Here is a 71932-nt window from a genome sequence, read left to right as displayed (position 1 = left end):
TGTTCTGCACCACCAGAAGAGCATATCAGTCATTCCAATCCTCAGCCCATCGGGACACACTCTCCGGCACTGGCCCCTCGCTCAGACCCCGGCCGTGCTAATGCTGCTGTCACCATGCCAGCTCCTGCAGGATATTCTCCACCCCTGCCTGCCCCTCTGTGCCAAGAAACATTTCCCCAGCTACATCTCTGGCCCCCAGCCCAGGGATGAAAGATAGAACATAGAATTGTACAGCACAGTACAGGCCCTTCGGCCCACCATGTTGTGCCGACCCTCAAACCCTGCCTCCCATATAACCCTCCACCTTAAATTCCTCCATATACCTGTCTAGTAATCTCATAAACTTCACTAGTGCATCTGCCTCCACCACTGACTCAGGCAGTGCATTCCACGCACCAACCACTCTCTGAGTAAAAAAACCTTCCTCTAATATCCCCCTTGAACTTCCCACCCCTTACCTTAAAGCCATGTCCCCTTGTATTGAGCAGTGGTGCCCTGGGGAAGAGGCTCTGGCTACCCACTCAATCTATTCCTCTTAATATCTTGTCTCCTCTCATCCTCCTCCTCTCCAAAGAGTAAAGCCCTAGCTCCCTTAATCTCTGATCATAATCCATACTCTCTGAACCAGGCAGCATCCTGGTAAATCTCCTCTGTACCCTTTCCAGTGCATCTACATCCTTCCTATAGTGAGGTGACCAGAACTGGACACAGTACTCCAAGTGTGCCCTAACCAGGGTTTTATAGAGCTGTATCATTACCTCATGACTCTTAAACTCTATCCCTCGACTTATGAAAGCTAACACCCCATAAGCTTTCTTAACTACCCTATCTACCTGTGAGGCAACTTTCAGGGATCTGTGGACATGTACTCCCAGATCCCTCTGCTCCTCCACTCTACCAAGTATCCTGCCATTTACTTTGTACTCTGCCTTGGAGTTTGTCCTTCCAAAGTGTACCACCTCATACTTCTCCGTGTTGAACTCCATCTGCCACTTCTCAGCCCACTTCTGCATCCTATCAATGTCTCTCTGCAATCTTCGACAATCCTCTACACTATCCACAACATCACCAACATTTGTGTTGTCCGCAAACTTGCCAACCCACCCTTCTACTCCCACATCCAGGTTGTTAATAAAAATCACGAAAAGTAGAGGTCCCAGAACCGATCCTTGTGGGACACCACTAGTCACAACCCTCCAATCTGAATGTACTCCCTCCACCACGACCCTCTGCCTTCTGCAGGCAAGCCAATTCTGAATCCACCTGGCCAAACTTCCCTGGATCTCATGCCTTCTAACTTTCTGAATAAGCCTACCGTATGGAATCTTGTCAAATGCCTTACTAAAATCCTTGTAGATCACATCCACTGCACTACCCTCATCTATATGCCTGGTCACCTCCTCAAAGAACTCTATCAGGCTTGTTGGACACGATCTGCCCTTCACAAAGCCATGCTGACTATCCCTGATCAGACCATGATTCTCTAAATGCCCATAGATCCTATCTCTAAGAATCTTTTCCAACAGCTTTGCCACCACAGACGTAAGGCTCACAGTTCTATAATTACCCGGACTATCCCTGCTACCTTTTTTGAACAAGGGGACAACATTCGCCTCCCTCCAAACTTCCGGTACCATTCCCGTGGACAACAAGGACATAAAGATCCTAGCCAGAGGCTCAGCAAACCCTTCCCTCGCCTCGTGGAGCAGCCTGGAGAATATTCCATCAAGCCCCGGGGACTTATCCGTTCTAATGTATTTTAACAACTCCAACACCTCCTCTCTGTTAATAACAACATGCTCCAGAACATCAACCTCACTCATATTGTCCTCACCATCATCAAGTTCCCGCTCATTGGTGAATACCGAAGAGAAGTATTCATTGAGGACCTCGCTCACTCCGACAGCCTCCAGGCACATCTTCCCACCTTTATCTCTAATCGGTCCTACCTTCACTCCTGTCATCCTTTTGTTCTTCACATAATTGAAGAATGCCTTGGGGTTTTCCTTTACCCTACTCAACAAGGCCTTCTCATGCCCCCTTCTTGCTCTTCTCAGCCCCTTCTAAAGCTCCTTTCTTGCTTCCCTATATTCCTCAATAAACCATCTGATCCGTGCTTCCTCAACCTCATGTATGCTGCCTTCTTCCACCTGACTAGACTTTCCACCTCACTTGTCACCCATGGTTCCTTCACCCTACCATTCTTTATCTTCCTCAATGGGACAAATTTATCCCTAACATCCTGCAAGAGATCTCTAAACATCAACCACATGTCCATAGTATATTTCCCTGCAAAAACATCATCCCAATTCACACCCGCAAGTTCTAGCCTTATAGCCTCATAATTTGCCCTTCCCCAGTTAAAAAATTTTCCTGCCCTCTTTGATTCTATCCTTTTCCATGATAATGCTAAAGGCCAGGGAGCGGTGGTCACTGTTCCCCAGATGCTCACCCACTGAGAGGTCTGTGATCTGACCTGGTTCGTTACCTAATATGAGATCTAGTATGGCACTCCCCCTAGTCGGCCTGTCAACATACTGTGACAGGAATCCATCCTGGACACACTTAAACTCTGCCCTGTCCAAACCTTTGGAACTAATCAGGTGCCAATCAATATTAGGGAAGTTAAAGTCACCCATGGTAACAACCCTGTCATTTTTGCACCTTTCCAAAATCTGCTTCCCAATCTGCTCCTTGGTATCTCTGCTGCTACTAGGGGGCCTATAGAATACTCCCAATAGAGTAACTGCTCCCTTCCTGTTCCTGACTTCCACCCATACTGACTCAAAAGAGGATCCTGCTACATTACATAGCATTCCCACCCTGGCCCCATCTGGGCCTGATGCTGTCCTTATGGCCAGTGGGTACTGGCTGAACCCAGACCTAGGCAGGACTGAGGCACTGGGCCTCTGCGGGTAAGCTGTGCAGACCGGTTGGGGTAGGGAGCAGGCTGATTAGGTTAATGCTGTCCAATGATTGGACTCCTCGCTGTCTCCCGGGCATGGCCCAGTGTCTGGCGCCAGCAGAAGCACCAAGGCATTGCTTGCACCTTGCTGGCTGGTGGCGTAGTGGCATCAGTGCCAGACTTCGGAGTGAAGGCTCCTGAGTTCGAATCCAGCTGGCTCCTTTGCACGCTTTCCATCCGTGCTGGGTTTGGTGTTGAGCTAGCAACTGGGCCTCGGAAAATTAAGAAAGCCACCTAAAAAAAGACCATCATGACGGCGTCCTGATGACTCTTATTATTATTACTATTATTATTATTACTCTTCTTCCATCAGGATGTCAGTGAACCCACAGTGACAGCCCAGGGAAGTCAACACCAAATAAAGCAATTCTGCTAACCTTACACAATGTATAAATCCAATATGTCAATGCCACCTAACTGTATAGAGTCATTGTGTAGGCACGATTACTGTAGCTATATGCATTCACTGCATATCAGGGTCACTGTGTAATCACTGTCACTGTAGCTGTACAGAGTCATTATGTCAGGGCCCCAGACAGTCCTTCCAGGTGAGGCGGCATTTCACCTGTGAGTCGGCTGGGGTGATATACTGCGTCCGGTGCTCCCGATGTAGCCTTCTATACATTGGCGAGACCCGACGCAGACTGGGAGACCACTTTGCTGAACATCTGCACTCTGTCCGCCAGAGAAAGCGGGATCTCCCAGTGGCCACACGTTTTAATTCCACATCCCATTCGCATTCTGACATGTCTATCCACGGCCTCCTCTGTTGTAAAGATGAAGCCACACTCAGGTTGGAGGAACAACACCTTATATTCTGTCTGGGTAGCCTCCAACCTGAAGGCATGAACATCGACTTCTCTAACTTCCGCTAATGCCCCACCTCCCCCTTGTATCCCATCCGCTATTTATTTATATACACACATTCTTTCTCTCACTCTCCTTTTTCTCCCTCTGTCCCTCTCACTATACCCCTTGCCCATCCTCTGGGTTTTTCCCCCCTCCCCCTTTTCCTTCTCCCTGGGCCTCCTGTCCCATGATCCTCTCGTATCCCTTTTGCCTATCACCTGTCCAGCTCTTGGCTCCATCCCTCCCCCTCCTGTCTTCTCCTATCATTTTCGATCTCCCACTTTCAAATCTATTACTAACTCTTCCTTCAGTTAGTCCTGACGAAGGGTCTCAGCCCGAAACGTCGACTGTACCTCTTCCTAGAGATGCTGCCTGGCCTGCTGCGTTCACCAGCAACTTTGATGTGCGTTGCTTGAATTTCCAGCATCTGCAGAATTCCTCGTGTTTGTGTGTTCACTGTGGGTGTGGTTTGAGATGGTTAGTTGTTCACTGTGGGTGTGGTTTGATATGGTTAGTTGTTCAGAGTGGGTGTGGTTTGAGATGGTTAGTTGTTCACTGTGGGTGTGGCTTGTGATGGTTAGTTGTTCAGAGTGGGTGTGGTTTGAGATGGTTAGTTCACTGTGGGTGTGGTTTGAGATGGTTAGTTGTTCAGAGTGGGTGTGGTTTGAGATGGTTAGTTGTTCACTGTGGGTGTGGTTTGAGATGGTTAGTTGTTCAGAGTGGGTGTGGTTTGAGATGGTTAGTTGTTCAGAGTGGGTGGGGTTTGAGATGGTTAGTTGTTCAGTGTGGGTGTGGTTTGAGATGGTTAGTTGTCCACTGTGGGTGTGGTTTGAGATGGTTAGTTGTTCAGAGTGGGTGTGGTTTGAGATGGTTAGTTGTTCACTGTGGGTGTGGTTTGATATGGTTAGTTATTCACTGTGGGTGTGGTTTGAGATGGTTAGTTGTTCACTGTGGGTGTGGTTTGAAATGGTTAGTTGTTCACAGTGGGTGTGGTTTGATATGGTTAGTTGGGCACTGGGTGTGGTTTGAGATGGTTAGTCGGTCAGTGGTGGGCGTGGTTTGAGATGGTTAGTCGGTCAGTGGTGGGCGTGGTTTGAGATGGTTAGTTCACTGTGGGCGTGGTTTGATATGGTTAGTTGTTCAGTGTGGGTGTGGTTTGATATGGTTAGTTGTTCACTGTGGGTGTGGTTTGAGATGGTTAGTTGTTCAGAGTGGGTGTGGTTTGAGATGGTTAGTTGTTCAGAGTGGGTGTGGTTTGAGATGGTTAGTTGTTCAGTATGGGTGTGGTTTGATATGGTTAGTTGTTCAGAGTGGGTGTGGTTTGAGATGGACTGTTGGTCAGTGGTGGGCGTGGTTTAATCTGGTCAGTGTTGGGTGTAGTTTGATCAGGTCAGGCGGTCAGCAGTGGGTGTGATTTGATTCAGTGAGTTGGTCGGTGTGTGTGGTTTGATCTGGTTCGCTGGTCCATGGGGGTGTGTTCTTTTCTGGTCAGCTGGTCATCAGTGGGTGTGGTTTGATCTGATCAGGTGGTCACTGGTGGGTGTGGTTTGATCTGGTCAATTGGTCAGCGGTGGGATTGTTTTGGTCTGATCAGTAGGTGCATGGTGGATGTGGTTTGATCTGGTCAGTTGGTGAACAGTGGGTGTGATTTGATCTGGTGAGTTTGCCAGTGTCTGTGGTTTTGGTCAGTGTTGGATGTAGCTTGATCTGGTCAGCAGTGGCTGTGGATTGACCTGGTCACCAGAGGGTATGGTTTGATCTGGTCAGTTGGTCAATAGTGGTGTGATTTGATCTGGCTGCTTGGTTTGGTGGTGGTTGTGGTTTGTTATGGTTGCTCAGCGGTGAGTGTGGTCTGTTATGGTTGGGTTGGTGGTGAGTGTGGTTTGTTATGATTGGTCAGCAGTGGGTGTTGCTTCCTTTGATAACTTCATTTATTCTCAGCTGACTTTCCCAGAGTTCTAATAAAAATAGAAAATTCCATAAGTACTCAACTGGGCGGGCAGCATCTCTGGTGAGAACCTTACCCCTATAGGTAAAAGATTCTTCACCCGAGTTTCTCTCTCCACTGAGGCTGGCTGCCAGCCTGTTGGGCGTTTCTTCAATTTGTGACTTTATTTTTTAAATCCAGTTCTGTTCTCTGGGCTGGTTAGACCATTCATTCTGTGCAACACAGATGAGGGGCCTAGTGAATGTGGCAATTGGGGTCAGATTTGAGGTCGTGTGTTTGGGGTTAGGTGCAGGTTACGGTCAGATTACAGGTTAGATTTGTCATTCACGTAGAGTTGGAGGTCACACTGGGTGTTGGTATCGAGGGTTATGGTCAAGGTAGGTTTGGAAATCAGGTTAGGATTGGGAGTCAGTGTTGAGCATGGGGGTTGGGGTAGGGTTGGAGATCAGGTTTGGACCAGGGTTAGGTTGGGTGTCAGTGCTGATGTTGAGGGTTGAGGTAGTAGGGTTGGAGATCAGGGTTAGATTGGGCTAAGTTTGGAAGTCACATAGGGAGTTGGGGTTGAGGTTGGGGAGCGATAGGATAGGGTTGAGTTGGGAATTGGGGTCGCGAATATATTTGGAGATCACAGGTTTGGGTTGGGTTAGAGGTCAGGGTTGAGTTGGGGTGAGGTTCAAGGTCAGGTTGGGTGTCAGTGTTGCGGGTGGGGATAATGGTGGAGGTGGGGTTGGAGTTGAGGACTTATGGACGAAGTAAAGGTTGAACAGACTGTCACAGCTGCAGCAGTCCTTGTTGTCTCCTTAGGGCTACTGAAGTTAGTCGCCTAACACATGATCCTGGAACAACTTATGATAGTTAGTCGAGACACTATTCCTTCACTTCTAAAAGATCATAAGACATCAGAGCAGAATGACCATTCAAAGCATTGATAAATTACTGCCATTCCACTATGGCTGATTTGTTATCCCTTCCAACCCAATTCTCCTGCCTTCTCCTTGTAACCTTTCACACCCTGAATAATCAAGAGCCTATCAACCTCTGCATTAAAGATTCTTTTTTTTTAGATTTAGAAATTCAGCACAGTAAGTCGTGCCTCCCAGTTACACCCATGCGACCAATGAAACTACTGACTCATACAACTGTTAGACTGTGGGAGGAAACTGAGGCACCAGAGGAAACCCGTATGGTCACGAGGAGAACGTACAAGCTCCTTGTGCAGTGATGGGAATTGAATCTGGGTCGATATCTGTGTTTTGATTACCCAGCCAAGCCCACATCCCACAGAGGCTGGCAGGGTTCGCCCAGATGGGAAGGACTGCATCAGCCCCCCACCCCGACGAGAAACACTCAATGTAAGGTAGTGTAATGACATCTATCTCCCTCAGAGATTTCTGTGATGAGCACTGAGGTTCTCCCCTGGGCTTCATACGTCCCAGCTCTAATGGAGGCAGTAACAGGGGGTACGAAGCTGCAGTCCAGCACTGCTCGGGGCGGGGGGGGGGGGGGGGCGGTATGAGGCTGCAGTCCAGCACTCAGGGGGGTACAAGGCTGCAGTCCAGCACTGCTCGGGGGGGGGGGGGGGGTATGAGGTCGCAGTCCAGCACTGCTCGGGGGGGGGGGGGGTATGAGGTCGCAGTCCAGCACTGCTCGGGGGGGGGGGGGGGGGTATGAGGTCGCAGTCCAGCACTGCTCGGGGGGGGGGGGGTGAGGGGTACGAGGCCGCAGTCCAGCACTGCTCGGGGGGGGGGGGGGGTGTACGAGGCTGCAGTCCAGCACCGCTGGGGGGGGGGGGTGGTGTACGAGGCCGCAGTCCAGCACTGTTGGGGGTGGGCGGGGGGTACGAGGCCGCAGTCCAGCACTGCTCGGGGGTGGGTGGGCGGGGGGTACGAGGCCGCAGTCCAGCACCGCTGGGGGGGGGGGGGGTGTACGAGGCTGCAGTCCAGCACCGCTGGAGGGGGGGGTGGTGTACGAGGCCGCAGTCCAGCACTGTTGGGGGTGGGTGGGGGGTACGAGGCCGCAGTCCAGCACTGCTCGGGGGGTGGGTGGGCGGGGGGTACGAGGCCGCAGTCCAGCACTGCTGGGGGTGGGGGGTGTACGAGGCTGCAGTCCAGCACTCCTGGGGGGGGGGGGTGTACGAGGCTGCAGTCCAGCACTGTTGGGGGTGGGCGGGGGGTACGAGGCCGCAGTCCAGCACTGCTCGGGGGTGGGTGGGCGGGGGGTACGAGGCCGCAGTCCAGCACTGCTGGGGGGGGGGGGGGGGGTGGTGTACGAGGCTGCAGTCCAGCACTGCTGGGGGGGGGGGTGGTGTACGAGGCTGCAGTCCAGCACTGTTGGGGGTGGGCGGGGGGTATGAGGCTGCAGTCCAGCACTGCTGGGGGGTGGGTGGTGTATGAGGCCGCAGTCCAGCACTGCTGGGGGGGGGGGGGGGTGTACGAGGCTGCAGTCCAGCACTGCTGGGGGGGGGGTGGTGTACGAGGCTGCAGTCCAGCACTGCTGGGGTGGGCGGGGGGTACGAGGCTGCAGTCCAGCACTGCTCAACTGCACCATCATTGGGCAGGTGGCAAAGAGTTTGGGATTCCAACCACGTAATTACAGGATGAATGGAGCAGTTGGTGGGGCCAGTCTCCCTGACAAACCTGTCTCCATTTCTCACTGCAGGATGCCCTGCGTGAGCTGATGAACAAGCCTTGCCGCTTTATTGCGTGGATATTCTGCAGCATGAGGCAGGCAGCAGTCGAGCACCACCGGGAAAAGGCCCAATGCCTCGACTGGAAGCCAGTGTAGCCACTGGTGTGTCTGCTGCCCACAAACGATGGGAAGGGAAGGGGGAGTAGGGGGAAGGGAAGGGGGAGGAGGAGGAAGAAGAGGGAAGGAATGAAAGATGAGAGGAGATGAGGGTGGGGAGGCAAATGAGATGGGGAAGGGGAGGGATAGGAGGGGGATAACGGTGACGGTGGGGCAGAGGGACAGGAGGGGGAATGGGAAGGGAAGGATGCAGGGGAACCCTCGTCCACGCACCAGCTGGAGGCTGGCTCTGTTTCACACCCACAACAGCCCAACTTCCTTACGCAAATACCTTCAGGACCTGGTTCAAGACCACAGATCAGGGCAGGGTTTGCCTTGTGGTGGGGTATCTGGGAGATAGCACTCACACACCTAATGTGGACATCCCTCGTGCTGTACTACCTAAGGGTATTTACAGAGTAGATTACAGGGCTTGTCTCACTTTCTCTGAGTGCACTTGATGGAGTCTGTACCATTCTACTGCAGGGACATTGGAGAACATGGCTGAAGTGCAGGCCGGTAACTGCCAACAGCACATTCTCATTGCTGGTGTACAGCCAGCACATTCCTGACTCCTCCTGGTACTGGGCATTCAGTTCTCCACTAGCAGCCAGGACGTGACAGGGGAGCTGGATTGGGAAAGGAGGGAGAGATCTGGGGAGTGGGAAACAGATGGGTGAATGAAAGGGTTAACATACGAGGCATATTTGATGTATCTGGACCTGTACAATGAAGTTTGAAAGCAGGATCTCAATGGAACCTACCAAAGCCGGGATAAAGTGGACCGGAGAGGATGCTTCTATTAGTACGAGTGTCTAGGTTCCGAGGGCACAGACTCAGAATAAAGGGACTTCCCCTTCAAACTGAGATAAGGAGAATTTCCTTAACCAGCAGGTGGTGAATCTGTGGAATTTGATGCTGCAGCCAGCTGTGGAGGGTTTAGGTTCCTGATTGGTATGGGGGTGGTTAAGGGTTATAGCAGAAGGCATGACAATGAGGTTTAACAATAACTGAATGGCAGAGCAATCGACAGGCTGGATGACATGATTCTGCTCCTATTTCTGATGTTCTTATAAAGCTGGAGCATTATCTCACTGCCCTGACTAATGAAGGCCGGTATCCCAGTATCATCTTGACATCCCTATTAGCCCTTATCACGTCTGTGTCACTAACACAGGGTCCAATCTTTTACAACCCTACAGTCAGACTCTGGCATGAAAGAATCCACATACATCAGCGAAGGGCACCTCCTGACATCTGAGCGTGGGCTCAGACAGTGCCTTCTCTCGGGGAGGGTGATTTAACACAGAGACTACGCTCAGACAGTGCCTTCTCTCGGGGAGGGTGATTTAACAGAGACTACGCTCAGACAGTGCCTTCTCTCGGGGAGGGTGATTTAACACAGAGACTACGCTCAGACAGTGCCTTCTCTCGGGGAGGGTGATTTAACACAGAGACTACGCTCAGACAGTGCCTTCTCTCGGGGAGGGTGATTTAACACAGAGACTACGCTCAAACAGTGCCTTCTCTCGGGGAGGGTGATTTAACACAGAGACTACGCTCAGACAGTGCCTTCTCTCGGGGAGGGTGATTTAACAGAGACTACGCTCAGACAGTGCCTTCTCTCGGGGAGGGTGATTTAACACAGAGACTACGCTCAGACAGTGCCTTCTCTCGGGGAGGGTGATTTAACACAGAGACTACGCTCAGACAGTGCCTTCTCTCGGGGAGGGTGATTTAACACAGAGACTACGCTCAAACAGTGCCTTCTCTCGGGGAGGGTGATTTAACAGAGACTACGCTCAGACAGTACTTTCTCTCAGGGGGAGATTGGAAGCCCACCTCAGTGATGCTTAAGTTCCTACACTAATATTTCAAAGAGTATGGGAGGTGCATGATATCCCAAGTCAGCAATCTTCTCTCAACACCCAAAAAGTAGCTTTCCATCATCCAATCATTACTCCATATTGGATTTTCCCATGTAAAACCCATTGCTTGTGGGATTTTGTACAGAGCACTGAGTACTCATGCTAGTCTGATGTGTTTGGGAGGGGCATACAGAAGGCATTTGCCAACAGTGGACTCCTTGCTCTTGCCTATTTCAATCTCTCACCTGGGGGAAACCACAAATCCCTTGCCCACAAAGCTGTGGCCGCTGGTCAGACAGCACCCAGATTGGGCCATGAGACCCGAAGGCATAGGAGCACATTAGGCCATTCGGCCCATTGAGTCTGCTCCACCATTTCATCAAAGATGACTTACTATCCCTCTTAACCCCATTCTCCTGCTTCTCCCCATAACCTCTGACGCCCAGGTTAATCAAGAACCTATTAACCTCCACTTTAAATATACCCAATGACTTGGCCTCCACAGTAACCTGAGGCAAGAAATTCCACAGATCCACCAGCCTCTGGCTGAAGAAATTCTTCCTGATTTCTGTTTTAAAGGGATGTCCCTCTATTCCAGGTGACTGGTTTGCACATGGCCACCTCTTGCTAAATAAATGTTCCTTCATGTGCAGGAGGACAGAATTTCAGGAATATCAGTGAGCAATAAGCACAATCCCATTCATCCTGACTAAAGAAAGCAAGAATCTCTGATGTCTATTTTCCCCACCAATAATACATTAGACTCAGAGGTCCAATTCCAGCAAAATATTTTTTTTTCCAAGAATACGATCAGTTTGTACATGGCAAACCCAGGATACCTGCAAAAGGTTGACTCTGGGGGGCTTACCCCCCTCCCACCCAGTTCCTCACCCACCCCACCCCTCCCGAAGTTCCAGGCAGCAGCAGCCACTGTTGGACCAAGGAGCAGTGGGCATCGCTCTACCAGCTATAGCCAGCGGGGGGAGCCTTGTCATCCTTATTGCTCTCCAGGGAGAAGGGCGGGATTCGAACGTCCAGCTGTGAACCTCCAGGCCTCTCAAAACGAAACGTCCCCCTGGCAACAGAACAAAAGAAGCGGAGTAAATAATGTGATCCATGGCCAGTCCCTATCCACACAGTCAACTCCCCACTTAGTCAGTGTGTGAAAGGGCAAAAACAAGGACGTAATGCTGAGGCTTTATAAGGCAGGGTGCACTTGGAACACTGTGAGCAGTTTTGGGCCCCTTATCTAAGATGTGCTGGCATGGGAGAGGGTCCGGAGGAGGTTTATGAGAATGCTGTCAGGAATGAAAGTGTGAGACTGTGAGGAATGTTTGCTGGCTCTGGAACTCGCTGAAATGAGGGGGCGGGGGTCTCTTTGAAAACTATAGGATATTAAAAGTCCAAGATAGAGTGCATGTGGAGAGGATGTTTCCTGTAGTGGGGGAAATCTATGACCAGAGGGCCACCCTCACAAATGGAGGGTCATCCATTTAGGACAGAGGAATTTCTTTAGCAAGAGGCTGGTGAATCTGTGGAATTCATTTGCACAGACAGCTGTGGAGGCCAAGTCATTGGGTATATTTAAAGCAGAGGTTAACAGGTTCTTGATTAGTCAGGATGTCAAAGGTTAAGGGGGGAAGGCAAGAAAATTGAGGGGTTTTTTTTAGGGATAATAAATCAGTGACAATGGAATGGTGGAACAGACGCGATGGGCCAAATGGCCTAATTCTTCTCTGTGGGACAGCACCCTATCACCACATGACTGAGACTCTGCAGGCAGCACCCCAGGGTACCTTCCTTCAGGTCGCACTCACGGCTCTCTCTGTGAGTGCTCCCAGTTGTGGGTAGTTTGAGCTATTGCATCTCTCTACACACACACTGCCGAGGACCCCCAGCACCTGTAGTGAAACCTGTTGGCAGCAGAGTGCCTGTGTTGGGATTTACCTGCAGCTGGTTCTCCTTTTACCACTGCAGAGCATCTTCATGCACTTGCGCTCTGCAGGGTAAAACTGGGTGACCGTACACAAATATACTCACACCAAATAATGTAACAAGCTCTTCCTAGTCCAATGAGCCCATACGACCCAGTTTACACTCATTTGGCCAATTAACCGACCAACCCAAAACACAATGCTGGACATGCAGAGCAACACACACAATGTACTGGAGGAACTCAGCAGATCAGGCAGCATCTATGGAGAGAAATAAACAGTCTCCATTTTGGGCCAAGACCTTTCATCGGGACTTTTTCCCAGGATGTCAATGGTATTAATTATTTACCATTAATAAATGGTAAAATCCATTGGTATTAATAATGGTTATGTGGGGGCAGGTTTTTTTTACACAGAGTGATGGATTGTGGAATGTACTGTCAGGGGTGGCGGTGGAGGCGGATACATTAGAGACATTTAAGAGGCTCTTAGATAGACACATGGATGATAGAAAAATGAAGGCTCTGTGGAAGGGAAAGGCTAGATTGATCTTGGGAGTAGGTTAAAGGGTCAGCATAACATTATGGCTAAACGGCCTGTACCGTGCTGTATGTTCTAGGATCAGCTGTAGCTTGAGAACCCTTCCTAAGGGTAACCAGGGATGAACAATAACTGTTGGCTTTGCTGTCCATGTTTACACCAGGGAACAGTGGAAAACACGTCATCACTTTTACAGCATTCCCTTTCCTGAAGTACAAGATGCAAACCTTCTAATTCAGAGATCATCCACAATAATCCAACAGCCGGACACACTACTTAGGACATGAGATGACAAGAGAGATAGGTAAACAATGGACTGGCATCAAAGTGCCACAGAAGACAATGGCATTCCTACAGCAGCACAGGGCTGTGTTCTAGGCTCTTGTCTGATCTAAACATGTACATACAAACTGTCGAACTAATGCTGTAAATGCACCAATCATTACTGCATCACCAAATAAAGTTATGGACTCTGTCATGGACAGTCCCAAAGCTGGATGTGAAAGGAGGAGGGTTGAGCATGTAGCTAGTGAAAACCCAGAGCTACAGAAACACCAGGACTGCCTCTGGAGTTTCAACCCTGGAAGAGGAGGGGCATTTGAGAATGGGCTACATTTGGGGACAAATTGAAGTACAGAGGACGCTGGTAAGCTGCTGATGACAGTCTATGCCCCAGGAGGGGTGATGGTCACAACCTCATTGGTACCATAACTCCACGTTAAGAGGTACTGACCACGTGTAACAATATCATGAGCTTCTTTGTCAGTGAGGCAAGTTTCTCAGCAAGTTTCCAACATCAAGATTACATTGGAAATTAAAGCTCTCACAAAAATGTCAATAGACTATTTGATATATTTAATACATGCTTCTAAAGAAATCTTTTCAGGAAGGGATTCCATGCTAGCTGCTCGTCCTGTCTGCTCACGTCCACCTCTGGGAGTTTGGTTATCGCTCAATCTGACTGAACCCCTGAACCATTTTCAGCAGCCCACAGGATGGGAGGGGGAGCACAGGCCCATTCCCCAAAGTCTCTTGCTAGCTTAATACTTCTATCATTCAGTGAGAGACTGTGGTAACTACCTCGTGCTTAGGTTAAAGAGATGAATGGGCCCGGCAAGAACCCATTGGGAGAGCCATCATTCTTGCTTTCGAGGGAGAATGGTGGAATACGAACATCGAGGAGACTCCGGTTGGCGCTCTCAAAGCGATAGGAACCCCTGTGAAATGCAGAGACAAGGTCAGCCTCCGGAAATGGCCCCCGACAACTGATAATTTTCTGTGGAAACAAGGCTGAGGAAGCCGGAAGAAAGGGAAATAGCTGGGGATAAAGTCTACAGGGAATGTTCATTCTCAACTCCTCTGAAACGCTGGATACGTGGACCAGCTCATACTCACAAATCTCCTTCCAACCTAGATTTTCTCAGTACAATTAATATAAGTACACCAGGCAGTTAACTCACACAAGTTTTAGCAAATGAGCATTAACACTGATCCTCGAGGAGATACAAGAGAATTAATTGCATCACATCCTCAGTGGAGACACAGAGCACCCTTGCATCTGAGTACAAAGTACACTTGGAGGCAGGACCCATCCCATGCCAGACCTCCAGTTCCAGCAAGCCTTCTGGAAGGAACAAGCGAGTTCACTGGGTGACAGCGGCTCACCTCTGAGGGATGGTCTTTCAATGAGTGAGAGGCAAAGAGCTGTGGGTAGGGAGTTGCTGAGGCACTAATTTTGGAAGTAATCCTCAGTATGCCTCAGAGTTGGTGAGATTTATAATGCCAGGAACAGTAATTCAACCCATCGTCTCTCTGCTGGCCTAGAGGGGACAGTAGGTTCCACCCACTTACTAACTCACAGGGGATAACCCAGCAGGTCATGGCTCCATCATCCATTTCCCTTTGCCTGCCATGCTTCCTCCCTCTAGAACTGTGCCCCTGACCTCCCTGCAAAGGAACAGGAGCCACTGCTCCTCACCCTCCAGGAGCCCAAGTTTAGAACATTGGAACTAGGAGCTGGAATCAACCATCTGGCCCATTGAGCCTGCTCTGCCTTACAATGTGCATGGCTGATCTGGGCATGGACTCAGCTTCACCCACCTGCCTTTTCCCCATAACCCTGCGTCAACAGATTTCCAGAACTCTGGCACAGTGTTGAGCCCATGGAAATGTTCCAACACAACACAGTGTCTCAGGAGTAGCTCCGTCTCAGTCACACAACATACAAAACATCCTCTCCACAGTGTTCAGCCCATGGAAATGTTTCAACACAATACAGTGTCTCAGGAGTAGCTCCGTCTCAGTCACACAACATTCAAAACATCCTCTCCACAGTGTAGAGCCCATGGAAATGTTCCAACACAACACTGTGTCTCAGGAGTAGCTCCGTCTCAGTCACACAACATTCAAAACATCCTCTCCACAGTGTTGAGCCCATGGAAATGTTTCAACACAATACAGTGTCTCAGGGGCAGCTCAGACAACATAACAACGTCCTCTCCATGTACATCAGTCAGGACTTTACATGTTTCAATCACACCACTACTCACTCTTTTAAACTGCAGCAGATACAATAAACTTCCATGACAGGACAACCTAACCATCTTAGGTAATAAATAGTCCAGTAAATCTTCCTTCAATTGCTTCCATTACCATCTATCCCTAAACAAGGAGACAATATTGTCCACAGTATTCCAGGAAACGCTCTGTGGATCAACATTCAGAGCTTTGATTGTATTGCAATACAATGGCATACACTCAGTGGCCACTTTATGAGGGATCTCCCGAACTGAACAACAACTGAACCTCCTGACCACGTCTGCATGCTTTTATGTTTTGAATTGCAGCCACATGATTGGCTGATTAGATATGTGCATTAATGAGCAAGTAAACAGGGGTACCTAATAAAGTGGCCACTGAGTGTGTGTGAGCAACACACAAAAAAATACAAATGCACGCCTAAGTACATGGGATAACCCGGCAGGTCATGGCTCCATACGAGGGGTGACTGATAAGTTCGTGGCCTAAGGTAGAAGGAGGTGAGTTATTAACTTCAAAATAACGAGAGCTGTATAACTCATCTCCTTCTACTTTAAGCCATGAACTTATCAGTCACCCCTGCTGTGGACACTTTCTGGAGATCCAAGACACTGACTTCTACAAAGAAGGGATCTGTATGCTCCATGACCACTGGACTAAGTGTGTAAATGTGGGAGGGGACTATGTTGAAAAATAAATGTGCTAGATTTTCTAAAATTGACTTTCTACCTTAGGCCACGAACTTATCAATCACCCCTCGTACTTCGTTCAACCATGAGAATATCCTGCAGCTGAATTTAAGGTTTATCTTATTTCTGAACATGGGGCCCCCTGACCCATGGATGGATTTATTCTAAGTGAGCAGAGTAGCGAGCTCAGCGGTGAATTCACAGAAAAGCGCCGCTCTGCTCAATGCTCCACATCAAACGTAACAGCTGAGATTTCTCCCCCTGAACCCACTGACTGTGCTCCACAACAGACAGCTAACCTCACGGGGCTACCAACTGGCCTTACACCCAACTGACACAGGTTCTCAGACTCTTTCTTGGAAGTGGTTAGATAGTGGAATTTGTCAGAGATGCAGTTAGGGGTAAGCAGAGAGAGAAGGGACTTGAAGGTTATAGCGTAACAGATGCAGAGCAATGGGAGCTGGTTTGTGAAAAGCAAGGCTCCTTGTCTCTCCTACCTTCAATCATTCCTCATTTTCAAAAACCAGTCAATTCTCTCCTTGCTCACTGGCAGAATAATTCCATAGGACATAAGAGTGGAATTGGGCTATTCAGTCCATCAAGTCTGCTCCACCATTCCATCATGGCTGATTTATTATCCCTCTCAACCCCACTCTCCTGTCTTCTCTCCGTAACCTTTGACTAATGAAGAATCTATCAACCTCTCCTTTAAATATACTCAATAACGGCTTCCACCACTGCCTGTGGCAATGAATTCCACAGATTCACCACCCTCTGGCTAAAGAAAATCCCCATCATCTTTGTTCTAAACAGATATCCCTTTATTCTGAGATTATGCCCTCTGGTTCTAGACTCTCCCACCAAAGGAAACATCCTCTCCACATCTTCCATAGTTTTTAATAAGATCCCCCCTTCATTCTTCTAAACTCCAATGAATGCAGGTCCGAGATAATTCTGAGGAAGAATTGGCTGAAATCCATGAAGAGCTGGGAATAAATTCACCTGAGAGCACCGATCTAGTTAGTAATGAGAAGGCTGTGGAAATTAAGCTGGAATATACCGGAAGCCCATCTTGCACATCGAAGATTAGAAGGTCAGGAAGGGAAGAGGCAGAACATAACTAATATTCCCTACACCTTGTATTGAGTACAAAAATCTCCAATAAAATTAGAGAACAGAATTTGAAGACACGCATTAAATCATTATGCATTAGGTGACCTGACTGAAAGATGGCCACATTAGTAGGAGCCATTCACTCCAACTAACCATGCTCCACTACAGATCCGGACTGGACGTGTCTAGCAACCTACAGGCAATGCGCAGGCCCGATTCAGTAGGTTATCTGTACATCAGCTTACAAGGTGTCAGTAGTGTTGATATCAGTTCTCTGTCAAAATTCTACTTCAGGAAGGAGGGGTGGATCAGGCAGAATCAAGCCACTGAAGGATGGGACCTGCACTCAGGGTTCCATAACTGGCCAAGAGTCCGGCTCGGATTCGGAAGCCGAGGATCTCGGGGTTCTGGAGACAGGCGGATTGAGGGTCGCTGTCACGACAGGAGACCCAGATGACATCGGGGGTGCTGAAATATCTACGGCTGTATGCCTGGAGACCTGGGATCTTTGCGATCTTCAGGCACAGAGCCCGAAAAAAGCGACGTTATGGACTTTTAACATCGTAAACCAGCGAGTTGTTTGTTATGTCTCCCTGCTCACTGGGAAAATGGAGACATCTCTTTCTCCCTTATTAGGGAGAGAGAGAAAGAACCTGAGATATGTGAAACGCTAAGTCTTTGGGGTAACGGCAAGTCTGTGTCTTTGCTCACACTTGAGTGCTTGGCGGCGGTGCCGATGTTTTTTTGCCAGTGGGGGGTCGGGGGTCGGGGGTGGGGGGTGGGGGGAGGGGGGATTGTTGCTCGCTGCCGCTTATGTGTGGGGGGGAGCTGGGGGGGACTTTGGGGTTCTAACATTTAACTGTTGTTCATTCTTTGGGGCACTCCACTGTTTTTCTGGATGGTTGTGAAGAAAAAGCATTTCAGGATGTATATTGTATACATTTCTCAGACATTAAATTGTACCTTTGAAAATTTCCTACCTTACACTATCTGGCGTATGTGCTCCAGACTCTCACAGTGTAGTAGTGCTCCCCACAGACCACCCCCAATGGTATCCCCCCACAGACCACCCCCGATGGTATCCCCCCACAGACCACCCCCAATGGTATATTCCCCACAGACCACCCCCAATGTATCCCCCCACAGGCCACCCCCGATGGTATATCCCCCACAGACCACCCCCGATGGTATATCCCCCCACAGACCACCCCCGATGTATCCCCCCACAGACCACCCCCGATGCTAGTCCCCCACAGACCACCCCCGATGCTAGTCCCCCACAGACCATCCCCGATGGTATCCCCCCCACGGACCACTCCCGATGGTATCCCCCCCACAGACCACTCCCAATGGCCTTCCCCACAGACCACCCCTGATGGCCTTCCCCGTAGACCACCCCCGATGGCCTTCCCCACACACCACCCCCAATGGTGTTCCCCCCACAGACCACCCCCGATGGTATATCCCCCACAGACCACCCCCGATGGTATCCCCCCACAGACCGTCACCCCCGATGGTATCCCCCCACAGACCACCCCCGATGGTATAACCCCCACAGACCACCCCCGATGGTATCCCCCCACAGACCACCCCCGATGGTATCCCCCCACAGACCACCCCCGATGGTATATCCCCCACAGACCACCCCCGATGGTATCCCCCAACAGAGCACCCCCGATGCTAGTCCCCCACAGATCACCCCCGATGGTATCCCCCCACAGACCACCCCCGATGGTATTCCCCACAGACCACCCCCCGATGGTATCCCCTCACAGACCACCCCCGATGGTATTCCCCCACAGACCACCCCCGATGGTGTTCCCCCCACAGACCACCCCCGATGGTATATCCCCCACAGACCGTCACCCCCGATGGTATCCCCCCACAGACCACCCCTGATGGTATATCCCCCCACAGACCACCCCCAATGGTATATCCCCCACAGACCACCCCCGATGGCCTTCCCCACAGACCACCCCCGATGGCCTTCCCCACAGACCACCCCCGATGGTGTTCCCTCCACAGACCACCCCCGATGGTGTTCCCTCCACAGACCACCCCCGATGCTAGTCCCCCACAGACCACCCCCGATGGTATCCCCCCACAGACCACCCCCAACGGTATTCACTACAGACCACCCCCGATGGTATATCCCCCACAGACCACCCCCCGATGGTGTTCCCTCCACAGACCACCCCTGATGCTAGTCCCCCACAGACCACCCCCGATGGTATCCCCCCCCACAGACCACCCCCGATGGCCTTCCCCACAGACCACCCCCGATGGTATATTCCCCACAGACCACCCCCGATGGTATCCCCCCACAGACCACCCCCGATGGTATAACCCCCACAGACCACCCCCGATCCCCCCACAGACCACCCCGATGGTATCCCCCCACAGACCACCCCCCGATGGTGTTCCCCACAGACCACCCCGATGGTGTTCCCCACAGACCGTCACCCCCATGGCCTTCCCCCACAGACTGTCACCCCCATGGCCTTCCCCCACAGACTGTCACCCCAATGGTATTCCCCCACAAACTGTCACCCCCAATGGCATTCCCCTTTACACTGTCACCCTCTATAATGTTGCTCCTGAACTGTTACCCCTGTGGCGTTCCCCCTTACACTGTCACTCCTATGACATTCCCCCACAGTCTGTCATCCTTGATGGCACTCATCAAAAACCAACCTATCCAATCACAGTCAGCCCTGATGGTGTCCCCCACAAACTGTCACCACAGAGTGTGAACCCCCCAGACTGCCACCCATGAAGGTGCCCACCAAGGACAGATTGTGACCCCCACAGTCTGCACCCCTGAACGGTGACCCCCACAGAGCATCACTCTGATGGAGCTCCCCACAGTGTGACCGTCACCCCAAATGATGCGCCCCCAAGTCTGACCATGACTCCCATAGACTGTCATCCTTCTGGGCCATTAACCCCAATGGTGCTCCCCAAAGGCCGTGACCCCTAATGGCGCTCCCACTAATTTACGGACTCACACAGCAGCAGCGATGCCCCACTGGTGTACAGCAGCTGGGACCTGGCTGATTTTTCCTATGTAATCCAAGAACTGTATGGCCCTAACTACAGGCATCTGGCTGAGAAGGGTAAAGGCGGAAAAGCAGAGAGCCCTGTGTTTGTACGTCGGGAACTTTTGCAGACTAACTGCCATGTTACACAGAGGACCTAATGTGTCTATATGTGTACATTCAGACCAAGTCTATATCACAAACAAGAGAAAATCTGCAGATGCTGGAAATACAAGCAGCACACACAAAATGCTGGAGGAACTCAGCAGGCCAAGCTGCATCTATGAAAAAAAAGTACAGTCGACAGTCTGGGCTGAGACCCTTGGGCAGGACTGAAGAAACAAGGATGGAGTAGATTCTGTACCAAATGGTTTCACTTTATAGACAGCAGGCAATGCAGTAGAAAACAGTGAAGTACGAGCTGACTCAACTGCAGTGATCGGCTTACTCACCACATGTGACCACTGGGGGCCTGCAGTGAGACGTGGCTGCTGTACTGAAAAGCAGGTTGCTCCTTTGATAGAACTGGCTCCTAAACAATGAGAGAGACAAAGGAAACACACTTAGAGAATGCTCATATCAGCGCTAGAATCCTTGCCCACATCGGAACGTTATCCAACTCCAGTTCACTGTAATAGTGGAAATACAATAATGAATACAGAACACATAGTGTTTCTAATGTCTGCTCTGCTTCATGTCCAGGAGAGATGCACTGGGGCAGCATGGGAGCATAGTGGTTAGCACAATGCTTCACAATTCCAGCAACAATGGTTCAATTCCTGCCACTGCCTGTAAGGAGAAACAGTGGGGCTGAATTCCAGAACTGTGGGGTAATGTTACAGTTATCTAAAACCTTGGTTAGACCCCACTTGGAGTACTGTGTTCCGTTCTGGTCACCTCACTACAGGATGTGGATACTATAGAAATAGAGTACAGGAGATTTACAAGAATGTTGCCTGTATTGGAGAGCGTGCCTTATGAGAATAAGTTGAGTGAACTTGGCCGTTGCTCCTTGGAACAACAGAGGATGAGAGGTGACTTGACAGAGATGTATAAAATGATGACAGACGTTGATCGATTTGGATAGACAGAGACTCTTTCCCAGGGCTGAAGTGGCAAACACGAGGGGGCATAGTTTTAAGGTGCTTAGAAGCAGGTACAGAGGGGATGTCAGGGGTAAGTTTTTCCACACACAGAGGGTGGTGGGTGCATGGAATGCACTGCTGGTGACGGTGGTGGAAGTGGATACAACTGGGTCTTTTAAGAGACTCTTAGATAGGTACATGGAGCTTAGAAAAATAGAGGGCTTTGCGCTAGGGAAATTCTAGGCAGTTTCTAGAGCAGGTTACATGGTTGGCACAACATTGTGGGCCGAAGGGCCTGTAATGTGCTGTAGATTTCTATGTTCTATGTTCTAAATTATTAAACTTCATATCCTTTTGCACCAATGTTTTCTGGAGAGCAAAAATATTTCATCGCATCTTTCCCCAGATGTTCTAAAATCCAACTGCCTTATAATCAATTCAGCAACATGTCAAAAACTACTTATTTCGCTTCTCAAACCATTTTTGAACTGAAAACTCACATAAAATGTTGGAGGAACTCAGTAGGTCAGGCAGCATTTATGGAGTTGAACAGTTGACACTCTGGGAAGAGGGTCCTGACCACAAACAAGAGAAAACCTGCTGATGCTGGAAATCTGAGCAGTACAAACAAAATGCTGGAGCAATTCAGCAAACAGGGCAGCATCTATGGAAAGGAGTATAGTTGACGTTTCGGGTCGAGAACCTTTAGCAGGACTGGAGAAAAAAGCTGAGGAGTAGATTGAAAATGTGGGGGGAGGGGAGAGAGAATCGCAAGGTGATAGGTGAAACCGGGGGGGGGGGGGGGGGGGGGAGAAATGAAGTAAAGAACTAGGAAGTTGATTGGTGAAAGAGATACAGGGCTGAATAAGGGGAATCTAATAGGAGAAGACATAAGGCCTTGGAAGAAAGAAAAAAGGGGGGGGAGGAGCACCTGAGGGAAGCAATGGGCAGGCAAAGAGATAACGTGACAGAAGGAAAAGGAGATGGGGAATGGGGTCCACACCAGAAGTTTGAGAAATCAATGTTCATGCCATCACATTGGAGGCTACCCAGATGGAATATAACGTGTTGTTCCTCCACTGAGTGTGGCCTTGTCGCCATAGTAGAGAAGGTGAAAGATAGATAGATTGACATATCAGAATGAGAATGGGAAGTAAAATTAAAGTGGGAGGCCTCTGGGAGATCTCATTTCTTCTGGTGGGTCTCCCAATCTGTACTGGGTCTCACCGATATACAGGAGGGCACACCAGGAGCACAGGACACAGTATATGACTTGAAACCATTCTGATATTTGCATTGAGAATATGAGTCAGATGTATTCATACTGAGTTGGATGCCATGAATTGTGTTGTTTTGTGTAGGTGCAGTGCAATCACATAAAATTCATAAAAAAAAAGAGTAACAAGACAATCCTTGGGTTCGCAGACCATTCAGAAATTGGAATGAGACTGGTAAATAAATAAATTACTACAGCACAGAGCCAAGTGTTAAACCCCTTCAGGACTAAATTTCACATCTTCTTCACCCCTTAAAGCACAAAATATAATCCAATGGGGCTTGACATAGCGTACAACAATTTTGCCATAAAACAGATTTTGCTTTGTTTTAATTGTGTTATTTCCTGTCAAACTCTTGCATAATTTACATGTCATTGATGTTTTTCTTGTGAATGCTGCTGATCTGATGCGATGTGCCTGTGATGCTGCTGTTCGGAAGTATTTCATTGCAAACATGGACTTGCTAAACTCAACTTTGACCTTACTTACCTCTCGCATTGGGCTCTCCTGTAAGTGAAAATGTTTCCACATCTACCTTAGCAAACCTTTTCAGAACTATTTCTAATCAGGTCACTTTGCTGTTTGCAGCAAAGTGAGTGGTTGCAAGGCCCAAGGACAGAGGGCAGGTCTGACTGCTGACTCAGAGCGCCTTGTGAAAACAATGCAGCTATCAAAGGGCAACCACTCTCTAGTGACAGCCTTGTGAAGTATCCCCATTAACATTTTAATCCACTTTCCTGCTGAAGCAGAGTGTTTATTCACATTGACATTCTCTCAGGATGTCAAATAGCTACCATAGCTATTCACACCTGTTTGTGGCTCAAAACTCTGGTCTTTTCGGTTAGAAAATGCAACAAACACAATCCCACAGTGTAAAATAATGAAATATCTTGCTGTAAACATACACAAAATGGAGGAACTCTACAAGTCAGGCAGCATCTAAGGAGAGGAATAGACAGGTGATAAAAATAGTCTTACGTAAACCTTCAGATTCATTTTACTTATTACACATACATCGAAGCATAGCCAGTACAACCTAAGCGAGTGTTGTCATACATTCCAGCGCCAACATAACATGCCCACAGCAGAAAAACACAAAACACAACAGAACAACAGCAAAACAAGCTACCATTTAAAACGTAAATCATAAACACAAGAGATTCCACAGATGCTAAAAATCCAGAGTAATAAACACAAAACGATGGAGGAATTCAGCAGGTCTGGCAGCATTTATAGAGGAATGAACAGTCGACATTTTGGGCTGAGATCCTTCATCCAGTCATAATGAGGAGTCTCAGTCCAAAACAATGACTCTATTCCACTCCATAGATGCTGCCTAACCTGTTGAGTTCCTCCAGCATTTTGTGTGTTACTCTAAATCACTGGGATTGCTGGAGGGTGAGGTTGATGGAGGGCATCATCTTGTACTCACCCTGCCCACAACTCCTCTCCCTCGCACCGTCTCCAGCGTGCCAGAGAGGCTGAAGATGCGCCAGTGCCTTTCCCGAAGCTGTACCACTTCTGTGCCAAGGTTCTCCAGCCGAATACAGTACCGCCACTGTAAAGCAGGTCAGTCAGACACAAGTCAGCCAGTCAAATCAAACTTAATTTATTATCAAAGTACCTGTACATCTATAAGATATTGCAGCAGAATTAGCCCATTTGGCCCATCGAGTCTGCTCCACCATTTCAACATGGCTGATCCAATTTTCTTCTCAGCCCCAATCTCCTGCCTTCTTCCTGTATCCTTTCATGCCCTGAAATATATCTCACCATAAACTACCTTGAGATTTGTTTGCTTGTAGATATTGACAGGAAAGTAAACAAATACAACAGAATTTAGGAAAAACTATACATAAATAAAGATTCACAAACAACCAATGTACAATAAGTAGAGTCCATGAACGTAAATCTATAGGTTGTGGAATCAGTTCATAGTTGAGGTGAGTGAAATTATCTATGCTGGTTCAGGAGCCTGGTGTTTGAGGGGTTAATAACTGTACCTAAACATGGTAGTGTGGTACCCAAGGCTCCTGTACTGAATGCCCGATGGTAGTAACAAGAAAAGAGCCTAGATGGTGGGGGTCATTAATGATAGATGCTGCTTTCTTGTAACAGTGCTCCTTATAAACATGCTTACAGGTGGGGAGGGCTTTGCCTGTGAAGGACTGGCTGTATCCACCAGTTTCTGTGGACCTCAATCAGGGCCTCAAAGTGAATCGCAACCCAGGCTCCCTTGGATGGAGGGTGTGTGTGTGTGTGTGCTTGTTTTGTAGGTGTATGTGTGTGCGTGTGTGTGTGTGCGCGGTTATGTATATACGTGCGTGTGTGCGCATAAGTGTAGGTGTGTCTGTGTGTTCTGTGTGCATTTAGTATTCAGGATATTTTCTTAGGAAGAAAGTGTAATTGTAATCAGTGATAGACGGGCCAGTCTAACATTGACTATTGAGCAAGTCTCCATCTGGGGAGGGGAGAGCAATGCAGCTGGACAAGGAGACGGGAAAACTGCAGGATTAATTACGTTAGCTGGAGGCCATAGGACCCAGACAGTCTGTCAATAGCAGGGGTGGTGCTCCCCATCGCCACTCGTCACCCTGGCCAAGCAGGGCCTCAGTCTGAGCGGCTGGACCTCCCAATCCGTCCAGCCAGCAGCAGTCGTCACAGAGAGCCTCCGGAGTTCACCCTACACCAGACAGTGCAGCGATGAGGTCCCTGCAGAGCATCAGTTTGCATTAGTTCCAAGGCAGCACTGGGTCAGATCTCTCTATTAAGTACATGAGTACTGTACTTGACGCACATGAATGCTAGAAAAATGGAGGGCTATGAAGGAAGAAAGGGTTAGATTGATTTTAGAACAGGTTAAAAGGATAGGTTAGCACAACATTGTGGGCTGAAGGGCCTGTACTGTATACACTGCAACAAGTTAGCACTCGGCGAGGTCGTGCCAATCAGACTTCAGGTGCGTACAGCTGCTGCATTCATAAAACACCAAATATGAGACCCAGAGGGACGGTGACATTGTACAGTAGAACATGAGCAGCAGGAACAGGAAGTGCTTTTCACTCTTCGGTCAAAACCATTTGGGTTTACTGTTTAACATACTCTAAAGCCACAGGGGAGCCACATCCTCACTCAGTTCTCTTCCAGGTCAGACTCCCACCACAACATCTCTTCCTGTCAACTCCCTGTCCTTCCTCTCCTCTCTTCTTCCACCACTCTCACTACTTTCAATGGTCCCATGTTCCCAGCACCTCCAGAACATCCTGTTCTGTGTGGCTCCCCTTCCCAGTCACACACCATTTCATTTTCATTTCTAACTACAGATCTGTTTGGAGAATTAATCCTGTGAATAGATCACACATCTGTTTACCACAGATTGTTATGAAAACTGAGCAATACTTACCCAGTACACATGCGAATTCTGTGCTTCCTGCAATTAAACCAAGCATTGAAAGAATGAATTAATTTACTCATTTAGTCAGAGACACAGCACAATAATGGGCCGTTCCTAGCCAAAGAGCCCGTGTTGCTCAGTTACACCAATGTGGCCAGCTAGGGATGGGCAATAAATGCCGGCTTAGCTGGCAATGCCCATATCCCATAAATGAATAAAAAAAATTAACCTATTAACTCACATGTCTTTGGACCATGGGAGGAAACCAGAGCACCTGGAGGAAACCCACATGGGCATGGGGAGAATGTACAAACTCCTTACTGATAGCAACAGAATTGAACAAGATTTGCTGGCGCTGTAATAGCATTACACTGAGTGAACTGTTATGTTACGGGGCTGCCCCATTCTTTGGAATGAGGGTGAAAATCAGAGCCTGGGAGGAAACCACAAGATCACAGGGACAACAGAATGTACTAACTCCGTAGACAGTGGTGGTAATTGAACCCTGATTAGTGACTGCTGATGTTTAAAAATGTGGTGCTAACCGTTACGTAACCATGCAGCCCCAGTCTCTGGAAGGAGGGAGGAAACCGGAGCAGCCAGTGGAAACTCACACAGTCATCGGGAGAACTTACAACGGCAGAAAATGAACCATGAACCCGGGTCACTGGCACTGTAATCACGTTATGCTAACTGCTATGATACCGTGCCACCCGGTTGACAGGCAGGAATGATTAGATCTCTCTGTTAAAACTACAGCACTGGGAGCACCAAAATGAGTCAGCATTCTGCAGGGCCGTAACAATCAGGCTACTGGGGTATACTTATCTCGACATGTCCGCAAGTGAAATATCTTGGAAGCCAGTTTGCAGCTTTTATACAGGATACTCACATAGAATAATGCCCCTCACTCAGCAACCTTCCCCATTTCACACCAGACCCTACTCTCAAAGGAACATCATAGCTCTCTGTATACGCTCAATGATGAGATGTAACATTCCTTATGAGGTTTTTAGCTCAGCTGCTTGGGAACATCATGTCCACCAGGCAATATATTTAAAATAAAAGGTGTGCAGAAATTATTTAAGGGGAGCACATTTCTGGAGCCAGTATGACTATCATTAAATATTCCTCCTTAACCTCGCTCTAGCACCAAAAAGACAAACTTCCTCCAGTCCTGGGTTAAACAGAGGATGTATGTATGTGCAGGATCTGCTCCAGGTACCATACTCCTGAAGAGTAAACCTGTCTATGTCCGTCTGCCCCACCACCTGAAAGGCAGTGCCTCCAAACACCCCAATACCAGCTGCTACAATGAGCCTCCACACATTTGTACAGTAAAAAAAAATACACTGACAAGCAACATTTTAAACCGTCTCAAGCAGACAAGGAGAAATGAGGATAAAATGTTTCAGCAACATATTTCCTCGGCCTGAAATATTGACTCTTTATTCCTCTCCAAAGACATCAACTATTTTGTGTGTGTTACTCTGGATATCCAGCATTTGCAGAATCTCAGGTTTATATTTGCTGGCCTTTGTGCTTCACAAATTCCAGCCATTCCCTGCTACCAGCTCACCATGATCACACTTACTTTTAGTATTTTACTTAACAACTGGGTGACCCGTTGGGGCACCTTTTGAGAGAAAAGATAGCGCAGTATGATGTGATGTGCTTTGGAAATTAGAGAAGAACTCAGTGTATTAAAGAAGAAAGACGTGTAGCAAGACAAATATTGCTCTTCCTCGTTTAACGAAGGACACTTTTTATGACCACATCTCTTGCAATAATTACTCTGTGCCTCATATTCTCGAGTTGATCTTTCCTTTTCTCCTCTGCCTCTTCCTCTCTCCTCCTTCTCTGCCTGATTTTGTCATTCTGGCAATGCGCAGCCCTTTCATCCTTCATCTCTTCTACCATTTGTTTTTTCTCTCTGATCCTGGAGTCGTGCGGCCCTGGCCTGATTGGATTCTTGTTCTCTCCTCCGTCTGTGCCTATTGTCATTTTGGAGACGTGCATGCCTGTCCTCCTCTGTCTCGTCTTCTCTCATCCTTTTTGTCCTGACTCTTTGATCCTGGAGTCATGCGGCCCTGGCCTCATCTGATTGTTCTTTCCCTCTCCTTGCCGCTTCCCGACGACGTTTGGCATCACTTCTTGACCATAATGTCCCCCTTCTTTTCACGCGGCATAATTAGGCTATCCATATATTTTTACCCTAATGCTGGATAGAAGATTCGAAGCAGTAACACCAAAGCCTCCAAGATGCTGTTGCTTCTTGATGATGTGATTGGTGCTCTGCTAAATGGACGTGATAGCCCTGCCCTTTTGCTGCAGTTGGTGCGGCTGCTGTGAGCATCGTCAGGCGCTGCTGAGGCTGGCCGTGCGCATGCATCGGGCTGTGGCGTCCCAATTTCCATGATGGCCAATCGGGTCTCGGGTGAAAGACAGCCTGTTGATTTTTGGTGAGTGAGCAATTTTATATGAATATATAACCCTGAACTTTGCCTGCATTCTGTAAGTTAGCGGATTTTAATTCGATTTAGGCAGAAAAAGTGCCGCTGTAATGCACGGTTTGTGCTAATTGAAGGTCACAAACAGACAGAGCATGAGAGTTTTATATATATAGATATTCACTACATCACCTTCCAGTCACTCATACCCACCCACTCCATCTATTATGTCACCCTCCACTACATCACTTACCCCGGTCCAGAGCTGTGCTGTCACCATGTTCTGTCCCCATTGGTGGCAGAGTCTCTGATCTATTTATTTACTTAAAGATACGGCACGGTAATAGGCTTTTCTGGCAATCTTTCAGAGAACACCTATCCCTCTTCTTCACATCTCTCAAGCACTTTTTTGGAGTAATCACAGCTAACCCTCCTGCATAATTCAGCTCATCTTCCCCAATCCACCTCCTCAGTGAACTGACTGAGCCCTCTCCAACTCTTCTAGTGCCTCCTCAATTACCTCAGAGAGTGCAGGCTCTCCCCAAAGTCCTCTTACTCTTGCCCAGTCCACCCTCACCTACCTCAGCTCTTTCACTGGAAGATAAGAAACCATGTGCTGGAGTGATACTAAACCACAAATTGCAAAGTGTGAAATTAAACTCAACAGTATGTTTCCTGACTTTGCATGTTCAGTAAAGGTCGCACAGCTTTACCCGCATGCCCATACATAAGGGTATAACTGTGACCCTTACCCGCATGCCCATGTAGAAGGGTATAACTGTGACCCTTACCCGCATGCCCATGTAGAAGGGTATAACTATGACCCTTACCCACATGCCCATGTAGAAGGGTATAACTATGACCCTTACCCGCATGCCCATGTAGAAGGGTGTAACTGTGACCCTTACCCGCATGCCCATGTAGAAGGGTGTAACTATGACCCTTACCCGCATGCCCATGTAGAAGGGTATAACTGTGACCCTTACCCGCATGCCCATGTAGAACGGCATAATTGTGACCCTTACCCCCATGCCCATGTAGAAGGGTATAACTGTGACCCTTACCGCATGCCCATGTAGAAGGGTATAACTGTGACCCTTACCCGCATGCCCATACAGGGTATAACTGTGACCCTTACCCGCATGCCCATGTAGAAGGGTATAACTGTGACCCTTACCCGCATGCCCATGTAGAAGGGTGTAACTGTGACCCTTACCCGCATGCCCATGTAGAAGGGTATAACTGTGACCCTTACCCGCATGCCCATGTAGAATGGCATAACTGTGATCCTTACCCCCATGCCCATGTAGAAGGGTGTAACTGTGACCCTTACCCGCATGCCCATGTAGAAGGGTATAACTGTGACCCTTACCCGCATGCCCATGTAGAAGGGTGTAACTGTGACCCTTACCCGCATGCCCATGTAGAAGGGTATAACTGTGACCCTTACCCGCATGCCCATGTAGAAGGGTGTAACTGTGACCCTTACCCGCATGCCCATGTAGAAGGGTATAACTGTGACCCTTACCCGCATGCCCATGTAGAATGGCATAACTGTGATCCTTACCCCCATGCCCATGTAGAAGGGTGTAACTGTGACCCTTACCCGCATGCCCATGTAGAAGGGTATAACTGTGACCCTTACCCGCATGCCCATGTAGAAGGGTGTAACTGTGACCCTTACCCGCATGCCCATGTAGAAGGGTATAACTGTGACCCTTACCCGCATGCCCATGTAGAAGGGTATAACTGTGACTCGAATGTTCTCGGTTGTTTCTCGATGAACATCAGATAATTCCAGCCAGGGATGGTTCTTCTCCTGCCATGCACGCAATGTGTCTCTGGCTACAAATGGCAGAGCTGGGGGTGGGGGTTGAGGATTAAATAATGCAGCAGCTTAATCAAAAATTCACTCCTTCAGGACAAACACACTGGAAATGATTGTACAAACTCATTTCATCCAGAAAGTTAAGTGTATGCCAACTTTCTCACCATTGCTCTTACAAGAACCAACACAGCATGAAGCAGAGCTCCATTGTAAAGTCACCAAAGAATGACAAATTTCAACAGATATACCATGGAGAGCATTCTAACCGGTTGCATCACCACCTGGTATGGAAGGGTACTGCACATGATCAGAAAAAACCTGCAGAGGACTGCAAACTCAGCCAGTTCCATCACAGACACTCGCCTCCCCACCAGAGGACATCTTCAAAAGGTGATGCCTCAAGAAGGCAGCATCCATCATGCAGGACCCTGACCATTTGGGATGTGCCCTCTTCTCACTGTTATCATCAGGGAAGAGGTACAGGAGCCTGAAGACACACACTACAACATCTTAGGAAAAGATTCTTCCCCTCTGCCATCAGCTTTCTGAACAAACAATGAACCCATGTACAATACCTCAATTCTGCTTTCTTTTTCCACAACATATTTGTCTTTTATATTTCTTATAAGTTACAATTTTCTTGAAACAACACATTTTGTGACATTTGTCAGTAATATTAAACCTGATTGTGATGCAACTGGTTAGTTCATTCACACAAGTACCCACCCACCCACACACCCTCAGCCGTCAGATAACTGGTACCCACCCACCCACACACCCTCAGCCGTCAGATAACTGGTACCCACCTACCCACACACCCTCCTAAGAAAGGATGTGCTAACATTGAAAGGGTTCAAAGGAGGTTCACGCAAATTATTCTGGGATTGAAAGGCTTATCATATGAGGAGCATTTGTTGGTTCTGGGTCTCTACTCACTGAAATCCAGAAGAATGAGGGGAATATCATTGAAACCCATTCAATGTTGAAAGCCTCTACAGAGTGGATGTGGAGAGGATGTTTCCTATATTGGGGAAGTCTAAGACCAGAGGACACAGCCTCAGAACAGAGATGAGGAAGAATTTCTTTAGCTCGAGAGTGGTGAATCTGTAGAATTCAATGCCACATACAGCTGTGGAGACCAAGTCATTGATTATATGTAACACAGAAGTTGAGGGCTTCTTGATCAGTCAGGGCATGAAGGGTTATGGGGAGAAGGCAGGAGACTGGGGCTGAGAGGGAAATGGATCAGCCATGATGAAATGGCAGAGCAGACTCGATGGTGTGGCCATCAAACTTTACAACTCCTCCCTTGGAGGGTCAGACACCCTGAGCCAGTAGGCTGGTCCTGGACTTATTTCCTGGCATAATTTACATATTATTATTTAATTATTTATGGTGCAACTGTAATGAAAACCAGTTTCCCTCGGGATCAATAAAGTATGACTATGACGATAATACTGCTCCTATATCTTATGGTACCTGGCACCGTCAAGCATCAAGTAACTGGGCTATATGGAACATCACACTTAAACCCAATCCTGTACATGACTCATTTGGGATCTGGCCTGTTTTACCCCATTAGTTCACACTGCTAATGTGAATGTAGGGAGCATTAGGTTGACTGGCCTACGTGGCAGGAGCTTGTCCAAGATCAAACCTAGGCCCACAATATTTCTATGGGCCATCAGTAAATCCTTTATGGTGACTAATTGTGAGGTGTACAGTTCATCTCACCAAATGGATGGGATTCATGGATTTGAATGACAAAGGATCTGCAATCTGAACCAAGCAGAACCAGCTCACTTTCAGTCTTCCTCCCACATTGTCTATTATTACAGCTCTGCTTTGCTTCAATCTTTTCCTCACAGTCATACAAAGGCAATACAAATCAACCTGAGTCATCTTGAAAACAGAGAAACTTGCAGCTTAACACTGCAAAGCTGACTCATGCCTGCACACAGTACAAACTTTAACCAACCTTTTGCCGAGTCATATGAGAGAAATCTATCGAACAACTCGTGCTGGATGGGGCTTTTATCCGACGAACTGTAAGGCAGGATGTCCTCATGGCTCACATAGTCCAAACCTAACACAAGGCAAAAGTTCACATCAAAAGGCCTGTAAGTGTTGACAGCAAGAGTTATCATGTAGTAGCGAATCTGTGGGATTCATTGTTGCCGACAGCTAGAGTATATTGGGTATACTTAAAGCAGAAGTTGATAGGTTACTGATTAGTAAGGATGTCAATGGTTATGGGGTTGAGGAAGATAATAAATCAGCCATTTTTGAATGGGGTGAATGGCCTAATTCTGCTCCTGTGTCTTATGGGCTTCAATTGTGGGAAAAATGGTATCTATAGCTCCGGGCAGAATCAATCACTTGCCACATAACTGTGCACATGAACTAGAAACTTTACACCCACCAATTCAATTTACAGCCCACCCACCCCCTGTAACAAATTACTGTACATAAAATTTCATATAACACACTACAGGGTAATTCAGGAAATTTGATACTAAAGCACAAAGAGTAGTGATAAAACACTAGCCAAAGATATTGTACGATTTACAGGAAATAGTGGCGGATTCATACTTATATAAAATAGAAACAGGCAAACAAATGATCCAGACATTGGCCGCGTAGTTGGCAGTGAGGAGGGAAGATCAATAGTCAGCTCAGTTGTACAGTTCAGCCTGAAGAAGTGAACATTATACATTAGAGAGGTGCTTCAAAACAAGGGAACGTACAATAAATGAAGCTACTGGGGGATGTGTGGAAACAGTGCACTTAGAATACATGTTCACCTCCACAAAGGGAGAGATATGGGTGAAAGGGCACATGGGGTGAGGTACGGGACATAGGAATATGTCCATATCCATAAAGGGGAGAGGAGAAGTGGGTAAAATGGCATATGAAGTGAGACACAGGAGATAGGAACAGAAGATTGTTGTGCCACATATTGTTGTAGTTCCATATTGCAAGGATGCTACACTTCGGTTCTATAGGGTACAGTGTACAGGTTTCCCCCGCTATCTGAAAGTCGAGCGTTCCTGTGAAACCTTCGTAAGCTGAAATGGCGTAAAGTGAAGAAGCAATTACCATTAATTTATATGGGAAAATTTTTTGAGCGTTCCCAGACCCAAAAAAACCTACCGAATCATACCAAAATTCGGCACGTACACACATGCGCACGCACCTGCCCGCACAAGGCTTCACGGTCATGGTAGTCTTTCTCAGGGTAAACACAAGTTTAAAGTGGGCGCTTTTTTCGTAAAAGTGAAAATCCTCTTCGGATTTCTTTCAGTTAGCGAAAACAGGTACTAATGTAGGTCTTTCGTAAAAGCAAAATGGCGTAAAGCGAACTTTCATAAAGCGGGGAACACCTGTAGGTCCCTAAGGATGGTATCAGCACTGGAATATGGCAACTGGGTGGAGAAACTGGATTGCTGGGGTACTTTCCTTCGGAGCAGGAAGTAACTGAAGGAAGATTCACCTGAGACAGAGAGGGAGGAAAACCTGTATCCAATAGCAGAAGAATCAAAAAATAGGGGGAACCACAGATTTCAATTGATCAGTGGAAAGAGAGACAAAGAAAGGGAATCTGGAATTCATGACTGAAAAGGTGAAAGATGGAAAACCTCATCATACTTACATAGTTGAATATGCACGCAATCCCCATATACACACATTGGGAGGAAGTATTAGGTTGGGTATAGTCCTTTTGAACAATCAGTCAAAATAGCCCCCTTCTTAGGTGTAACTTTCCTACTATTCCACAACTGTTCATTTACTTTCCAAAGATAGACAGAGAGAGGCTCGGATGAGTTAAAGGATCCTTTCACTCTGAGGACTAGTGAATGGAACTGTGAACAATGACCAGCATCCTCACTTTTGACCTTACAATGGAAAGACTGGCGTGGATGACTCATTTGGAGAGGTCGGGCTTTAGACACTGCCCCAAGGTAGTCCTGTGGCAAGTAGAATCCTGGACAACGTCCATTATCAGGGCTTTCACTCACAACTGGCATGATGTGGTCACCACAATGTCCATGTGCTCACACAGTCTATCCTTGTGGTTTTCCTCTCAATATCCTGGGCATTTTAACCAACCATAGCAACCTGACTGATTTTAGCAAACAAAAGCACGGACTCTTGCCTTAAGAATAGATACAGGTTCAAACCACTCACCTGGAATAGCATAAAGGGCTCTGCTGTCATCGTGGTTAGCAAGAAAAGTCACGGCTTCAGTCTGTGACCTCTGAGACTGAAATAGAAACACGGCAGTTACATGTTGGGACACAATAGTAAACTAGCAATGGTCAACCTTTAGATCATTAATACACCATTTGCAGCATTTAAGGCACAGATTCTCAGCAGGAAAACTGGCTCGGGGGGGAGAGGGAGAGAGAGGGGAGGAGGGGGAGGAGGGGGAGGAGGGGGAGGAGGGGGAGGAGGAGGGGGGAGGAGGAGGGGGGAGGAGGAGGGGGGAGGAGGAGGGGGGAGGAGGAGGAGGAGGAGGAGGAGGAGGAGGAGGAGGAGGAGGAGGAGGAGGAGGAGGAGCCGACTGGATTCGAACTCGGGAGCCTTTGCTCCGAAGTCCGGCGCTCATGCCACTATGCCACCAACCGGCACATGAAGAGAAAGCATGCATTAAATTAAAGGGTATTGTGTATTTAATATACCAGTAATATTTGTGTAATATTGTAAATATATTGTTTGATTAAGTATTCTTTGGTGTTTAAATAATTCATTATGGCTATATGTATGAAATATGTGAATTGCAGATGTTAAATGCTTAAAGTAAAAACAAAGGTAGACTAACATTTCTGGTTCGCTTGTTTTCTTTTCAATTAGCTTTTACGTTTTTGCGTTACAAAACATAACAATGATTATGAGGTATTTTAAAAACAAACCTGAGATGACCACCTGCCTGTTGAAGCGTAGCAAGACATTAGTTAAAAAAAATACACAGCAAGCAATGATCAAGTTAAAAAAAAAGCACAACACAGTTTTATTTTCTTCAGATCAGCATGTTTTCTTTGCAAAAGGAAAGAGTACAAAGTTTAAAAAAGGTAGAAAATGGAAGAATTCATAGGTTCATGAACAGTGAGTACCAGGTGATAATGACTTTAAAAAAAGCAGGAACAGCTGGCTACATTGGAAACACTGATATGTTTGATTGCTCAATGGACAACTGGCTCATGTATACTGAGCTAATTGAGAAGTATTTTGAAGCAAATGAAATAGCCAATGAGAAACAAGTGCCAGTTTTGCTGAGTATATTGGGTTTAAAGCAATACAGTTTGTTTAAAAATTTAATTGTTCCCACCAAACCAGCTGAAAGGAGCTTTGCTGATATTGTGAATTTAATGCAGGGGCATTTAGAACAAAAACCATTGTTGATTGCAGAATCCTTTAGGTTTCATAGTGGAATTAAAAGGGAGGGGAGTGCCTTTCAGTGTACATGGCTGAATTGAAGAAGCTGTCTAAGCATTGTTAGTTCGGGAATGCTCTGCCACAGTCTGTGCTGGAGGCCAAGTCTGTGGGTATATTTAAGGTGGAAGTTGATCGTTTCTGATCCGTCAGGGCATCAAAGGATATGGCGAGAAGGCAGGTGAACAGGGTTGAGTGGGATCCGGGATCTGCCATGACGTAATGGTGGAGCAGGCTTGATGGGTTGAATGGCCTAATTCTGCTCCTACATCTTATGGTCTTATTTCTTACTCTTGTGGGATAACATCTTTCCTTATTATATTCTGTCTTCAAATTGGACCTACCGAAATGAACCATTTCACACTTATATTGGTTGAACTTGGTTACCATTGAAGATAAGGGGTGCTTAGGAATGTGTGTCATCCAAGAAGGATAGTGGAACTGGGAGAAGGTTCCAGAGAACACTGGGAGAAGGGGTTTTGTAAGGAGCATGAAAGTTAGTCTTGGTCTTTGTTTGGCGACAGATGAAGAGAGAAGACGCTGGAGAGAACCGGTGGGGACCGTGACTCAACGGAGCCAAGGTGGGGAAGTCTACTGGGGATCGGTGAATATGACTTTAGGGAGATTTGAGCTCCAACCTGTGCACATTTGACTATTTAATTATATTGGGTCCTTTTTCTACTAACTCTTCAGTTAAGTTAATATTCATAAATAGATTCTTTTAGTTGTATGCAATGTACGATCTGTTATTTCCTGCCAAGAGCTGTAACAGGGCAGCAAATCACACAGCATTCATACGAACCGGGGCTTGGGTGGGTGAGACATGCCAATTTCACAGATTTGGTGGGACTGGAGTGTGTATACCCTAGACGTATGAGGCCAGAAAAAGGTGGGTTTCTCGGCACTGAGTCAGGAGACTGCCAGCGAGGGCTAACAAGTCATTTCCTGAGATGCCCGGGAAGAAAGGAGGTGCCCTCTTGCTCATCAACACATCATATTCCAGAAATAGCTTTGTAACTACAGCACATTTCTGCCGACAGGTGAGGCCCACCGTTATCCCAGCAATGCTCACACTTACTATATGAGGACAGTCCCTGGTGTCAATCAACACCTGGTAGTAGGTATGTGTTTTGCCTTTGACCTCTTTGGAACCTTGGGTCTCTGAACTGTCTGTTTTACTGCAAGTAAGTGAAAGAAAATGTATTAAATTCATATCCAGAACCTGGCAAGGAATATAAATTTTAAAAACTGCAGATGCTGGAAATCTGAAATAAAAATAGACAACTGTTCTGATGAACAGTTCTTGATCATAATTGTTAACGGTTGCTTTCCCTACAGACACTGCCTGACTGACTAAATAGTTCCACCACTCTTTTTTAATTAAGTACAGGCAGCCGCCATGTTATTGCCACTTGGGTAATTAAAATTCTGTCTTACTGAATTCATTAATCAATACGCAAAGATTTGACATTTGGAATCCACTCTCATGGAAATTAAGTGAAATAAAGTACAGTAAATAAATGGACTATCATTTTTTCAACTTGTATTTATTGATGCAGGCAAAGGTGACTTAGCTTCATATTATGGAAAATAATGATAGACCATTTTCTCTGAACAAAAGCCCACAACCCCCATAACTCAAGGGTCAACTGTACTCAACTCTCAAGTACCACAATGTCATCTGCAGCACCACTGAGATGCAGAAAACATCTGTCCATCCCTGAGTTGAGGCTGGGAAACAGCAAAAACCCATTGTATTCACGGGGAAAAAAATTAGAAGTGAAACAGCCTCTTGGAGTTGCTGAAGCAACAGTTCTGTTCACTGAAGGAATGCAGACACCAGGACCCCAGCAATGCAGCATAGCACTGTTATGCAGCTCCAGTGACTCGGGTTCAAAGTTCAGTTAATTTATTATCAAAGTACATACATGTCAGCATATACAACCCTTGCAGGGATACTCAATAAATCCAATAACTTTATTAAAATCAATCCTGACTTCTGGTGCTTCTGTGTGTAGCTTTCACATTCTATGTTCAATTTCAATAATAAAATTGAAAAGCAAAATCCAATGAGATATTTTAAGTATACTATGGGAAAAAGAGTAACTAGAGAGAGAACAGCAAACCTCAAAGACCAAAAAGGACATTTTTGTGTGGAGCCGTAGGATATGGGCAAGGTCCGTATTGAATATTTCTCCTTTGTTTTTACCATGGAGAAAGATATAGAGACTTTAGAACTAGTAAAACTAAGTGTGGAGGTGTTGGGATAGTTCACACTAAAGTAGTGGATACTATGTGAGGCTAGAGAAGAAACTGCAGGAGCCCTGGTGGCGATACTTGCATCGTCATTAGCAACGGGTGAGGTGCCAGCAGACTGCAGGATAACAGATGCTCTTTGAGTCATGAGGTGTGGCAAATAAAAGCCTGGGAACTATAGGCCAGTATGTCTAACATCTGTGGTAGCTAAGTTATTGGAGAGGATTCTGAAGGATAAGATGTACACACATCTGGAAAGACAAGAGTCGATTGGGGTAGACAGCATGGCTTTCTGAGTGGGAGATCATGCCTTATGAACTTAATTGAGTTTTTTGGTTGTGTAACCAAGACGGTTGATGAGGACAGGTAATAAATGTGGCTTATATGGACTGCAGTAAGGCCTTTGATAAGATTCCACATGGTGGGCTGCTCTAGAAGGTTACATCACATGGAATCCAGCAATACACGACTGGATCGATGGTAGGATACAGACACTAATGATGGGAGGCTGTTTTTCGGTCTGGAGGTTCATGACTACCGGTATTCCCTACATACCTATGCTGGGCCCATTGCTGTTTGTCATCTGTATCGATGATTTCCATAGGAATGTACAAGGCAGTAAGTTTGCAGATGACATTAAAGTAGATGGTATAGCGGACATTTGGCTGGCGGGGTGGAGGAATGTCACTACCAAAGGAGGTATAAGACACTCCTTCCCAACATGAGCCTGCAGGTCACCCTTGGGCAAGGAGTAGCACCTGTTTAGTGCCCCCCCGCCCCCCCCCCCGACCAGGGTCATGTGAAGCCATGGGAGCAGGTAGGAGATGGTTGAATGAGCAGCTGATGCATATCACGTCCTGGTTATGTGAACACTGATGACAGACAGACAATCGCTGAAGGGTATTGATATTGGCTGGGATCACCCATCTTGTAAAGACACTACCCAGAAGGCAATGGCAAACCACCTCGATAGAAAACTTTGCCAAGAACAATCATGATCATGGAAAGACCATGACTGCCCATGTCATACAACATCAAAGGTACATTTAATGTCAGAAAAATGTATACAATATACATACTGAAATTCTTTTTCTTCGCAACCATTCATGAAAACAGAGGAGTGGCCGAACAAATGAATGATAGTTAAATGTTAGAACCCCAAAGCCCTCCTCCAGCTCCCCCTCCCACACGCACGCAGTAGCAAAGCAATGATTCTCCCTCTCCCACCAGCAAAAAAAGTATTGGCAACCACCCCCCCAACCAAAGCATCGATAAAGACACAGACTTGCAGTACCCCAAAGACTACTCGTTTACCCCGTAATTCGACATACCACAAGCTGTCTCTCTCCGTAATAAGTCAAAAAGAGGTGTCTCTGTTTCACAGCGAGAGGGGAGACATAACAAGCAACTTGCTGATTTACGGTATTAAAAATCTGCTGCATTGCTTTTTCCGAGCTGTATGCCCAGAGAACTCGGGTCTCTGGGCACGCAGCCAGAGATCTGGCACATAATGAATGAACAGCGGTGAACAGAAGTTTATTAAAAATGAGAGGAGCATCTCGATCAGCTGAGTAAGCGGAATTTAACTCAGATGAGGGCAAGTTGTTGGATTTTAGGAAGACAAACGAGGATAGGAACAACAGGGCCCTGGAAATAGTTGTAGAACAGGGAAATTGGGGAATGAGTGCAGTCACAAATGGACAGGGTGGTGAAGGTGCTTTTGGCATGCTGGTCCCCATCAGTTAGATGAAGGAGTATAAAGGTTGCGAGGTCACGGTGCAGTTGAACAGGTCACTGTTGAGGCACACTTGCAGCACAATGTTTAGTTTTAGTCGCCCTGCTATAGAAAATATTTTACTGAACTGGAAAGGGTGCAGAAAAGATTGACAAGGATGCTGCCAGGATTTGAGTTGAAGGGAGAGGTTGGACAGACTAGGAGTGCAGGAGACAGAGAGATGATCTTATAGAGGTGTATAAGCTCATGAGGAGAATAGATAGCGTATATGCACTCAGTCTTTTTCCCAGGTTTGAGGAAACAAGGACTAGAGGACATACGTTTAAGATGAGAGGAGAAAGATTTAAGAAGAACACAAAGGACAACTTTATATTTTTCATAAAGGGTGGTATCTATGCGGAATGAGCTGCCAGTGAAGTCATTGAAGCAGGTACAATAACAACTTTTACAAGACAGTTGGACAGGTACGTAGATTGGAAAGGTTTAGACAGTTACAGGCCTACCACTGGTAAATGGGATTAACTGGGATGGGGCAGTACACCATAAGACAAAGGAGAATTAGGCCATTCCATCATTCAAGCATGGCTGATTTATTATCCTTCTCAACCTTATTTCCCTGCCTTCTCCCTGTAACCTTTGACTCCCTGACTAATCCAGAGCCTATTAACCTCTGTTTTAAATATACTTAATGACTTGGCCACCACAGCCGTCTGTGGCAATGAATTCCACAGATTCACTCTCTTCTGGCTAAATAAACTCCTCATCTCTGTTCTAAATGAAAACATCCTTCTATTCTGAGTCTGTGGCTTCTAGTCCTAGACTGCCCCACTATCGGAAACATTCTGTCCGCATCCACTCTATCTAGGCCTTTCAATACAAGATCCTGCATACCCTCCATTCTTCTAAACTCCCAGAGCCATCAAACAGAGCAGAAGGAACTATTTCTGTGCTGAACTTTTCTATGACTCTATAAACACTTCTCACAGGTTAACGCTTTCTTTCCCAGAATCATTCTTGTGAACCTCCTCTGTACCCTCTCAATGCCAGCACACCTTTTCTTAGGTAGGGACCCAAAATTGCCCACAATAGTCCAAGAGCAGTCTGACGAATGCCTTATAAAGCCTCAGCATTCTAGTGGGAAGGGTCCTTGATTATGTTGGTGCTTTCCCGAGGCCATGGGAAGTGTAGGCTGGGTCCAACCATGGGCTTTTACAACTGAAGCATAACTTATTATCTTTGAGGTCCTCCCATCTAAACACCCACAATCCATAGAAAGTGTTGATAGTTCTTTTTTCTCTCTTGAAATGAATGCTAACTTTGCATTTGCCTTCCTTACCACCGACTCAACTTACAAGTCAATCTTTAGGAGATTCTGTATGGGAACTCCCAAGTCCCTTTGAACCTCAGATTTTTGAATTTTTTCCATGTTTAGAAAATAGTCTACACCTTTATTCCTTCTACCAAAGTGCATGACCATGTCCTTCCCTATACTATAGTCCACCTGTCACATCTTTGCCCCTTCTTGGTGTACATGGACCAGATTGGCCAAAGGGCCAGTTTCTGCGCTATATCACTCTGTGATAGAATGACTCCTCATGACTTTATGGGCTTCCCTTGCTTTCCTTCCTCAGGCTGGTACATTAATTACCATAGTCTTTAGCAAAGTACAAAACTCAAAGTAAATTTACTATCAAAGTACATATATATCACCATATACAATCCTGAAATTCATTGTCTTGTGGGCATATTCAATAAATCCACAGAATAATAACCATAACAGAATCAATGAAAGTTCGCACCAACTTGGGCATTCAACCACTGTGCAGAAGACAATATACCGTGCAAATACAAAAAGAAAGAAATAATAGATAAATGAGCAATAAATATTGAGAACATGAGACGAAGAGTCCTTGAAGTGAGTCCATAGGTTGTGGGGCAAGTGAAGTTATCCTCTTTGGTTGAAGAGCCTGATGGTTGAGGGGTTATAAATGTTCCTGAACTTGGTGATGTGAATCCTGAGGCTCCTGTAATTCCTTCCTGATGGCAGCAGCAAGTAGAGATCATGTCCTGGATGGCGTGGGTCGCTGATGATGGCTGCTGCTTTTCTGTTACACCAATAGAATTTGGGAAGATTGACAGGAAAATTAAATGGGGCGAAACTTAAACACCAGTAGCAAACTCGAATGATCACAGGGGAACACAGGCAGCACCTGAGGTCAGGATCAAACTTGGGTCACCGAAGCTGCTAGGCATTAGCTTTTAAACTGCTATGCTGCTTTCCATTCCCGTTTCCAAGGGTGGTGCAAGTCCCATCTGATCCTGCCAATCAAAGTGTATACATACAGAACGCAGGTCCAAAACTCAGAGGCAATCCCCATGTCACCAGTCACCTCCACAAAATCCAGGCTTACTGGCCCCCCTCCCCCAATAACCCTAGATCTAAGTTTTCACCTTCTTCTCCCACCACACATCCCATTCAAAGGTCGGAGCTTCTTTCAGCAGCCCCCCAACCTCCTGGCTCCCAACTCCTTACATATTCTCCCCAGGTTGTCACCCTTCCTCAGGGAGGAGTGCTCTACGTGCTGCCCTTGCCCACCAGTGAGACATTCCTCAGCATGCCTTACACATTTGCCGCCAACTGGGGAACACCACAGGAAATTAGCAGAAGCAGTGAGCAGCCTGAAGGTGATCATTTGTACCTGTCAATGCTGGATGAAGCCACATCCCGATCATAGAGCCTGGCATGCCAAGGGAAGAGGACAATTCCTCGGTAACCAAACACGCCGTGCAGAAAGAGCTGCAGAGAAAGCACACCAGAAGCTCAGTCAGTTACAGCTGACTGCCAGTACAGGAGTTTCCTACACAGCAGCCCGCTCTCTCCAGAACCATTCACAATCTGATGACCGGCATTCATCATGTGCATAGTCAGAGGCTTTTTCCCAGGGCTGAAATGATTGCCACAAGAGGGCACAGGTTTAAGGTGCTGGGGAGTAGGTACAGAGGAGATGTCAGGGGTAAGTTTTTTACTCAGAGAGTGGTGAGTGCGTGGAATGGGCTGCCAGCAATGGTGGTGGAGGCGGATACGATAGGGTCTTTTAAGAGACATTTGAATAGGCACATGGAGCTTAGAAAGATGGAGGGCTATGGGTAAGCCTAGTAATTTCTAAAGTAAGGACATGTTCGGCACAACTTTGTGGGCCGAAGGGCCCGTATTGTGCTGTAGGTTTTCTATGTTTCTATCTTTCCACCACTCTGAATAATCTGCAAACAGGATGAAGGGGAGATTTTAAGGAGACACGCGCAACCTCACAAGTGGTTGGGAAGGCAAATAGCACACTGGGTTTTTCTGCAAGAGGGTCAAGTTTAGGAAAGGGTGGCATTGTTATAGCTGTATACAGATGAGTCCCCTGAAGAGCTGAAAATAGCTCCTCGCCCCTTATTTAGGAACGGATATACTGGTATTAAAGGCCAGGATAATATAGGAGAGACTCTCTAGGCTAATACCAGGGTTGTTCTCAAACAGCTTTAAAAATCAGATCAGTACTTGACAGGTATGTACATTGGAAAGGCTTTGAGGTATGTGGGCCAACTTGGAGAAATGAGATTAGCTTGAAGACAAGTTGGGTGGCACATGGATAAGTTGGGCTAAAGGGCCTATTTCCATGCTGTATAACTCTGTCTGTGCTTTTTATTATATACATGTTCGCACTTGAGGTTCAGATGAATGAGTAATCTCATTGAAACAGGAACTCCTTATGCCTAGCGCCACAATCAACTGGGACTGTGCTCTCTGGAATTCAGAAGAATGAGAGGAGATCTTACAGAAACATATAAAATTGTGTTTAGTCACATCGTCAAAAAATTCAATCAGGCTCGTAAGGCACGACTTGCCTTTGACAAAGCCATGCTGACTATTCCTAATCATATTATGATTCTCCAAATGTTCATAAGTCTTGCCTCTCAGGATCTTTTCCATCAACTTACCAACCACTGAAGTAAGACTCACTGGCCTATAATTTCCTGGGCTATCTCTACTCCCTTTCTTGAATAAGGGAACAACATCTGCAACCTTCCAATCCTCCGGAACCTTTCCTGTCCCATTGATGATGTAAAGATCATCGCCAGAGAGTCAGCAATCTCCTCCCTCACTTCCCACAGTAGCCTGGGGTACATCTTGTCCAGTTCCAGTGACTTATCCAACTTGATGTTTTCCAAAAGCTCCAGCACATCCTCTTTCTTAATATCTACATCCTCAAGCTTTTCAGTCCACTGTAAGTCATCCCTACAATCGCCAAGATCCTTTTCCATAGTGAATACTGAAGTATTCATTAAGTACCTCTGCTAACTCCTCCGGTTCCATACACACTTTTCCACTGTCACACTTGATTGGTCCTATTCTTTTATGTCTTATCCTCTTGCTCTTCATATACTTGTAGAATGCCCTGGGGTTTTCCGTAATCCTGCCCGCCAAGGCCTTCTCATTGCCCCTTCTGGCTCTCCTAATTTCATTCTTAAACTCCTTCCTGCATCGTCTAGATCTCTATCATTACCTATTTTTTGAACCTTTTGTAAGCTCTTCTTTTCTTCTTGACTACATTTACAACAGCCTTTGTATACCATGGTTCCTGTATCCTACCAACCTTTTCCTGTCTCATTGGAACGTACCTATGTAGAACTCTACGCAAATTTCTCCTGAACATTTGCCACATTTCTTCCATACGTTTCCCTGAGAACATCTGTTTCCAATTTATGCTTCCAAGTTCCTGTCTGATAGCTTCATATTTCCCCTTACTCCAATTAAACGCTTTCCTAACTTGTCTGTTCCTATCCCTCTTCAATAAAGGAGATAGAATTGTGATCACTATCTCCAAAATGCTCTCCCACTGACAGATTCAATGTTAAACAGTAAAGATTCTAAGGGACCACAGCAGGTTAGAGGTTAACCAATAGGCGAATCTCAAACTGCGGGATACAGTTCGATTAGGGAGTGGTCATTTCAACCGAGCTGTTTATGGACTATTCAGAAGGTGGTGAACTTCTGGAGCGTTTGGGAGGTTGCATCATGGAGAATGATAGGGGAAAATAAAAGAGGAAATAAATTCCTTCAAACTGTTCTATAAACTTGCTGATGACACTGCTGTCTTTGACAGCATCACAGATGGTGACGAGGAGACATACTGGAGTGAGATAGATCAGTCGGTTGAGTGATGTTGTAACAACCTCATACTCATCATCAGTAAGATCAGGAATTAATTGTGGACGTCAGGAAGGGAAAGTTGAGGGAGCACACACCAGTTCAAGGGGGTTAGCAGTGGAAATGGTGAGCAGCTTCAAGTTCCTGGGTGTCAACCAGGGGTGCAGTCGTAGCCGGAGCGCTCTGGAATGCGCCTGGCCCATCTTTAAGAAAAATGCCCAAATAAACAAGCTAATTAATTAGGTGCCACCCACGGTGATTTGAGTATCTCAGAAACTGCTGATCTCCTGGGATTTTTATGCACAGACTCTGGAATTTACAAAGAATGGTGCCAAAGACAAAAAGAAATTCAGCGAGTGGCTGTTCCATGAGCAAAAACATCATGTTAAATCCACTCACTGGATTTTTGTTTGTTTTTGGCACCATTCTTTGCAAACTCCAGAGTCTGTTGTGCGTAAAAATCCCAGGAGATCAGCAGTTTCTGAGATACTCAAGTCACCCTGGGTGGCACCTAATTAATTAGCTTGCTTATTTCAGTTTTTTTCTTAAAGATGGGCCGAACGTGTTCCAGAGCGCTCCAGCTATGACTGCACCCCTGATGTCAACACCTCAGAAGATCTAACCAGGCCCCAACATGGATCAACATTGATCCAATTACAAAGAGGGCATATCAGTGGATATATTTCATTTGGAGTTTGAGGAGATGTGGTATGTCAGCAAAGACTCAAACAAATTTCTACAGATGTACCGTGGAATGCATTCTGACAGGTTGTATCACCGTCTGGTATAGAAGTGCCGATGCACAGGATCAGAAAAGGCTGCAGAGGGTTGTAGAATCAAGCAGTTCCAACATGGGCACTAGCCTCCCTACTATCAAGGTCAGCTTCAAATGGGATGTTTCAAGAAAGCGGCATCCATTATTCAGGACCCTCACCATTCAGGGCACACCTCTTGTCATTGCTACTATTGAGGAGGAGGTACGGAGCCTGAAGATGCACACTCAACATTTTAGGAACAGTTTCTTCCATTTCATCATCAGATTTCTGAATAGTTCATGATTCCATGAACACTACCTCACTATTTAGCTCTTTTTTTGCACTTTTTTTAATATAGTACATTCTTATTGTAACTTATATTTATTTTATGTTTTGTTGCTATAAAACAACAAAAATCACAGTATATGTCAGTGATAATAAACCTGATTCTGATTTTTGAAAGATCACAGAACTAAGGGAGGGGTACAGCGGGGAAATGACACCTAAAGCAGATCAGCTATGGTTACATTGAGTGGCTGGCCAAGTACTCCCATTTCATGCTCTCAGGACACGTGAATACCACACGTCCACCAGCCTGGCACCCGACCTCTCGGCTTCCACCCTGGATTTCAGTTCTCGGTTCTCTCTTACCTGACCCGTTTCATATTTCCCCTGTTGTTTTGGTGCCTCGAACACTCCAACCGTTTCCAACACTTTGCCTTCAGGGCGATTCCTAGGAAAATTAAAGTAACTGATTTAGAAGAGAACTGACAGTGGAAGAATTTTGGGGGAAGGGAATTTCGGGAGGGGGTTCATTCTACGAGGACGAGGTTGGGGGTAGAGGAAGGCTTAGATGTATACACGGGGGAGGCGGGGGTCGTACACGGCGTGGGTGGAGTTGTACATGGCAGGGGAGGAGAAGTGGTGGGGTGTACGCGGTAATTGGTGGGTACTCGAGAAAGGATATATACATCGGGGGAAATGCGGGGACATTTATCCGGGGGTTAGGGGATCAGCGTTATTTCCAGAAGCGGTCTCGCACCCTCAGTAACCTTGGCTCCGCTTACCTCCTGCGCACAACCCTGGAGCCGGAACCTTACCTGGACGAAAGGAGGCGGGCGTGCTGCTGCCGCTGATCGATACTGCAGGCGCGGCATACGGCCAGGGCGCGGAGAGCGGCGGCTGGGTTCCTGGCCAAGGCCGACACACACCAGCCAAGCACCGGAGCCGCCATGACTGTGCGGGGCGTGTTGTCTGCAACCCTTGGTCGCTACCACCACTGTTCCAATCCCAGGCCTGCAGTCGCCCCCAACTAAGATGGCGGCGGTTGCCATGGCGATGGGCCTAGCGCGGCCTGAAGCCTGCGCCTGAAGTTGCTGCAAGGTAAGAGCTCAGAGCGCAGAGCTCACGGCGGATTTAATTCAGCTCGGGGCTGTGTCCTTTTCCTCGCCGAGGTTTAAACCTGCTGCTTACATTTGGTGTGATTTTACAAATTACGTAAGGACGCTTTTCCGACTTCTGCCCCAGACTCGGTTCAAATCCGCCCGGTAACAGGTAAACCTCCGTCCTGGCCGGACTAAGCAGGCGATGCCCAGCCGGTCGGTCAGAGTCGGTTAATAGCGGGGTTAATGCTTCAGGCCGTAGACCCTTCATCTGGCACCGGGCTCAGAGTGAAGGGTTGGGGGTGGGGTTAGAAGGAGTGAGGGACTAGGATTGGGAATGGAGGGAGAGTGAGAGGCTGGGAACAGGGATAGTGTAGTGAGTTCGTCATGTTGGCAGGCAGTGGGCGTAACTGGAGGACGAGAAGAGTTGAAGCATTTTCTCTACTTCTCCATAGATGCTGCCTGACTTCTGAGTGCTTGCTGTATTTCACGTGTCTGCTACATAAAGTATTGTTTAATTTATCTACATTTCCATATTTACTTACATCTGAATTTCATTTGCTTGCATCAGAACCATATCCATGTATACCTTGTCTATTGTGTCTATGTAAATGCCTCTAAAACATAGTGATTCTACCATAATCTCTTCTAGTATTCTAGATATCAATCGCTCTCTTTGCAAGATAAAAATTAGCCCTAAAGTTCCTTTTTAAACTTATTTCACTGTGTTTTGGAGTACATGTGATGCATTAGGGTTGTTTTTGATACCCACACTTTGTCTAACTGCTCTACAGTTTCTCTGTAACACTATATTCTATATTTTTGTGTTTTTTTTACTTTTGTATTATCTCCAAGTACTTATCTTTGGAGTGGCTTGATTAAAAAAAATAGAATCAACCTCAGAAAGGCAGCGTCCATTATTAAGGACCCCCATCACCCAGGGCATGCCCTCTTCTCATTGTTACAATCAGGTAGGAGGTACAGAAGCCTGAAGGCACACACTCAGCAATTCAGGCACAGCTTCTTCCCCTCTGCCATCTGATTCCTAAATGGACATTGAATCTACCTCACTTTTTAAATATATATTATTTCTGTTTTTGCACTATTTTAATTAATATACATATATTTTTTAAATCCATTTATATTTTTCTTTCTGTATTATTATGTATCGCATTGAACTGCTGCTGCTAAATTAACAAATTTCACAACACATGCTGGTGATAATAAATGTAATTCTGATTCTGGCTGTGTGGCTAAGCACAGCTCCAATGGGATTTTTAAGTTTGCTGATGACACCACTGTTGTAGGCCGAATCAGATGTGGTGATGAATCAGCATATATGAGGGAGATTGAAAATCTGGATGACTGGTGCCATAATAATAACCTCTCACTCAGTGTCAGCAAGACCACAGAGCTGTTTATTGACGTCAGGAGAAGCAAACCAGAGGTTCTCATCGGAGGATCATATTGGAGAGGGTTAGCAACTCGCATTCCTTGGTGGTATTATTTTGGACAGCCTGTCCTGGGATCAGCATGTAAATGTAATTTTGAAGAAAGCATGACAGCACCTCTCCTTCCTTAGGAGTTTGCAGAGACTCAGTTTGACATCTAAAACTTTGACAAACTTCTATAGATGTGTAGTGGAGAGTATATTGACTAGTTACAACACAGCCTGGTATGGAAACACCAATGCCCTTGAACAGAAAATCCGACCAAAGGTAGTGGATATGGCCCAGTCCATCATGTGTAGATGTGAGCACATCTATGTAGAGCAGTGTCTCAGGAAAGCAGCATCCATCATCAGGGAGCCCCACAACACAAGTCACGCTCTCTTCTTGCTGCCGCAATCAGGAGGGAGATACAGGAGCCACAGGACTCTCAGCACCAGGTTCAGGAACAATTATTACCCCTCAACCATCAGACTCTTGAACTAAAGGGGATAACTTCACTCAGCTTCACCTGTCCTATCACTGAAATGTTCCCACAACCTATGAACTCACTTTCAAGGATTCTTCATTTCATGTTCTCAATATTTATTATTTATTTATTTATTACTATTATTTATTTCATTTTGTATTTGCATGATTTGTTGTTTTTTGCACACTGGTTGTACGCCCAAGTTCGTGCAGTCTTTCGTTGACTCTTACAGTTATTCTATTATGGATTTATTGAGTATGTTTGCAAGAAATGAATCTTGGGGTTGTATACGGTGACATAAATGTACTTTGATAATAAATTTACTTTGAACTTGTGAACGAACTGCTACAGACAGTGATGGGAATCGAACCATGATGTCCTGACAGCTGGCACTGCAAAGCATTACTCTAACCTCTACGCTGCATGCTGCCCTCTTTAACTGTATCTGAGTACCTGTGACAATAATAAACCAATTTTGAAAATTACTCATTCTACCTTCTGCTTTGCTTGCTGTTAATGCATTTGTTGTGACCAGCTCTTCCAGATTTCCACTCTGGACTGCTCACAGTTCAACATCTATGGCGTGTGCTCTGCAAGTGAGGGATGGCTTCCTCCAACAGCTTGGCCTTGCGATGAAGGAGGGTCATTCTCTGCCTGTGGACCTGCACTCTGAACTGCAATCCTGCTTCACAGGAACAAAGCCCACCCCCACGGTTCCTTTCAGCCTCCTGAGAAAACTCCACAGATTCTTACGAAAAGAAGGCAAGTAATCTGGGACCAGAATAACAGTGTTAACTGGTTCCTGCTAACTCTTGGTCAGGGACCTTTAAGAGACTCTTAAATAGGCACATGGATGAAAGAAAAATGGAAGGCTATATGGGAGGGAAGGGCTAAATTGATCTTGGAGTGGGTTAAAAGGCTGGCATAATATTGTGGGCTGAAGGGCCTGTACTATGTTGTAATGTTCTATGTTTCTATAAGAGTCTGGTGTTTAATTCCATTATTCTGTGTGATATGCTGTTGGGACACAGGAAGTTCAGTAGCTGTGTTATTTTGGTGTTTGTATAGCGAGCACACACTGAGCATTCATCTCAGTATTTGTCAGCCTCTTCCTCTACAACTCCAAATGAACCTCAAAACTTAGATATTGGTGTAAAATTCAGATGTGGTAGGTACTGTATAAATATGAGCTTACATTTTTCAGTGACTCACAGTCACAGCCTCAATCCAGTCAATGTAGGGTCCTCAACCGCCCTGTAGTACTTTCACTGGAGGAAAGTATGGGGGGATGTCAGAGATAGTTTTTTTTTTTTTTTTTTTTTTTACACAGTTTGGGTGCGTGGAACATGCTGCCAAGAATGGTGTTAGAGAGGCAGATATGAGGGTCATTTAAGAAAATCTTAGATAGGCACATGGATGACAGAGAATTGGAGGGCTACGTAGGAGGGAAGAGATTGATTGATCTTAGAGTGGGTTAAGTGGTCGTCACAACATTGTGGGTTGAATGGCTTACAATATGCTGTAATGTTCTACGTTGTATGAATACCAAACTGCACTCTTGTCCCTCTGACGGCACTCTGCTTCCTTAGCACTGCGCTTCCTTAGCACTGCCTCTCCCACAGAAAATCAACAACCTTTGTAAAGCTTCCTCCACCCTTCCCTCAGCACTCTACTGCTCACTGATACTCTCCCTCACTCAATATCGCACCTTAGTACGGTGCTGCTGTCACACAGCTGCTCTGTCCCTTACGGTCACCACTGCCCTCTGTGCTGGGTGCTGATCCCTTGGACCTGTCACCACCTCTGGCAGGGTGGCATTCCCTCAGTACTGCCCAGCCACCTAGACGATGAATGAGGTTGCCTTTTCTTTCCTGCCAAAATAGACAATTTCCCATTTTCCCCTATTACTCTCAGTTTGTCAGATCTTGGCCCGCTCACTTAAACATTCCATTCCTTTCCTCTCTGTGTTTGTGTATCCAGCAAGGCCAGCAGCAGTACTCTTGGTACTTTCACATATCATTCTCATGAATTGTGGAAGGTTAAGGCCAGATCCCTATGGGACACCATTCATTTCACCTTATACTTGCTGGCTGTTCTCTCTGTCTTGTGTAAGTAGTCACTCATTCATCTGTGAGACAGAGAGCTCCTTCTGTGGCTCTCCCTCCTTAACTGCTGCCTCAGGGAACCTGTACGGAGTGGCTGGGCACGCTTTCATTGATGGTATTGTGAATCCTCACCAAATACTCAGGAAGGGTGCATCCATCATTAACAACTCTCCCCATCCAGATCGTTCCCATGGCTCCAGGGTGACCAAGGATGGGAGCTCAAGGTTCAGGGATATTCAATATTCAGGAGGGATAGACATGAAAGAAAAGGAGGTGGGGTGGCGTTGCTGGTTAGAGAGGAGATTAACGCAATAGAAAGGAAGGACATAAGCCGGGAAGATGTGGAATCGATATGGGTAGAGCTGCATAACACTAAGGGGCAGAAAACGCTGGTGGGAGTTGTGTACAGGCCACCTAACAGTAGTAGTGAGGTCGGAGATGGTATTAAACAGGAAATTAAAAATGTGTGCAATAAAGGAACAGCAGTTGTAATGGGTGACTTCAAACTACATGTAGATTGGGTGAACCAAATTGGTAAAGGTGCTGAGGAAGAGGATTTCTTGGCATGTATGCGGGATGGTTTTTTGAACCAACATGTCGAGGAACCATCTAGAGAGCAGGCTATTCTAGACTGGGTTTTGAGCAATGAGGAAGGGTTAATTAGCAATCTTGTCGTGAGAGGCCCCTTGGGTAAGAGTGACCATAATATGGTGGAATTCTTCATTAAGATGGAGAGTGACATAGTTAATTCAGAAACAAAAGTTCTGAACTTAAAGAGGGGTGACTTTGAAGGTATGAGACGTGAATTTGCTAAGATAGACTGGCAAATGACACTTAAAGGATTGACGGTGGATATGCAATGGCAAGCATTTAAAGATCGCATGGATGAACTACAACAATTGTTCATCCCAGTTTGGCAAAAGAATAAATCAAGGAAGGTAGTGCACCCATGGCTGACAAGAGAAATTAGGGATAGTATCAATTCCAAAGAAGAAGCATACAAATTAGCCAGAAAAAGTGGCTCACCTGAGGACTGGGAGAAATTCAGAGTTCAGCAGAGGAGGACAAAGGGCTTAATTAGGAAGGGGAAAAAAGATTATGAGAGAAAACTGGCAGGGAACATAAAAACTGACTGTAAAAGCTATTATAGATATGTAAAAAGGAAAAGACTGGTAAAGACAAATGTAGGTCCCCTACAGACAGAAACAGGTGAATTGATTATGGGGAGCAAGGACATGGCAGACCAATTGAATAATTACTTTGGCTCTGCCTTCACTAAGGAGGAAATAGTAGGGGACAGAGGGTCCAGTGAGATGGAGGAACTGAGCGAAATGCATGTTAGTAGGGAAGTGGTGTTAGGTAAATTGAAGGGATTAAAGGCAGATAAATCCCCAGGGCCAGAGGGTCTGCATCCCAGAGTGCTTAAGGAAGTAGCCCAAGAAATAGCGGATGCATTAGTGATAATTTTTCAAAACTCGTTAGATTCTGGACTAGTTCTTGAGGATTGGAGGGTGGCTAATGTAACCCCACTTTTTGAAAACGGAGGGAGAGAGAAACCGGGGAATTATAGACTGGTTAGCCTAACGTCGGTGGTGGGGAAACTGCTAGAGTCAGTTATCAAAGATGTGATAACAGCAGATTTGGAAAGCGGTGAAATCATCGGACAAAGTCAGCATGGATTTGTGAAAGGAAAATCATGTCTGACGAATCTCATAGAATTTTTTGAGGATGTAACTAGTAGAGTGGATAGGGGAGAACCAGTGGATGTGGTATATTTGGATTTTCAAAAGGCTTTTGACAAGGTCCCACACAGGAGATTAGTGTGCAAACTTAAAGCACACGGTATTGGGGGTAAGGTATTGATGTGGATAGAGAATTGGTTAGCAGACAGGAAGCAAAGAGTGGGAATAAACGGGACCTTTTCAGAATGGCAGGCAGTGACTAGTGGGGTACCGCAAGGCTCAGTGCTGGGACCCCAGTTGTTTACAATATATATTAATGACTTGGATGAGGGAATTAAATGCAGCATCTCCAAGCTTGCGGATGACACGAAGCTGGGCGGCAGTGTTAGCTGTGAGGAGGATGCAGGGTGACTTGGATAGGTTAGGTGAGTGGGCAAATTCATGGCAGATGCAATTTAATGTGAAGTTATCCACTTTGTTGGCAAAAATAGGAAAACAGATTATTATCTGAATGGTGGCCGATTAGGAAAAGGGGAGGTGCAACGAGACCTGGGTGTCATTATACACCAGTCATTGAAAGTGAGCATGCAGGTACAGCAGGCGGTGAAAAAGGCGAATGGTATGCTGGCATTTATAGCGAGAGGATTCGAGTACAGGAGCAGGGAGGTACTACTGCAGTTGTACAAGGCCTTGGTGAGACCACACCTGGAGTATTGTGTGCAGTTTTGGTCCCCTAATCTGAGGAAAGACATCCTTGCCATAGAGGGAGTACAAAGAAGGTTCACCAGATTGATTCCTGGGATGGCAGGACTTTCATATGAAGAAAGACTGGATGAACTAGGCTTGTACTCGTTGGAATTTAGAAGATTGAGGGGGGATCTGATTGAGAAGTATAAAATCCTAAAGGGATTGGGCAGTCTAGATGCAGGAAGATTGTTCCCGATATTGGGGAAGTCCAGAACGAGGGGTCACAGTTTGAGGATAAGGGGGAAGCCTTTTAGGACCGAGATTAGGAAAAACTTCTTCACACAGAGAGTGGTGAGTCTGTGGAATTCTCTGCCACAGGAAACAGTTGAGGCCAGTTCATTGGCTATATTTAAGAGGGAGTTAGATATGGCCCTTGTGGCTACAGGGATCAGGGGGTATGGGGCGAAGGCTGGGGCGGGGTTCTGAGTTGGATGATCAGCCATGATCATACTGAATGGCGGTGCAGGCTCGAAGGGCCGAATAGCCTACTCCTGCACCTATTTTCTATCTTTCTATTTTCCCCCTTCTCATTACTACCATTAAAGTGGAGATACACGAGTCAGGAGAGACATTCTCAGTGATTTAGGGACAGCTTCTTCCCTTCTGTCAGATTTCTGAACAGTCCATGAGCCCGTGAACACTACCTCACTGTTCCTTTATTTTGCACTATTTATTTGTTTTGTAATTTATAATTTTATGTCCTGGCACTGTACTGCTGCCGCAATAACAACAAATTTCACATTAAAAAAGACATTGCTAGAAACCTGTATCTGATCCTGACCAGTGTTTTCAATAGCCCTTGTACCAAGTTGCTGAGCTGTGATGGTTTGTGTGCTTTATTTGCAGGGTTCCCAGTGTATCTTCATGAACTTCTGGAGGGAGCAGAAATATTTACACCAGAGGTGAAGTTGCCCGAGAGGGTGAGTATAAAATATGGGAAGAGATTACTGAGGGAGGATGGTGGTGGTGGAATGCTGTCCTTAATCTAGCACTGGTTTCTGCACTGAACACTGATCTATGCCACCCTCCCACTCACTGGTGCCACATTGCCCTCAGAGAACGTGTGACTAGGTCATTTGGTCCTTACTGCTTGCTAAGTAACCAAAACTTGTTCATCTCCGACTTCAATGTGATCAGTAACTGAGTCTCCGCTGCCCCCTTGGGCAGAGAAATTCAAAGATTCTCTATTTTCTGAGAGAAGGCGATCCTTCTTACCTCCTGTACTGAACGACCGATTTCTTACTCAGAGCCTGTGTATACATCCTGGCTAGGACAAAAGACATCCCTGCATCTACCCTAAGCTACACACAAAATGCTGAAGGAACTCAGCAGGACAGGCAGCATCTATGGAGGGGAGAAAACAGTTGATGTTTCGGGCTGAGAACTTTCTTCAGGTGGAACACTGAGGAATGTTGGGGAATAGAGGGATCTTGAGGTTCAAGTCCGTAGTTCTCTGGAACTGACAACACTGCTGGATTAGGTGGTGAAGAAGTGGCTCACAGTATGCTTGCCTTCAGAGGTTGGATGGGACTACAACCAGGGATCAAGGGTTAAGGGTGAAAGGTGAGGTTTAAGGGAAAAATGAGGGGGAAGTTCTTCAGAGAGTGTGAAATGAGTTGCCAGCACAAGTGGTGCATGTGAGCTCGATCTCAACATTTGAGAAGTTTAGATAGGTACGTGTAGGGATATGGAGGGCTATGGTCCTAGTGCTGGTCAATGGGACTAGGCAGTTTAAATCATTTCGGCATGGACTAGATGGGCCAGTGGTACTGATTCGGTGCTGTACTTCTCTGAGGCTATAAGTTGTCCAATTCGTTGTTTTATGGCAGCAGTGCAATGCATAAAAAATTACTGTAAGTTAAAATAAATATAAAAACAAAAAGTAAGTCATGGAAATAGGGAGATAGTGTTCATGGGTTCATTGCTTGTTTAGAAATCTGACGGCAGAAGGAAGGAGGTTGTTCCTAAAATGTTGAGTGTGTGTCTAGCTTCCTACAATTTTATATAGTTCTATATAAGAAGCGAGGCAGAGGTAGCTCAATAGTCAGAATTGTTTTACTCCTGGTAGGAGGAGGCTCTTTGCCTCATCGGGTCTGCCTGGGGTCTGTGCGGAGTCTAGGAGTGAGGGGCTTCTCCACCAGTGGTTGTAGTTGTCCTGCACCTTGGGTGTCACGTTGCTGAGCCAGTTTCTGTCAAATGTTTTGCAGTGCTGGATGCTTCTGGCGATGGGCAGTGTGGTGGCCCATAGCTCAGACTGCCTGAGTATTCTCTCTCCTGAGTGGATGTCCAAACAGAATTCTCTATCCTGAATGTTTGATGTCACTGAACCTTGGCTTGGGAGCGGGTGAATTAGCATCCAGTGTTTCCTTGCCATGGTCCACCAGTGGGTAACCACTCCCGCAGGCAGAGAGAAAGTGAGAGTGCTCTTTAGGATGTGAGCTACCTTATACACAAGCACGTTCTTGTATTCACTACGTAATAAATGAGCTGATCCTGGCCTGGGCATTGCCTTGCAAAACGCACAGACGTTTTGCCGGGGTTGCTGCAGAGTGGGTCACCAGCCTCAGCTCCTTGAGTGATTGTCTGTACTGAGGACCAGATGAAACCGGGCATGATTCCAGCACCAGCTCCCCTCTGCTCTGCCCACTCACAGCGGCATTCAAAAAGGGGTTGGCACTCTCGAGGGATCGTGTTAGAGGGTTTCAGTTGTAAAATGTTAAAGATCCTCTTCTTACATCATATCCCCGTCTCTTCCAGAACCCTGAGCTGGTGGCCAGACTGGAAAAGATCAAAGCAAAGTTGGCAAATGAGGAGTACAGACGGATTACCAAAAATGTCAATTGCCAGGTGTTGTTTTCTTTACCAGGGGCTTATTTATTTACTTAGAGATACAGCGTGGAATAGGCCCCCTCAAGCTGCACCACCCAGCGACCTACGATTTAACCCTAGCCTAATCACAGGACAATTTAAAATGACCAATTAACCTACTGACCGGGCTTCTTTACACTGTGAGAGGAAACTGGAGCACCAGAAGAACACCAACATGCACACAGGAAGGAATGTACAAACTTGTTTATAGAGAACACTGGAATTGAACTCCAAACTGAACCCTGACACCCTGAGGTGTAATAGTGTTGCGCTAACTGCTAGGCTACCATAGTGCCCTTTGTCCTGTTGTCCTGTGCTGGTCCAGGAGAAGGGCAGCTTGGCTGCGGCTTTGTGATAACATTCTTTTCATTTGTTTGTTCCCAGCAGATAAACCGACATGGCACCCTGGGAGATTTGGCCAGGCAAGGTGAGTGGCTAAAGGCTTTCCTCATCATCTGAATGGGTCGTAACAGAAGGCAGGACCCAATGTGGGGGGGGGGGAAAAAGGGAGATCTCTGCAGGATGTGCAAACTGCAAATTCATCCAGCAAGTTGTGCATCATCTGTGGAGGGGAATAAACAGTCAACGTTTTGAGCCAATCTCGTGCCAACTGTTTATTCCCCTCTATAGATGCTGCCTGACATGCTGAGTTCCTCCACCATTTTGTGTGTGTTACTCTGGATTTCCGGCCTATGCAGAATCTCTTGTGTGTAGGATCTCAGTAGGTCAGGCAGTACTGGTGAAAGAGAGGCCAATTATCATTTAGGCGTAATGGGCCCTGAGGAAAGGTCTGTTACAAGAATCACCCCTTGTAATAATGACCAGGGAGGCACAGAGAGAATCAGTAAGTACCAATAAGTACCTTTATTGTCTCAACAGAAGAACATGGGAACTTACACAATTTACTGTTTTCCTCGACCTTCCAACAACGGTCAAAGAATAGAAAATATAATACCAGTTATGAAGTAGTTTTTCTGCTGGCCACCTGTTCCTCATGGTCCTGTTTTGAATCTTCGCGTGTCCGCGGGGTACTTTACAGCCACGATAGCTGGTCTCCTTGAGTTACAGCCGCCAACACCCTTGAACCGTCTGCTTTTATATTCATTCCTTACCAATTCAAATGACATTTCAGTGTCATTGGACCGTTTACACCTTTTTATTGGCTCTGATCCAGGCCAGCATCCATTTATTGCCCTCTTCCCAGCAAGCGACAACCAGTAATTTATGGCTCTTTGTTATCAATCAGCAACCAGCTTGAATCACACAGCACGGATTCATATTCCAACAGTCAAAAACACACATGTTGTATCCAACCAAGAACACCTCACAAGTAATTTCTTATTTGGAAATGATCCCCAGTTCAGCAGATTACCTGAGGCATCGCTGTGTCGACTTTAAATCACTGATTAAGCCAAGCAACTAACTCACAAAAAGGAGAACACAGTCTCTTCATAAATGGCAGCCTCCATCTCCTCCCTCATGGCAAGAACAAAAGCAATTGGTCTGTCTGCTTCCACTGTCCTTGATTCATTTGAATTCATTGATTTGCAGACTGTAGTTCTTTCTGGTCAACAGATCCCAGGCCTGAAACCTGAACTGGTTTCTCCTTCCACAGGTACTGCCTAATTGGCCGAGTTCTTCCAATGTTTGTATTGCTTTGGATCCCAGCATCTCCTGTTTTCTTTGTTTTCTGATGTGAAATGAGTTGGTCACCCTGCCATTGGACTTGTACTTGTTCACCAGTTTCGTTCAGTGTGGCTGGGGCCGCTGAGGGTTTGTTGGTCAGCTGGAACTCATTGAAAGGTTACACTGAGATTAGAAGCACCCATGGGGTTGGGGTGGTGCAAGGGGAGCTTTATTGATCCGATGATCGTACACCTTGACCAACTCTGATTGGACAGTCCAGTCATCACTGGCTCGGGATCCTTTGGAGTTCAGGAGATGAGGGGTTGATCTTATTGAATACTATAAGATCCTGAGAGGGTTTGATAGGGTAAATGTGAGACAGAACAATACAGCACAGGAACAGGCCCTTCAGCCCACAATGTTGTGCTGAACCAAGTTAGTACCCTGTGCCCACATGGGCCCATATCCCACCATTATCTAGGATTTCTCCATTACTGGGACAGTCATGAACAAGGAGACAAGCTTTCAATATAGGTTGGTCATTTAAAACCCATGTATGTAGGAAGTTCCTCTTGCAGTGGGTCGTAAATGTCTGAACATTGTGGGGGCTGGGTCATTAGAAATCTTTTAAAGATATAGGGAGGTAATGGGGTCTGGTCGGGGGCAGGCCAGCCATGGTCGTATTAAATAGTGGGGCAGGCTTGAGGAGCCAAGTGGCTTACTCCTATCCTCTGCCCACCTCCCACATTACAGCCATAACTCGTTACAAGTAACAATAACTCGCCCTGTTAGAATTCACAGTTCTGTGCCTAAAGTATGGGATATAGAACAAAAATGACTCATGGAAAAAGTAGACAAATTTACTGAACAGGTTCCATGTTTTTCTTAAGTTCTGTGGCTGCCTGTGAGGAAGATAAATCTCAGGGTTGTATACTACACACATAACTTTGATATTTAATGCTCTTTGAATCTCTGCAGCCCAAATAAACTATTGTTTTTTTTCAACTTGCATTTCTTGAAGTGCAGAGGGTGAGGCTTTGTATTGGGGAATGTCTGTTTCCCCAGTGACACGGGGATCATCGGAACGGTAGGCAGCAGCTCACCCACCCATTCTCTTCCTGATGTCTTGGTGGCAGTGGGGGCACCTCCACGACACAAACTCCATACAAAATCACCTCTGCTGTTAAAGCTCAATGTACATCTGTCATCGAGGAGCTTGTGTGCTGTATCCACACATCCCTAACCTGCCCAGAGTTACTGTAAGAGCATTTCTCCCATTTCTCCAGTGCTGTGAGGAGTCTCCTGTGCTTTTGAGGCTTCTATTGCCTACCTGTGTTGGAGTCGGCCTGCGGACCTCACTGACATGTCCCTCTGCTCTGTGTGTGTTGCAGTGCGGTCAGTCAAGGCATTGGTTGTGACCATCTTTAACTTCATGGTGACCGTGGGGGCTGCATTCGCCTGTGCCTACCTGGGCAGTCAGTACATTTTCACAGAGCCGGCTGCGGTGAGTGTGGGCACCTGATGGCAGGAGTGATGTTGTAATGGAGGGCTTTGATGAGGAGGGGTTAAGGGGAAAGGTCATGTGGCTGTGGTTTGGGGTTTGCTGGGATAGTGTTAATGGACAACTGACCTGAGTGTGTGGCAAATACACTGGATTCTGAGGTTTGGCATCCTCAAAGGGCTGTAGTCGGACTGACCAATGGACCCCAAGCTCTGCTCTTGCCTCCCTGTACTGAAGTTTATCCTGATCTGCTTCCAAACACAGTCTGGACCATCCCGACAGGAATATGCGTGATCTGGATTTCTAGTGGTAATAAATACAGGTTTCCCTGGCTATCTGAAAGTAGAGCGTTCCTATGAAACCTTTCGTAAGCCAAAATGGCATAAAGCAAAGAACCAATTACCATTAATTTATATGGGAAAAATTTTTGAGCGTTCCCAGACCCAAAAAATAACCTACCAAATCATACCAAATAACACATAAAACCTTTAAATTCCACTTCCGCAACACTTTCATCACCATCGTCCAGTGCTTTCTGTTACAGCTTATTAAAAAAACTGACTGATTTCTCCTTTAAGTATAAGAAAACATAACAGAACACCATGCCTTGTACACCCATCAATCCACTCAAGCAATAGACTTTACATTTTATCCATTCCCTGATGCCGACTAAAAGAGACCACTTTACTACTAGCAGAACCAATAGTAACATCGGCAGCTTTCAAGATCCTTTCTCTCTGCGTGTAAATAGTATGAGTGGTGGACGCAGGCAAATTCAACGCACGCATGATGTCTTTATTTCGTTCACCACGATCGAAACACTTAATTACATCCAGTTTTACGCTAAGCGTTAACACCCTTACAAGCTCCCTTAGGCTTTTCTGATACCTTAGGATACATCTTGCGAACGGATGCACAAAATAAATCGAGATAAAGCACAGATGCTCACAGACACATTCAAAGCTATGGCAGCTTGATGCTGAGATGCTGAGTGTAGTTCCTGGGGAAGGCACTTGGTGGCGCCACTCTCGCTGCTCGGGGTGCGCGCTGCCTCTATAATGGCTTGCTGCAAAACAAACGCTGAATGCTATTTTCGCTTTTCGCCTTTTTTCGTAAAAGCAAAAATCCTCTTTGGATTTCTTTCGGTTAGTGAAAACCGGTACTAATGTAGGTCTTTCGTAAAAGCAAACTTTCTAAAAGCGGGGTTACCTGTATTACCAAGAGAATGGAATATGCATCTGTGTGCGGTGTGGGCCTTCAGCCCATCTAGTCTATGCCATACTGTTAATTTGCCTAGTCCCTTAGACTGTACCTGGACCATAGCCCTTCATGTAGCTATCCAAACCTCTCTCGAATGTTGAAATCAAATCCGAAGCCACCACTTTGGCTGGCAGCTTATTCTACACTCTCACCACCCTCTGAGTGAAGAGTTCACCCCTTATATTCCCATTAAACATTTCACCTTCCACCCTTAACCCATGACTTCTTATTCTAGTCTCACACAACCTCACTGAATGTGTGTCTGTCTGTCTGAGATGGGCTTGTTCTCTAACTTTTGCCTGTCTCTTCCCTTCTGCCACAGTGTGTTGTCAGTGCAGTGATTGTGGCCTCTGTGGTGGGGCTGGCAGAGCTGTACGTGCTCGTGCGGATGATGGAAGGAGAGCTGGGAGAGATGTAGCAGGAGCTTCGTTGCAAGTGAGCCCCGGATGAGGAGCTGGAGTTGAGTTTCTGTGGCTCTGAGACTTCTACCTATAAACCTTGACTTTGTGAATACACAGCACTGACATCCTGCAGTTTGTAATTCACATGCTCCTGCACTGCCGGCAAAAGGTCATTTGTTGTTCTACATGTTTTTTTCTGGGCATTTAAGGGATAAAGATGAAAAGATAAAGATGAATTTTATTTGTCACATGTACATTGAAACACAGTGAAATGCATCATTTGTGTTAAATGGAATCACTGAGGATTATGCGGGGAGGAGCCTGCATGTGTCGCTACACTTCCAGCGGCAACACACCATGCCCACAACTCACTAATCTTAGCCTGTACGTGTTTGGAATGTGGGAAGAAACCCACGCTTTCAGGGGGCGAAGATACAGTGGCGGGAATCACACCCTGATCGGCAATTGCTGTAAAGTGATTGTGCTAACTACTATGTTACTGTGCTGCCTATTTAAGTCAGGGTAATTGAGTCAGTGAGTGTCTGGCCAGACAAGATTGGAGCAATATTCTCTCCCACAACAAACATTAATAAGTAAGTTGTGACTTCTGATGATCTGACAATAAGGTATAATTCTGCCCTCGCATTAGGCCCATGGAGTCTACTGCACCATTCCAACATGGCTGATTTATTATCCCTGTCAACCCCATTCTCCTGCCTTCTCCCCGTAACCTTTGACTCCCTGATTAATCAAAAACTTAGCAACTTCTGCCTTAAATATTCCCAAATGACTTGGCCTGCATAGCTGTCGGTGGCAATGAATTCCACAGATTCACCACACTCTGGCTAAAGAAAATTTTCCTCATCTCATTTCTTAATGGATATCCCTCAACTCTGAGCCTTTAGTCCTAGACTACCCCACTGTAGGAAACATCCTCTCGACGTCCACTCTATCAAGGCCTTTCAATATTCAATAGGTTGCAATGAGATCCCCCTCATTCTTCTAAACTCCAGCATTTAGACCCAGAGCCATCAAACACCCCTCATATGTTAATGCTTTCATTCCTGGGATATTCTTGTGAACCTCCTCTGGAGCCTCTCCAATGCCAGCACGTTTTTTTCTTAGAGAAGAGGCCTAGAATTGCTCACAATACTCCAAGTGCAGTCTGAACAATGCCTTATAAGGCCTCAGCATTATGCCCTTGCTTTTGTATTCTAAACCTCTCAAAATGAATGACTAATATTACATTTTGTATTCTTACCACTGACTCAACATGCAAGTTAGCCTTTAGAGAATCCTGCACAAGGACTCCTTTTTGCTAAAGTGCATGACCATGCACTTCCCTACTTTATATTCCATCTGCCACTTCTTTGCCTATTCCCCCAATCTGTCCAAGTCCTTCTGCAGATATGCTGCTTCCTCACCTTCCTTTGTATCATCTGCAAACTTGGCACAAAGCCATCAATTCCTTCATCCAAATCATCAATATGCAGTGTAAAAAGAAGCAGTTCCAACACGGACTGCTGCAGCACAGTATTAGACACCAACAGTCAACCAGAAAAGTCCTGCTGAAAGGTTTTGGCCCAAAACGTTGACTGTATTTGTTTTCTATAAATGCTGCCCGGCCTACTGAGTTCCTCCAACATTTTGTGTGTGTTGCTCAGAACAAGGCCCCTTTAATCCCACTCTTCGCCTCCTGCCAGTCAGCCAATCTTTTAGCCATGCTAGTATCTTTCCTGTAATACCACGAGCTGTTATCTTGTTGAGCAGTGTCACGCTCAGCACCTTGTCGAAGACCTTCCGAAAATGCAAATAAAACAACATCCACTGACTCTCCTTTGTCTATCCTGCCTATTATCTCCTCAAAGAATTCCAACAAGTTTGTCAGGCAAGATTTCCCCTTTAGAAAACAATGCTGACTTTGGCCCATGTTATCATGTACCTCCAAGTACCCTGAAACCTCATCCTTAATAATAGATTCCAACATCTTTCCAACCACTGAAGCCAGGCTAACTGGCCTATGATTGTCTTTCTTCTGACTCCCTCTCTTAAAGAGTGGAGTGAAATTTGAAATTTTCCGCTCCTCGGGAACCATTCCAGAACCTAGTGATCCTTGAAAGATCATTACTAATGCCTTCACAATCTCTTCATCTACCTCTTTCAGAATCCTCAGGTGTTGTCCAGCTGGTCCAGGTCACTTGTCTACCTTCAAGTTTTTCAGCTTTTGAAGCATCTTCTCCTTAGCAATAGAAACACTTCTGCCCCCTGGCACTCTCACATTTCTGGCATTCTGCTGGTGTCTTCAACAGTGAAGACTGGCACAAAATACATAATGAATTCCTCCATCATTTCTTTGTGCCCCATTAGCACCTCGCCATCATTTTCCAGTGATCTGATTATCCACTCTCACCTCAGTTTTACTCTTCATTTATCTGGAAAAAACTTTTAGAATCCTCTTTTATATTATTGGCCAGCTTCCCTTCATATTTCATCTTTTCTCTTTTTATTGCTTTTTTAGTTCCCTTCTATTGGTTTTTAAAAACTTTCCAATCCTCTACCTTCTCACTTTTTTTTGCAGTATTATATGCCCTCTCTTTTGCCTTTATGTCAATTGTGACTTTTTTTGTTAGCCATGTTTGCCTCATCCTCCCTTTAGAATACTTCATCTTTGGGATGTATCATTCCTGCTCCTTCTAAGTATCCCCCATAAACACCAGCCTTTGCTGTTGTGCCATCATTCCTGCTAATGTCCCTTTCCAATCAACTTTCCTTTCTCATGCCTCTCTAATTCTCTTCACTGTCTCTAAGGGTTCCTTTATTTTAACTTCCCGAATCAAATATGGTTCGTTACACAATAGCTGATCCTCCCCTAGTGAGCTCAACCACAAGCTGTTCTAAAATGCCATCATCCTGGCTTTCTACAAGTTCCTTCTCGTGGGATCCAGCACCAACCCAATTTCCCAATCTACCTGCATATTGAAATCTCCCATGACCTCGTAGCATTGCCCTTTTGACATGCATTTTCTATCTCCAATTGCAAGTTGTAGTCCACATCCTAGCTACTGTTCAGAGGTCTGTATATAACTCAAGGATCTTTTTACCCTTGCAGTTTCTTAACTCTACCCACAAAGATTTTACATCTTTCATTCCTATGTTACCTTTTTGCAAGGATTTGATTTCTTTATTACCAACAGAGCCACCCCACCCCCTTTGCCTGCCTACCTACCTGTCCTTTCGATACAATGTGTATCCTTGGATGTTAAGGTCCCAACCATAACCTTCTTTCAACCACAACTTAGAGATGCCCACAACATCATACCTACCAATCTAACTGTGTCACATGATCATCTATCTTATTCCATATACTGCAGGTATTCAAATATAAGACCTTCAGTCCTGTATTCATCACTCTTCTTCATTTTGGCCCCCTGCTGCACTTTAACTAATCCCACTGACTGCAATTTTGCCCTATCATCTGCCTATCCTTCCTGACAGTCTCACTACACACTGCTTCTGCTTGTAAACCACCTGCCCCATCCTCTGCCCTATCACTTCAGTTCCTATCCCCTGGCCAAATTAGCTTAAACCCTCCCCAACAGTTCTAGCAAACCTGCCTGCAAGGATATTGGAACCCCTCAGATTCAGAAGCAACCTGTCCCTTTTGTACAGGTCATAACTTCCACAGAAGAGATCACAATGATCCAGAAATCTGAAACCTTGCGCCCTGCACCAGTTCCTTAGTCATGCGTTCATTTGTCAAATCATCTTATTCTTGGCCTCACTGGTGCATACACAGGCAACAATCTAGTGATTACTACCCTGGAGGTCCTGCTTTTCAGCTTTCTCTCTAACTCCTTAAATTATTTCTTCAGCACCTCCTCCTTTTTGCCACCTTGTTCTCATTTTTCAGTTGAATTTCATTTCACAATTTGTAAAGTTCTGGATCTGTTGATCAGATAGAGTATCAAGTCTTTGGCAGCACTCCTAGAACAGCTCTCCAGTCTGCAATATAACCGAGCATGTGGAAATGCTTTGCAGATCAGTTAGCATCTGTGGGGAGAGAGAGGCCTTTCAATAGACACTGGATTGTATCTGACTGGAGGCAGGAGAGTGCACCAAGCTGTGGATGCATGGGGTTGTACCGAGTCCATAATCCACCAACACACTGAGCGTGAGAGGTCACAGCTCCTGTCGGAGTGTGTGAGAGGGCTGCTTCTCAACACATCAACCCCACACTCCTGATCTCTGGGCATCCAGCAAGGAAGTGTTGGGGGGGGGGGTCACTTGGGGGAATGTGCTTCTTGATCTACCCCTGGGTCTGGCTACATTGACCCCTCACAGGTCCCACCAGCAGCTTGGTCAACGTTTGACCCCAGCCAACTGCTCGCCCCTCTCCTGAGCTTACATCTGTGAATGGGTGCCCCAGAACCTCCGTACAGTACCACAAGCTCCATTCTGCCAGCAGCTGGAATTGAATGCCACTCGTCAACACTGTAAAGCATTATGCTAGCTGGCACACTACTGTGCAGCCCATTCTGGTGAAGTGGAAGGCATGTGTTGCAGGTTAGTAGCTGTGTGTGGGGAGAGGGCGGGTTGGAGGCTATTACCATCAACACACAAGTGAATTCCTTGTGCCCCATGACTGCAGAAGGTTTACATCTGACTGTCCAACCCATGCTGAGATGCCGGAGACATGGCAAGAGCTGTGTAACGCAGGTACACATAAGGTTCTCCATTAGAGTTGGGAAAAGCAGAAGGCCAGGGGGTTTAGAAGCAGGGAATGATCTGTTCCCTAATGATTGATGATGACACCTTCTCCCCAGGATGGGACATCTACAGCCCCTCACTCCCAAGGTGGGGCACCTCCCTGAACTGCCCTTCACTCTATTGGGGTCACTCCTAGGGTGGGGTAATTGAATCTGCCCCAACCCCCCTCCCTGGCTGTATAGTCCAAATTCATCCCTCACTGAGGAAATGAACTCTTCCTCAGGTCACTTCTGGCTCCTTATTCAACCTCCCTCATGGAGGATCAGCGGGACCTTGGGGTCCAAGTCCATAGGACGCTCAAAGCAGCTGTGCAGGTTGACGCTGTGGTTAAGAAGGCATACGGTGTATTGGCCTTCATTAATCATGGAATTGAATTTAGGAGGCGAGAGGTAATGTTGCAGCTATATAGGACCCTGGTCAGACCCCACTTGGAGTACTGTGCTCAGTTCAGGTCACCTCACTACAGGAAGGATGTGGAAGCCATAGAAAGGGTGCGGAGGAGATTTACAAGGATGTTGCCTGGATTGGGGAGCGTGCCTTATGAAAACAGGTTGCGTGAACTCGGCCTTTTCTCCTTGGAGTGACAGAGGATGAGAGGTGACCTGATAGAGGTGTATAAGATGATGAAAGGCATTGATTGTGTGGATAGACAGAGACTTTTTCCCAGGGCTGAAATGGTTGCCACAAGAGGACACAGGTTTAAGGTGCTGGGGAGTAGGTACAGAGGAGATGTCAGGGGTAAGTTTTTCACGCAGAGAGTGGTGAGTGCGTGGAATGGGCTGCTGGCAACAGTGGTGGAGGCGGGTTCGATAGAGACTTTTAGATAGGTCCATGGAGCTTAGAAAAATAGAGGGCTATGAGGAAGTCTAGTAATTTCTAAGGTAGGGACATGTTCGGCACAATTTTGTGGGCCGAAGGGCCTGTATTGTGCTGTAGGTTTTCCCCTAGCTCTCCATTTTATTCCCCTTACAGACTTGTGTCAGAGAACTTCAAACAGTACAACACAGTACAGGCCCTTTAACCTATTCTAAGATCAATCTTACCCTTCCCTCTAATACAACCCTCCATTTTTCTATCACTAATGTACCCACCTAAGACCACCACCCCAGCACACCTGCCACTCTCGGGGTTTAAAAAAAGACAACTATCTCTGATATTCTTCCCCCCCCCCACCCCCTCCAATTACATTAAAATTATGTCCCCTCATATTATCCATTTCTACCCTTGGGGATAAAATGTCACTGGCTGTCCACTCTGCCTATGCCTCTTATCATCTTGTACATCTTCATCAAGTCACCTCTCATTCTCCAAAGAGAAAAGCCCTAGTTTGCTCAACTATCCTCATCAGACATGCTATGTAACCTGTGGTTTGTATTGACTCCCCCCCACCCCCCACAAATTCATGCCTCCTGCCTGCCTCTTCCACCAGCCTGTCCATGAAGTCTCCAACTGCTGTTCACCTTGCCTGAGGGTCTTTTGATACATATATTTTTAGCCTATTAGACTACTGTAAAGAAACCTTCAGGACTGCCTAAGAAAGATATAAATCAGCTGCAGCTTGTTCAAAATGCAGCAGCAAGAATCTTAACCAAAAAAAAGAAAATCTGAGCATACCTGATGCTATATCAGAAAATCTGATGCAATTGCAAAGAAAAAAGTGCGTGGCAAACTGGAAGGTCTTAAGATTGATGAGATGGAGAACGTCCCAGAGTCCTGAGAGGTTGCTGAAGAGATGACAGATGCATTGGTCATGATTTTTCAAGAATCTCTTGATTTTGGCATGGTCCCGGAGGACTGGTAAATTGCAAATGTCACTCCACTCTAAGTAGGGAGAAAGACAAAAGTGAGGAAATTATAGGCCAGTTAGCCTCACCTCAGTGGCTGGGAAAGTGTTGTATCCTTTATTAAGGATGAGGTTTTGGAGGACTTGGAGACTAATGATAAAATAAGTCAAAGTCAGCATGGTTTCTGTAAGGGGAAATCTTACCTGACAAATCTGTTCGAATTCTTCAAGGAAGTAACATGTAGGGTGGATAAAGAAGAGCCAGTGGATGTCACTTACTTTGATTTTTAAAAGGAATCTGAAAAAGGTGCCTCACATGAGGCTGCCTAACAAGATAAAATCCTATGGTGTTACAGGAAATATACTGGCTGACAGTGAATGAGAATAAGTGGGCCTTTTCTGGTTGGCTGCCGGTGACTAGTGTTCCTCAAGGGTCAGTATTGGAACCACTACTTTTTACATTGTTCGTCAATGATTTAGATAGTGTTATTGATGGTTTTGTGGCAAACTTTGCAGATGATATGAAGGTAGGTGCAAGGGTAGGTAGTGCACCAAAAACCTGGACTCTGCTTGCTGCGATATGCCAGGCTAGTACTGTGGAGCGTTTCAAAACACTTCCAAAATCCTCTTTTAATTTGTCCGACTTATACAATTACTTAGTGCCTGTTGCTGTTGAATACATTTCTATAATTTGGTTTATTCAATGACATTTTATTTTATACAATGTTTGTTTTTACTTAAGATTTTTAATTTGTCTCATATTTTATTACCATACTGATTTATCTTTACAATCTATGTAGAACAGTTTGAGCCTGCACCTTAATGTGAAAAAGGTGAAATATAAGTAAAGTTGTTATTAGTATTTTTATCTTTTCTCAACTCAAGGTAGTAAAACCTGAGGTATGCACATATTCAAGCACACTCATTTCTCAATTGCAAGGAACTTTCTGACTATTCTAGTGGTGTTTAATATTGTGGCTTTCCGAAGATATACAAACATATCGCTGTGGAGGCCTAATTGTTTAACGTTATTATGTTGTGACTTTGGATGATACCAGTTGTAGAAATTATTATTATTGGGACAATGTATAGCTCGTTCATGTTCCAAAGTCTTTCAGTTTATTTTTTTTTAATTCAACATATTTCTGGTGCTTTTCACATTGATTTCTGTATGTCATGAGTGTTTGGAGTGTCTATTCTATGAAGTAAGTTGTACTTGCTTGTTTATCCTGTATATTATATCTGGAATGTTATTATGGATTGTCCCATTGGTAATAATAAATCAGTCGTAATATCATCTCTAGGACTCTGACTCTGAAACCAGATCAGGCTTGTATATGTAGTAAGGTATGCTGTCTTTTATGAGTCTATATTTTAAAGCAAGATTTTGGTGAATGATGTTTGTTCTGTGATTGTGCCTGTGTAAGTAATCAGATTGAGTTAAACTACTGTAGAAACATAGAAAACCTACAGCACAATACAGGCCCTTCGGCCTACAAAGCTGTGCTGAACATGTCCCTACCTTAGAAATTACTGAGGGTTACCCATAGCCCTCTATTTTTCTAAGCTCCATGTATCTGTTCAGGAGTCTCTTAAAAGACTCTATCGTATCTGCCTCCACCATCATTGCCAGCAACCCATTCCACGCACTCACTACTCTCTGCGTTTTAAAAAAAAAACAACTTACCCCATTATCTCCTCTGTACCTACTTCCACGCACCTTAAAACTGTGCCCTCTAGTGCTAGCCATTTCAGCCCTGGGGGAAAAGCCTCTGACTATCCACACAATCAATGTCTCTCATCATCTTATACACCTCTATCAGGTCACCTCTCATCCTCGGTCGCTCTGAGGAGAAAAGGCCGAGTTCACTCAACCTATTCTCATAAGGCATGCTCCCCAATCCTGGCAACATCCTTGTAAATCTCCTCTGCACCCTTTCTATGATTTCCACATCCTTCCTGTAGTGAGACGACCAGAACTGAACACAGTACTCCAAGTGGGGTCTGACCAGGGTTCTATATAGCTGCAACATTACCTCTCGGTTCCTAAACTCAATCCCACGATTGATGAAGGCCAACACACCGTATGCCTTCTTAGCCACAGAGTCAACCTGTGCAGCAGCTTTGAGTATCCTATGGACTCAGACCCCAAGATCCCTCTGATCCTCCACACTGCCAAGAGTCTTACCATTAATACAGTACTATATTCTGCCATCATACTTGACCTACCAAAATGAACCACCTCACACTATCTGGGTTGAATTCCATCTGTCATTTCTCAGCCCAGTCTTGTAGGATCCTGAAATGTGTTGGATTGTTTCTGGTTTCTCCAGACATTTTCTGCATTTATCATCTTGAATTTGTTGGTCTTTTATTAAGTATTTTTGATATAATGTGTTAACCACTTGGTCTTGTATTGCCACAAGGAACCCCTCTGTTTCTGGGAAGAGGTCTCCAACTCTGAGCCAGGCGTTCAACGCTTCCTTGTTGACATCCAGTCTGCTCAGACCGTGGAGATGTCTTAATGTTCTGACTAACTTTCCCCACACCAAGGTTAGACAAAGGGGTTTATGGTTGCTGTGTTTATCGGTGAACCTTTCATCTGAATGAGCTGTAACCTCTGCAGTTCCCGTTCTGCAGCCACCACTCTTGTTTCTGTGAGTGTTTTGGGAGATTATGGAGGCTATTCTGTGTGTATTCCAGAGCCTTTGCTGAGACTTCTCAGAATCTCGTCCTTAGACAATGAGCTGAGAGAAGTTTGGATAGGTATTTGGATGGTAGGGGTGAGGAGGGTTATGGTCCAGGTGCAGGTCACTAGGACTAGGCAGAATAATGGTTCAACACAGACTAGATGGGCTGAAAGACCTGTTTCTGTACTGTGGTACTCTGAGTTTACAACTCCTCAACCCTTCTCCCCATGAGTAGATCCTTCAGTAATGAATGCTAATGCTAATGTCCCTGCTAATGTCTGTCTGCTGCCTGCAAAGTTTTAACTGGAACTCCCTTGCCTTTAGTAATTCTAGCAGAGACTGCTGGGAATGGAAGCAAGTCCCAAATGGAATCGTGTCTTGCCTGAGTCTGTAGCTGGCTAGGAGATGTATATGACAGGATATCTTCACCCTGAGCTCTGCATTTTGGCTATATTGATTCTTAAATCACTTCACTCCCACTTGTGATAAAAGAATAACTGTTAAACTTGAGGTTGTGGTTTTGTTACTCAGTCAACTGCCTTACCTTACATTCGACATTGAGATGGGGATTAACAGATTGCTGGCAGGTGGGGAGCAGGATACCAACCAAACTGATGATGAGACTTGCAGAGCTATAGTTGATGATATTCAGATATAAAAAAAATCCCAGAGTAATTAAAAGATCATCTTAGAGGCTTGTGTATAGATCAATCTGATTGTTGTAACTCCCAGGGTTTTTCATTATTTTATCTTTGCATTGCCCTGTGTACGAGGCTGTATATTGTAATTCAGTCTGGATTAATTGAAGGATCAGAAAGTCTCAGTGAAAGATTCAGGAGCTGGAATTAGACAATCTTTATTTTGTTTAATCTGAGTGGTCTGGGGGTGGGGGAGGTGTCCCAAAAGAGCTGTGCACTGGTGACTGAGACCATCTTCACTGTTCCACCTGCCTAATGGTCCGGTCACTCCAGCACTTTGCCCAGTCTCCCGATCTTACCCGAGTTCCACCCTTCTGCCTCCCATCTCCCGGATGTGAAGGAACTGCCCCTGGCACCGAGCTTCCTAGGGTTCTTTAGGGTTTACGGTAGTGGGAGTGGGGCAGGAGTGCTGTAAATACAAGCCCAGGGATTGTCCCCATTCGCTCTCTGCTCGTATATCAACCCGAAGTCTTCCCTACCCAAGGACAACATGACACATGAACAAATAGTAACTCTCCAAACCAGGGTGTGTCCAGCCTTCTGTCCCTCTAACTCATAGTTAATATAGAGGAGAGGAAGATGGAGATCACAGTCTCATCATTCCCAGGCCAAATAGACCAATAAACCAGTGATGTGGAGCACACTATATTACCCACCTCCTCCGTGTCCTTTGATTTGCCCCTGCCTTATCCCCCCCCCACCCCCGTCTAGAGTGTGGACTACTGCAGGCACAATAACCACTGGTGAAAGTGTGATGGTGAGACGGGTTGAAGACTACTCTCTCCATCATAAACTGAACACAGCTCCCTCTGAACATGACCAGGCTAAGCTA

The 71932-nt window shown here is 46.1% G+C and overlaps 2 protein-coding genes across 6 annotated transcripts; one reads left to right on the top strand and one right to left on the bottom strand.

Annotated features, from left to right (window-relative positions):
* Positions 1-11288: 11288 nt before the first annotated feature.
* On the bottom strand, positions 11289-46955 carry poldip2 (polymerase (DNA-directed), delta interacting protein 2). Of its 2 annotated transcripts, XM_072243547.1 has the most exons (12): positions 46774-46955; positions 46325-46406; positions 42424-42521; positions 36812-36911; positions 34489-34564; positions 32279-32386; positions 30196-30332; positions 26032-26058; positions 24061-24186; positions 20719-20798; positions 13969-14105; positions 11401-11489 (listed from the first exon to the last, which is right to left on the bottom strand). In XM_072243547.1, the coding sequence occupies exons 1-11, from the start codon at positions 46905-46907 to the stop codon at positions 13976-13978; spliced, it is 1098 nt and encodes a 365-aa protein (XP_072099648.1). In that variant the 5' UTR covers positions 46908-46955; the 3' UTR covers positions 11401-11489; positions 13969-13975. The 2 variants fall into 2 exon arrangements, with proteins under 2 accessions (XP_072099649.1, XP_072099648.1); XM_072243548.1 differs by lacking the exon at positions 13969-14105 and having other exon boundaries at positions 11289-11489; positions 46774-46945.
* Positions 46772-69009, top strand: tmem199 (transmembrane protein 199). 4 transcript variants are annotated; one of them, XM_072243550.1, is made up of 7 exons: positions 46772-47056; positions 49508-49734; positions 54353-54426; positions 56264-56353; positions 56759-56801; positions 59392-59504; positions 61084-69009. In XM_072243550.1, exons 2-7 carry the CDS (start codon positions 49551-49553, stop codon positions 61177-61179), a joined length of 600 nt encoding a protein of 199 aa, XP_072099651.1. In that variant the 5' UTR covers positions 46772-47056; positions 49508-49550; the 3' UTR covers positions 61180-69009. The 4 variants fall into 4 exon arrangements, with proteins under 4 accessions (XP_072099651.1, XP_072099652.1, XP_072099654.1 ...); XM_072243551.1 differs by having other exon boundaries at positions 47010-47170; XM_072243553.1 differs by having other exon boundaries at positions 47010-47227; positions 56762-56801.
* Positions 69010-71932: the final 2923 nt, after the last annotated feature.

Source organism: Mobula birostris, chromosome 25 (genome assembly GCF_030028105.1).
Source record: "Mobula birostris isolate sMobBir1 chromosome 25, sMobBir1.hap1, whole genome shotgun sequence".
NCBI lineage: Eukaryota > Metazoa > Chordata > Chondrichthyes > Myliobatiformes > Myliobatidae > Mobula > Mobula birostris.
The sequence above is the reverse complement of the archived record's forward strand: the minus strand, read 5'-3'. Positions and strand labels throughout refer to the sequence as shown.

Coding starts and splice junctions, on each gene's coding strand:
- poldip2 (XM_072243547.1), bottom strand. CDS start 46,907: ATGGCGGCTCCGGTGCTTGGCTGGTGTGTGTCGGCCTTGGCCAGGAAC. Junction 30,333..32,278: donor CTCATATGACTCGGCAAAAG/GTTGGTTAAAGT, acceptor CCCCACCCCCAG/CTCTGCCATTTGTAGCCAGA. Junction 20,799..24,060: donor GGAGAGGAGTTGTGGGCAGG/GTGAGTACAAGA, acceptor CTCATTGTTTAG/GAGCCAGTTCTATCAAAGGA.
- tmem199 (XM_072243550.1), top strand. CDS start 49,551: ATGGCGTGTGCTCTGCAAGTGAGGGATGGCTTCCTCCAACAGCTTGGC. Junction 54,427..56,263: donor AGGTGAAGTTGCCCGAGAGG/GTGAGTATAAAA, acceptor CGTCTCTTCCAG/AACCCTGAGCTGGTGGCCAG. Junction 59,505..61,083: donor TTTTCACAGAGCCGGCTGCG/GTGAGTGTGGGC, acceptor CTTCTGCCACAG/TGTGTTGTCAGTGCAGTGAT.